Source organism: Ahaetulla prasina, chromosome 4 (assembly GCF_028640845.1).
Source record: "Ahaetulla prasina isolate Xishuangbanna chromosome 4, ASM2864084v1, whole genome shotgun sequence".
NCBI lineage: Eukaryota > Metazoa > Chordata > Lepidosauria > Squamata > Colubridae > Ahaetulla > Ahaetulla prasina.
In genome coordinates this window covers 18,519,556-18,586,906 of record NC_080542.1, presented here as the reverse complement: position 1 = coordinate 18,586,906, position 67,351 = coordinate 18,519,556, and the positions used below count along the sequence as shown (strand labels likewise).

Below are 67,351 nucleotides of genomic sequence, written 5' to 3'. Positions count from 1 at the left end.
GGCTTTGTCCATTTTAAAATCCAACATTTTCACCACTGAATCATCTTGCCCTGAGAGAAATGGACTGGCCCAGTTCAGGAAGCTTCCATTGCTGGGGAGGGGAGAAACTAGAACTTTTTAGCTTCTAGAGCAGCATCTTCACCACTGAATCATCTTGCCCCTGAAGTCTAAGAAATGGACTGGCCCAGTCAAGAAACTTCCATTATTGAGGGGAACTACAACTTGGCTTTGTCCATTTTAACAATCCAACATTTTCACCACTGAATCACTTGCCCTGAAATCTAAGAGAAATGGACTGGCCCAGTCAAGAAACTTCCATTGTTGAGGTGGAACTATAACTTGGCTTTGTCCATTTTTAAAAATCCAACATTTTCACCACTGAATCATCTTGCCCTGAGAGTCTGAGAAATGGGCTGGCCCAGTCCAAGAAACTTCCATTGTTGAGGTGGAACTATAACTTGGCTTTGTCCATTTTTAAAAATCCAACATTTTCACCACTGAATCATCTTGCCCTGACAGAAATGGGCTGGCCCAGTCCAAGAAACTTCCATTATTGAGGGGGAACTACAACTTGGCTTTGTCCATTTTTAAAAATCCAACATTTTCACCACTGAATCACCTTGCCCTGAGAGTCTGAGAAATGGACTGGCCCAATTCCAGGAAGCTTCCATTGCTGGGGAGGGGAGAAACAAGAACTTGGATCATTTAGCTTCTAGAGCAGCATCTTAACCACTGGACCAACTTGCCTTTGTCTGACAGTAATGGGCTGGCCCAGTCCAAGAAACTTCCATTGTTGAGGGGGAACTGCAACTTGGCTTTGTCCATTTTTAAAAATCCAACATTTTCACCACTGAATCACCTTGCCCTAAGAGTCTAAGAGAAATGGGCTGGCCCAGTCCAAGAAACTTCCATTGTTGAGGTGGAACTATAACTTGGCTTTGTCCATTTTTAAAAATCCAACATTTTCACCACTGAATTATCTTGCCCTGAGTCTAAGAGAAATGGACTGGCCCAGTTACAGGAAGCTTCCATTGCTGGGGAGGAGGGGAGAAACAAGAACTTGGATCATTTAGCTTCTAGAGCAGCATCTTAACCACTGGACCAACTTGCCTTTGTCTGACAGAAATGGACTGGCCCAGTTCAGGAAGCTTCCATTGCTGGGGAGGAGGAGAAACTAGAACTTTTAGCTTCTAGAGCAGCATCTTCACCACTGGACCAAATTGCCCCTTTGCCTGACAGAAATGGGCTGGCCCAGTCCAAGAAACTTCCATTATTGAGGGGGAACTACAACTTGGCTTTGTCCATTTTTAAAAATCCAACACTTTCACCACTGAATCACCTTGCGCCTGAGAGAAATGGACTGGCCCAATTCCAGGAAGCTTCCATTGCTGGGGAGGGGGAGAAACTAGAACTTGGATCTTTTAGCATCTAGAGCAGCATCTTCACCACTGGACCACCTTGCCCCTCTGTCTGACAGAAATGGGCTGGCCCAGTCCAAGAAACTTCCATTGTTGAGGTGGAACTATAACTTGGCTTTGTCCATTTTTAAAAATCCAACATTTTCACCACTGAATCACCTTGCCCCTGAAGTCTAAGAGAAATGGACTGGCCCAGTTACAGAAAGCTTCCATTGCTGGGGAGGGGAGGGGGAAGAAACTAGAACTTTTAGCTTCTAGAGCAGCATCTTCACCACTGGACCAAATTGCCCCTTTGCCTGACAGAAATGGGCTGGCCCAGTCCAAGAAACTTCCATTATTGAGGGGGAACTACAACTTGGCTTTGTCCATTTTTAAAAATCCAACACTTTCACCACTGAATCACCTTGCGCCTGAAGTCTAAGAGAAATGGACTGGCCCAATTCCAGGAAGCTTCCATTGCTGGGGAGGGGAGGGGGGAGAAACTAGAATTTTTAGCTTCTAGAGCAGCATCTTCACCACTGGACCAAATTGCCCCTTTGTCTGACAGTAATGGGCTGGCCCAGTCCAAGAAACTTCCATTTTTGATGGGGAACTGCAACTTGGCTTTGTCCATTTTTAAAAATCTAACACTTTCACCACTGAATTATCTTGCCCCTGAAGTCTAAGAGAAATGGACTGGCCCAGTTACAGGAAGCTTCCATTGCTGGGGAGGGGAGGGGGGAGAAACAAGAACTTGGATCATTTAGCTTCTAGAGCAGCATCTTCACCATTGGACCAACTTGCCCCTTTGCCTGACAGAAATGGGCTGGCCCAGTCCAAGAAACTTCCATTATTGAGGGGGAACTGCACCTTCGCTTTTTCCATTTTTAACAATCCAACATTTTCACCACTGAATCATCTTGCCCCTGAGAGTCTGAGAGAAATGGACTAGCCCAGATACAGGAAGCTTCCATTGCTGGGGAGGGGAGGGAGGAGAAACTAGAACTTGGATCGTTTAGTTTCTAGAGCAGCATCTTCTCCACTGGACCAACTTGCCCCTCTGTCTGACAGAAATGGGCTGGCCCAGTCCAAGAAACTTACATTGTTGAGGTGGAACTACAACTTGGCTTTGTCCATTTTTAAAAATCCAACATTTTCACCACTGAATCACCTTGCCCCTGAAATCTAAGAGAAATGGACTGGCCCAGTTCCAGGAAGCTTCCATTGCTGGGGAGGGGAGGGGGGAGAAACTAGAATTTTTAGCTTCTAGAGCAGCATCTTCACCACTGGACCAAATTGCCCCTTTGTCTGACAGTAATGGGCTGGCCCAGTCCAAGAAACTTCCATTGTTGAGGGGGAACTGCAACTTGGCTTTGTCCATTTTTAAAAATCCAACACTTTCACCACTGAATCACCTTGCCCCTGAAGTCTAAGAGAAATGGACTGGCCCAGTTACAGGAAGCTTCCATTGCTGGGGAGGGGAGGGGGGAGAAACTAGAACTTGGATCGTTTAGCTTCTAGAGCAGCATCTTAACCACTGGACCAACTTCCCCCTTTGCCTGACAGAAATGGGCTGGCCCAGTCTAAGAAACTTCCATTGTTGAGGTGGAACTGCAACTTGGCTTTGTCCATTTTTAAAAATCTAACACTTTCACCACTGAATTATCTTGCCCCTGAAGTCTAAGAGAAATGGACTGGCCCAGTTACAGGAAGCTTCCATTGCTGGGGAGGGGAGGGGGGAGAAACAAGAACTTGGATCATTTAGCTTCTAGAGCAGCATCTTCACCATTGGACCAACTTGCCCCTTTGCCTGACAGAAATGGGCTGGCCCAGTCCAAGAAACTTCCATTATTGAGGGGGAACTGCACCTTCGCTTTTTCCATTTTTAACAATCCAACATTTTCACCACTGAATCATCTTGCCCCTGAGAGTCTGAGAGAAATGGACTAGCCCAGATACAGGAAGCTTCCATTGCTGGGGAGGGGAGGGAGGAGAAACTAGAACTTGGATCGTTTAGTTTCTAGAGCAGCATCTTCTCCACTGGACCAACTTGCCCCTCTGTCTGACAGAAATGGGCTGGCCCAGTCCAAGAAACTTACATTGTTGAGGTGGAACTACAACTTGGCTTTGTCCATTTTTAAAAATCCAACACTTTCACCACTGAATCACCTTGCCCCTGAAGTCTAAGAGAAATGGACTGGCCCAGTTACAGGAAGCTTCCATTGCTGGGGAGGGGAGGGGGGAGAAACAAGAACTTGGATCATTTAGCTTCTAGAGCAGCATCTTCACCATTGGACCAACTTGCCCCTTTGCCTGACAGAAATGGGCTGGCCCAGTCCAAGAAACTTCCATTATTGAGGGGGAACTGCACCTTCGCTTTTTCCATTTTTAACAATCCAACATTTTCACCACTGAATCATCTTGCCCCTGAGAGTCTGAGAGAAATGGACTAGCCCAGATACAGGAAGCTTCCATTGCTGGGGAGGGGAGGGAGGAGAAACTAGAACTTGGATCGTTTAGCTTCTAGAGCAGCATCTTCTCCACTGGACCAACTTGCCCCCTCTGTCTGACAGAAATGGGCTGGCCCAGTCCAAGAAACTTACATTGTTGAGGTGGAACTACAACTTGGCTTTGTCCATTTTTAAAAATCCAACACTTTAACCACTGAATCACCTTGCCCCTGAGAGTCTGAGAGAAATGGACTGGCCCAGTTACAGGAAGCTTCCATTGCTGGGGAGGGGAGGAGGGAGAAACTAGAACTTGGATCTTTTAGCTTCTAGAGCAGCATCTTCACCACTGGACCAACTTGCCCCTTTGTCTGACAGAAATGGGCTGGCCCAGTCCAAGAAACTTCCATTGTTGAGGTGGAACTACAACTTGGCTTTGTCCATTTTTAAAAATCCAACATTTTCACCACTGAATCACTTTGCCCCTGAAGTCTGAGAGAAATGGACTGGCCCAGTTCCAGGAAGCTTCCATTGCTGGGGAGGGGAGGGGGGAGAAACTAGAACTTTAAGCTCCTAGAGCAGCATTTTCACCACTGGACCAACTTGCCCCTTTGCCTGACAGAAATGGGCTGGCCCAGTCCAAGAAACTTCCATTGTTGAGGGTGAACTGCAACTTGGCTTTGTCCATTTTTAAAAATCCAACACTTTCACCACTGAATCACCTTGCCCCTGAGAGTCTGAGGGAAATGGACTGGCCCAGTTACAGGAAGCTTCCATTGCTGGGGAGGGGAGAGAAACTAGAAGTTGGATCGTTTAGCTTCTAGAGCAGCATCTTCACCACTGGACCAACTTGCCCCTTTGCCTGACAGAAATGGGCTGGCCCAGTCCAAGAAACTTCCATTGTTGAGGGGGAACTGAAACTTGGCTTTGTCCATTTTTAAAAATCTAACACTTTCACCAATGAATCACTTTGCCCCTGAAGTCTGAGAGAAATGGACTGGCCCAGTTACAGGAAGGTTCCATTGCTGGGGAGGGGAGGGGGGAGAAATTAGAACTTTTAGCTTCTAGAGCAGCATTTTCACCACTGAATCACCTTGCCCTGAAGTCTGATAGAAATGGACTGGCCCAGTCCAAGAAACTTCCATTGTTGAGGGGGAACTATAACTTGGCTTTGTCCATTTTTAAAAATCCAACACTTTCACCACTGAATCACCTTGCCCCTGAGAGTCTGAGAGAAATGGACTGGCCCAGTTACAGAAAGCTTCCATTGCTGGGGAGGGGAGGGGGAAGAAACTAGAACTTTTAGCTTCTAGAGCAGCATCTTCACCACTGGACCAAATTGCCCCTTTGCCTGACAGAAATGGGCTGGCCCAGTCCAAGAAACTTCCATTATTGAGGGGGAACTACAACTTGGCTTTGTCCATTTTTAAAAATCCAACACTTTCACCACTGAATCACCTTGCGCCTGAGAGTCTGAGAGAAATGGACTGGCCCAGTTACAGGAAGCTTCCATTGCTGGGGAGGGGGGGGAAACTAGAACTTTAAGCTTCTAGAGCAGCATCTTCACCCCTGGACCAAATTGCCCCTTTGTCTGACAGTAATGGGCTGGCCCAGTCCAAGAAACTTCCATTGTTGAGGGGGAACTGCAACTTGGCTTTGTCCATTTTTAAAAATCCAACATTTTCACCACTGAATCACCTTGCCCCTGAAGTCTAAGAGAAATGGACTGGCCCAGTTACAGAAAGCTTCCATTGCTGGGGAGGGGAGGGGGAAGAAACTAGAACTTTTAGCTTCTAGAGCAGCATCTTCACCACTGGACCAAATTGCCCCTTTGCCTGACAGAAATGGGCTGGCCCAGTCCAAGAAACTTCCATTATTGAGGGGGAACTACAACTTGGCTTTGTCCATTTTTAAAAATCCAACACTTTCACCACTGAATCACCTTGCGCCTGAGAGAAATGGACTGGCCCAATTCCAGGAAGCTTCCATTGCTGGGGAGGGGAGGGGGGAGAAACTAGAATTTTTAGCTTCTAGAGCAGCATCTTCACCCCTGGACCAAATTGCCCCTTTGTCTGACAGTAATGGGCTGGCCCAGTCCAAGAAACTTCCATTTTTGATGGGGAACTGCAACTTGGCTTTGTCCATTTTTAAAAATCCAACATTTTCACCACTGAATCACCTTGCCCCTGAAGTCTAAGAGAAATGGACTGGCCCAGTTACAGGAAGCTTCCATTGCTGGGGAGGGGAGGGGGGAGAAACTAGAACTTGGATCGTTTAGCTTCTAGAGCAGCATCTTCACCACTGGACCAACTTGCCCCTTTGTCTGACAGAAATGGGCTGGCCCAGTCCAAGAAACTTCCATTGTTGAGGGGGAACTACAACTTGGCTTTGTCCATTTTTAAAAATCCAACACTTTCACCACTGAATCACCTTGCCCCTGAGAGTCTGAGAGAAATGGACTGGCCCAGTTACAGGAAGCTTCCATTGCTGGGGAGAGGGGGAAAAACTAAAACTTTTAGCTTCTAGAGCAGCATTTTCACCACTGGACCAATTTTCCGTTTTATCTGACAGAAATGGACTGGCCAAGTCCAAAAAACTTCCATTGTTGAGGAGGAACTACAACTTGGCTTTGTCCATTTTTAAAAATCCAACACTTTCACCACTGAATCACCTTGCCCCTGAGAGTCTGAGAGAAATGGACTGGCCCAGTTACAGGAAGCTTCCATTGCTGGGGAGGGGAGGGGGGAGAAACTAGAACTTGGATCGTTTAGCTTCTAGAGCAGCATCTTCACCACTGGACCAACTTGCCCCTTTGTCTGACAGAAATGGGCTGGTCCAGTCCAAGAAACTTCCATTATTGAGGGGGAACTAAAATTTGGCTTTGTCCATTTTTAAAAATCTAACACTTTTACCACTGAATTCCCTTGCCCCTGAAGTCTGAGAGAAATGGACTGGCCCAGTTACAGGAAGGTTCCATTGCTGGGGAGGGGAGGGGGGAGAAATTAGAACTTTTAGCTTCTAGAGCAGCATTTTCACCACTGGACCAACTTGCCGTTTTATCTGATAGAAATGGACTGGCCCAGTCCAAGAAACTTCCATTGTTGAGGGGGAACTATAACTTGGCTTTGTCCATTTTTAAAAATCCAACACTTTCACCACTGAATCACCTTGCCCCTGAGAGTCTGAGAGAAATGGACTGGCCCAGTTACAGGAAGCTTCCATTGCTGGGGAGAGGGGGAAAAACTAAAACTTTTAGCTTCTAGAGCAGCATTTTCACCACTGGACCAATTTTCCGTTTTATCTGACAGAAATGGACTGGCCAAGTCCAAAAAACTTCCATTGTTGAGGAGGAACTACAACTTGGCTTTGTCCATTTTTAAAAATCCAACACTTTCACAGCTGAATCATTTTGCCCCTGAGAGTCTGAGAGAAATGGACTGGCCCAATTCTATGAAGCTTCCATTGCTGGGGAGGGCAGGGGGGAGAAACTAGAATTTGGATCTTTTAGCTTCTAGAGCAGCATTTTCACCATTGGACCAACTTGCCGTTTTATCTGATAGAAATGGACTGGCCCAGTCAAAAGAAATTTCCATTATTGAGGGGTAACTGCAACTTGGCTTTGTCCATTTTTTAAAATCCAACATTTTCACCACTGAATCACTTTGCCCCTGAAGTCTGAGAGAAATGGACTGGCCCAGTTCCAGGAAGCTTCCATTGCTGGGGAGGGGAGGGGGGAGAAACTAGAACTTTAAGCTCCTAGAGCAGCATTTTCACCACTGGACCAACTTGCCCCTTTGCCTGACAGAAATGGGCTGGCCCAGTCCAAGAAACTTCCATTGTTGAGGGTGAACTGCAACTTGGCTTTGTCCATTTTTAAAAATCCAACACTTTCACCACTGAATCACCTTGCCCCTGAGAGTCTGAGAGAAATGGACTGGCCCAGTTACAGGAAGCTTCCATTGCTGGGGAGAGGGGGAAAAACTAAAACTTTTAGCTTCTAGAGCAGCATTTTCACCACTGGACCAATTTTCCGTTTTATCTGACAGAAATGGACTGGCCAAGTCCAAAAAACTTCCATTGTTGAGGAGGAACTACAACTTGGCTTTATCCATTTTTAAAAATCCAACACTTTCACAGCTGAATCACCTTGCCCCTGAGAGTCTGAGGGAAATGGACTGGCCCTGTTACAGGAAGCTTCCATTGCTGGGGAGGGGAGAGAAACTAGAACTTGGATCGTTTAGCTTCTAGAGCAGCATCTTCACCACTGGACCAACTTGCCCCTTTGCCTGACAGAAATGGGCTGGCCCAGTCCAAGAAACTTCCATTGTTGAGGGGGAACTATAACTTGGCTTTGTCCATTTTTAAAAATCCAACACTTTCACCACTGAATCACCTTGCCCCTGAGAGTCTGAGAGAAATGGACTGGCCCAGTTACAGGAAGCTTCCATTGCTGGGGAGAGGGGGAAAAACTAAAACTTTTAGCTTCTAGAGCAGCATTTTCACCACTGGACCAATTTTCCGTTTTATCTGACAGAAATGGACTGGCCAAGTCCAAAAAACTTCCATTGTTGAGGAGGAACTACAACTTGGCTTTGTCCATTTTTAAAAATCCAACACTTTCACCACTGAATCACCTTGCCCCTGAGAGTCTGAGAGAAATGGACTGGCCCAGTTACAGGAAGCTTCCATTGCTGGGGAGGGGAGGGGGGAGAAACTAGAACTTTAAGCTTCTAGAGCAGAATTTTCACCCCTGGACCAAATTGCCCCTTTGTCTGACAGTAATGGACTGGCCCAGTCCAAGAAACTTCCATTGTTGAGGGGGAACTGAAACTTGGCTTTGTCCATTTTTAAAAATCTAACACTTTCACCACTGAATCACTTTGCCCCTGAAGTCTGAGAGAAATGGACTGGCCCAGTTACAGGAAGCTTCCATTGCTGGGGAGGGGAGGGGGGAGAAACTAGAACTTGGATCGTTTAGCTTCTAGAGCAGCATCTTCACCACTGGACCAACTTGCCCCTTTGCCTGACAGAAATGGGCTGGCCCAGTCCAAGAAACTTCCATTATTGAGGGGGAACTAAAATTTGGCTTTGTCCATTTTTAAAAATCTAACACTTTTACCACTGAATTCCCTTGCCCCTGAAGTCTGAGAGAAATGGACTGGCCCAGTTACAGGAAGGTTCCATTGCTGGGGAGGGGAGGGGGGAGAAACAAGAACTTGGATCATTTAGCTTCTAGAGCAGCATTTTCACCACTGGACCAACTTGCCGTTTTATCTGATAGAAATGGACTGGCCCAGTCCAAGAAACTTCCATTGTTGAGGGGGAACTATAACTTGGCTTTGTCCATTTTTAAAAATCCAACACTTTCACCACTGAATCACCTTGCCCCTGAGAGTCTGAGAGAAATGGACTGGCCCAGTTACAGGAAGCTTCCATTGCTGGGGAGAGGGGGAAAAACTAAAACTTTTAGCTTCTAGAGCAGCATTTTCACCACTGGACCAATTTTCCGTTTTATCTGACAGAAATGGACTGGCCAAGTCCAAAAAACTTCCATTGTTGAGGAGGAACTACAACTTGGCTTTATCCATTTTTAAAAATCCAACACTTTCACAGCTGAATCATTTTGCCCCTGAGAGTCTGAAAGAAATGGACTGGCCCAGTTACAGGAAGCTTCCATTGCTGGGGAGGGGAGGGGGAAGAAACTTGAACTTTAAGCTTCTAGAGCAGAATTTTCACCCCTGGACCAAATTGCCCCTTTGTCTGACAGTAATGGACTGGCCCAGTCCAAGAAACTTCCATTGTTGAGGGGGAACTGAAACTTGGCTTTGTCCATTTTTTAAAATCTAACACTTTCACCACTGAATCACTTTGCCCCTGAAGACTGAGAGAAATGGACTGGCCCAGTTACAGGAAGCTTCCATTGCTGGGGAGGGGAGGGGGGAGAAACTAGAACTTGGATCGTTTAGCTTCTAGAGCAGCATCTTCACCACTGGACCAACTTGCCCCTTTGTCTGACAGAAATGGGCTGGTCCAGTCCAAGAAACTTCCATTATTGAGGGGGAACAAAAATTTGGCTTTGTCCATTTTTAAAAATCCAACACTTTCACCACTGAATCACCTTGCGCCTGAGAGAAATGGACTGGCCCAGTTGCAGGAAGCTTCCATTGCTGGGGAGGGGAGGGGGGAGAAATTAGAACTTTTAGCTTCTAGAGCAGCATTTTCACCACTGGACCAACTTGCCGTTTTATCTGATAGAAATGGACTGGCCCAGTCCAAGAAACTTCCATTGTTGAGGGGGAACTATAACTTGGCTTTGTCCATTTTTAAAAATCCAACACTTTCACCACTGAATCACCTTGCGCCTGAGAGAAATGGACTGGCCCAGTTGCAGGAAGCTTCCATTGCTGGGGAGGGGGGGGAAAACTAGAACTTTAAGCTTCTAGAGCAGCATCTTCACCACTGGACCAGCTTGCCCCTTTTTCTGACAGAAATGGGCTGGCCCAGTCCAAGAAACTTCCATTGTTGAGGGGGAACTACAACTTGGCTTTGTCCATTTTTAAAAATTCAACACTTTCACTCTTGAATGATCTTGCCCCTGAAAGTCTGAGAGAAATGGACTGGCCCAGTTCCAGTAAGCTTCCAATGCTGGGAGGGGAGGGGGGAGAAACTAAAACTTGGATCTTTTAGCTTCTAGAGCAGCATCTTCACCACTGGACCAACTGTCTCATTTGTCTGACAGAAATGGGCTGGGCCAGTCAAAAGAAACTTCCATTGTTGAGGGGGAACTACAACTTGGCTTTGTCCGTTTTTAAAAATCCAACACTTTCACCACTGAATCACCTTGCCCCTGAGAGTCTGAGAGAAATGGACTGGCCCAGTTACAGGAAGCTTCCATTGCTGGGGAGGGGAGGGAGAAGAAACTAGAACTTTTAGCTTCTAGAGCAGAATTTTCACCACTGGACCAACTTGCCGTTTTATCTGATAGAAATGGACTGGCCCAGTCCAAGAAACTTCCATTGTTGAGGGGGAACTACAACTTGGCTTTGTCCGTTTTTAAAAATCCAACACTTTCACTCCTGAATCATCTTGCCCCTGAAAGTCTGAGAGAAATGGACTGGCCCAGTTCCAGGAAGCTTCCATTGCTGGGAGGGGAGGGGGGAGAAACTAGAATTTGGATCTTTTATCTTCTAGAGCAGCATCTTCATCACTGGATCAACTTTCACATTTGTCTGACAGAAATGGGCTGGGCCAGTCCAAGAAACTTCCATTGTTGAGGGGGAACTGCAACTTGGCTTTGTCCATTTTTAAAAATCTAACACTTTCACCACTGAATCACCTTGCCCCTGAAGTCTGAGAGAAATGGACTGGCCCAGTTACAGGAAGCTTCCATTGCTGGGGAGGGGAGGGGGGAGAAACTAGAACTTGGATCATTTAGCTTCTAGACCAGCATCTTCACCACTGGACCAACTTGCCCCATTGTCTAACAGAAATGGGCTGGCCGAGTCAAAAGAAACTTCCATTGTTGAGGGGGAACTACAACTTGGCTTTGTCCATTTTTAAAAATCCAACACTTTCACAGCTGAATCATATTCCCCCTGAGAGTCTGAGAGAAATGGACTGGCCCAGTTACAGGAAGCTTCCATTGCTGGGGAGGGGAGGGGTGAGAAATTAGAACTTTTAGTTTCTAGAGCAGCATTTTCACCACTGGACCAACTTGCCGTTTTATCTGATAGAAATGGACTGGCCCAGTCCAAGAAACTTCCATTGTTGAGGGGGAACTATAACTTGGCTTTGTCCATTTTTAAAAATCCAACACTTTCACCACTGAATCACCTTGCCCCTGAGAGTCTGAGAGAAATGGACTGGCCCAGTTACAGGAAGCTTCCATTGCTGGGGAGGGCAAGGGGGAGAAACTAGAACTTTTAGCTTCTATAGCAGCATCTTCACCACTGGACCAACTTGCCCCTTTGTCTGACAGAAATGGGCTGGTCCAGTCCAAGAAACTTCCATTATTGAGGGGGAACTACAAGTTGGCTTTGTCCATTTTTAAAAATCCAACACTTTCACCACTGAATCACCTTGCGCCTGAGAGAAATGGACTGGCCCAGTTCCAGGAAGCTTCCATTGCTGGATAGGGGAGGGGGGAGAAACTAGAACTTGGATCTTTTAGCTTCTAGAGCAGCATCTTCACCACTGGACCAGCTTGCCCCTTTTTCTGACAGAAATGGGCTGGCCCAGTCCAAGAAACTTCCATTGTTGACGGGGAACTACAACTTGGCTTTGTCCATTTTTAAAAATTCAACACTTTCACTCCTGAATGATCTTGCCCCTGAAAGTCTGAGAGAAATGGACTGGCCCAGTTCCAGTAAGCTTCCATTGCTGGGAGGGGAGGGGGGAGAAACTAAAACTTGGATCTTTTAGCTTCTAGAGCAGCATCTTCACCACTGGACCAACTGTCTCATTTGTCTGACAGAAATGGGCTGGGCGAGTCAAAAGAAACTTCCATTGTTGAGGGGGAACTACAACTTGGCTTTGTCCGTTTTTAAAAATCCAACACTTTCACAGCTGAATCATTTTGCCCGAGAGTCTGAGAGAAATGGACTGGCCCAGTTACAGGAAGCTTCCATTGCTGGGGAGGGGAGGGGGAAGAAACTAGAACTTTTAGCTTCTAGAGCAGAATTTTCACCACTGGACCAACTTGCCGTTTTATCTGACAGAAATGGACTGGCCCAGTCCAAGAAACTTCCATTGTTGAGGGGGAACTACAACTTGGCTTCGTCCATTTTTAAAAATCCAACACTTTCACTCCTGAATCATCTTGCCCCTGAAAGTCTGAGAGAAATGGACTGGCCCAGTTCCAGGAAGCTTCCATTGCTGGGAGGGGAGGGGGGAGAAACTAGAATTTGGATCTTTTAGCTTCTAGAGCAGCATCTTCACCACTGGATCAACTTTCCCATTTGTCTGACAGAAATGGGCTGGGCCAGTCAAAAGAAACTTCCATTGTTGAGGGGGAACTACAACTTGGCTTCGTCCATTTTTAAAAATCCAACACTTTCACTCCTGAATCATCTTGCCCCTGAAAGTCTGAGAGAAATGGACTGGCCCAGTTCCAGGAAGCTTCCATTGCTGGGAGGGGAGGGGGGAGAAACTAGAATTTGGATCTTTTAGCTTCTAGAGCAGCATCTTCACCAGTGGACCAACTTTCCCATTTGTCTGACAGAAATGGGCTGGGCCAGTCAAAAGAAACTTCCATTGTTGATGGGGAACTGCAACTTGGCTTTTTCCATTTTTAAAAATCTAACACTTTCACCACTGAATCACGTTGCCCCTGAAGTCTGAGAGAAATGGACTGGCCCAGCTATAGGAAGCTACCGTTGTGTGGGGGAGGAGAAACTGGAATATGGATCTCAGCACTTGTAGTCCAGCACCTTAATCACTCTACCCTCTTGCTCTTCAGGCTGAGATAAATGTCTTCAGTAGCAAAGTAATACAGCTATTGGAAACCAAAATAAAGTCTTATTGTGAATTTGGGTCCTTTGTGGCTTTTAAAACTCATAGTTTTAATCATGTAAATTACAAACGATGAGGTTTATAAACTAGCACTCATAGTTTAGCCAACCTAGTGCCTCCTAAATATGGGGGAATTTTCCAAATTGAATAAATGTGTGCCGTTCTTTTGGGTAAAGACACCAGAACCAATTCCCATCACAACAAGAAAATTTTAATTGACTTTAATTTCAATTTAAAAGTTAAATTAAAAAAAAATTCAAATTAAATTGCCCCCTGTGCTAAAAATATATTCAAAGATCTCCCTGTAAGATCAAAATCGATGAAATTTTCAATCACAATTTGTTAGGATGATATTGAAAAATGATTCTATGATATGGTTTTTATAATGCAGGGAGTCCTCAAGTTATGACCGTTCGTTGAACAACTGTTCAAAATTATGACGATTAGAAGGAGGGATATGCTAGAAAAGATTTGAGAAAGTTTGCTATCAAGAGAAATAATTGAATTAAATTGATTAGAATGATTCTTTATAATTTGTTTATTATTTTCAGGAATTCTGTATTCTGTAACAATATCTTCAATATTTAAAATTAATTATCTTGGAATAATGTGCTTTTTATGCATGAAATTGGCTGACATTTTTTCTGGAAATCTTGAAATTCTAAGATAATTGAAGCATTGGAACTTGCAGAAATCTGATTTAGGCTGAAAGAAGCTTAATTTCTCATTAGCTGAGATTTGTGCCCATTTTTATCATCGCTGACTATAGGGGGTGAGTCATTGGCCCCCATGGAAAGGGTCCGCAATCTAGGCGTCCTTCTGGATGTACAGCTGTCTTTAGAAGAGCATATGACGGCCGTCGCCAGGGGAGCTTTTTATCAGGTTCGCCTGATCCGTCAGTTGCGTCCTTTCCTAGACCGGGATTCCTTATGCACGGTCACTCATGCCCTCGTCACTTCCCACCTGGACTACTGCAATGCTCTCTACATGGGGCTCCCCTTGAAGAGCACCCGGAGGCTCCAACTGGTCCAGAATGCGGCTGCACGGGTAATTGAGGGAGCAACTCGAGGCTCCCATGTAACACCTCTCCTGCGCAAGCTGCACTGGTAGCCGGTGGTCTTCCGGGTGCAATTCAAGGTGCTGGTTACTACCTTTAAAGCGCTCCATGGCATAGGACCGGGTTATTTACGGGACTGCCTGCTGCCATTGATTGCCTCCCATCGACCAGTGTGCTCCCATAGGGAGGGTCTCCTCTGTGCCGTTGGTCAGACAATGTCGACTGGTGGCCCCCAGGGTGTGGGCCTTCTTCGTGGGGGCTCCTGCCTTCTGGAACGAGCTACCTCCAGGGATACGTCGACTCCCTGACCTCCAGACCTTTCGGCGCAAGCTCAAGACATTTCTGTTTCGTCACGCAGGGCTGGCCTAATAGTTTTAACGGGGGCTTTTATTAGAGTTTTATTAGAGTTTTAATCATTTCTAGCCAAATTGAATCAGTTTTTTAATAATGTTTTAATTTTTGTATTTTTGTTTTTTATTCGGCTGTAAACCGTCCTGAGTCCTTCGGGAGAAGGGCGATATATAAATCAAAATAATAAATAAATAAAATAAATACAATGATCCATCATTCTTGTGAATTAAAGAATCTTTTTTTTCATTGAGATAATACATTTTTCTGTGAAGAAATTTTAGATTGCCTGTACAAAGCCATATTGCTTTTTTAAAAAAAACATTATCATAAAAGCAAAAAGCTGAAAATGTAACTTTCTTAATGTTTCACTGAATATCTTCTACAAATAAAATATATTTTCAAGAAGTTGTGTAAGGGAGAAACCAACCCACCAAACATTTACCTTAGGTAAGCAATGAGACACTGATCTTACTTTTGCATTGCTTTCTGATATTTTTAGAAAGATGGGCTATTTCTTCCTGTGGGAAAAAAACATACGCACCTAGAAATGCTTTAACATTCACTGACTACTGTATATGTGAAGCGATGTAATCCTTCGTCTGGAAACAAATATCTCCTATATATAAGGTTTTTGTATCCTCCAACATCAAAGACTATGGAGACTTTAACCTCCTGCAGGATCATAAATTTTAGAGATACTTAAAAGTCTTTTCACTAACAAGATCTCCTGATAGAAGAATTTCATACTGGGCATTTCATAGCTTAATGTCAGGGGAAACATTTCACCTGATTAAAAGCATTGCTGACAGCAGAGTTAGAAAACCTTGTGCCCTCAGATGCTGACTATTTTCATTTACAATTTCCAAGATTTTCTGACCACTTGCCTATTGGCTGGGTCTAATAGGAATTCCTTCTTGTTGGTGGCCCCTCTCTCTGTAACATCATCCCCCCAGAGATTAGAAAGGCCCCCACTCTATCACTTTTCCAAAAGGCGCTGAAGACCTGGTTCTGCCAAAGGGCCTGGGGAAACCAGAGCGGGATGGGGCCCATTAAATGGCTCATGTGAGGTGCTGTCGCAGGGGCAGGGAGTGATTTTATTATAGTAATTTATTATTAAAGTGACCAATCGTCTTCCTTTAGGGAGGCCAGTCCTTCTTTTGTAAGTTCTGTCTTCTCTCGAAAAGTGTCCTCCCACACGTCCTCCTTTTCGATATTTGAAGACTAATCTGTAAATCTTCATATTCGATGCCGATCCGATCTGTTGCGTGTGATATGATGTATTTGTATTTGACATGACGATTCATCAAGGCTCAGCAGAGTGCGGCAAGATAATAATAATAATAATAATAATAATAATAATAATAATAATAATAATAATAATAATAATAATAATTTTATTTATAGACCGCCCTTCTCCCAAAGGACTCAGGGCGGTGTACAGCCACAAATAAAATACAGAAAGAAAACAACAATACAAAACTAAAAAAAACCCTTAAAAAACCTATTTAATATGGCTACTTATAGATAAAAATATTACCCTCTAAAATTTACTAAAAAATTTAAAACCCATAAATCAATTTGATAATATAAAATTTCAAATTTAAGAGAATCCAGCAAGACGAAATAAGTAGGTTTTAAGTTCGCGGCGGAAGGTCCTAAGGTCAGATATTTGTTGGAAGCTCGTTCCATAGGGTAGGAGCCCCCACAGAGAAGGCCCTCCCCCTGGGGGCCGCCAGCCGACATTGCTTGGCTGACGGCACCCTGAGGAGCCCCTCTCTGTGAGAGCGCACCGGTCATTGGGAGATAGACATTGGCAGTAGACGGTCCCGTAAGTATCCCGGTCCTAAGCCATGGAGCGCTTTAAAGATAGTAACTAACATCTTGAAGTGCACCCGGAAGACCACAGGCAGCCAGTGCAGTCTGCGCAGGATAGGTGTTACATGGGAGCTCCAAACTGCTCCCTCAATAACCCGCGCAGCCACTTTCTGGACTAGCTGGAGTCTCCGGGTGCTCTTCAAGGGGAGCCCCATGTAGAGAGCATTGCAATAGTCCAGACGAGAGGTAACGAGAGCATGAGTGACCGTGCATAGGGCATCCCGGTCCAGGAAGGGGCGCAACTGGTGGATCAGGCGAACCTGATAAAAAGCTCTCCTGGAGACGGCTGTCAAATGATCTTTGAAAGACAGACGCCCATCCAGGAGCACGCCCAAGTTGCGCACCCTTTCCATTGGGGCCAATGACTCGCCCCCAACAGACAGCCGCGGCTGCAGCTGACTGTACCGGGGTGCCGGCATCCACAGCCACTCCGTCTTGGAGGGATTAAGATTGAGCCTGTTCCTCCCCATCCAGACCTGTACGGCCTCCAGACACCGGGACAGTACTTCGATAGCTTCGTTGGAGTGGCCTGGGGTGGAAAAGTACAGTTGCATGTCATCAGCATACAGTTGGTATCTCACCCCAAAACCACTGATGATCTCACCCAGTGGCTTCATGTAGATGTTGAACAGGAGAGCCGAGAGAATCGATCCCTGCGGCACCCCACACATGAGGCGCCTCGGAGTCGATCTCTGCCCCCCTGTCAACACCGTCTGCGTCCGGTCAGAGAGGTAAGAGGAGAACCACAGATAAACGGTGCCTCCCACTCCCAACCCCTCTAACCGGCGCAGCAAGATACCATGGTCGATGGTATCAGATGCGATTATGAGACGCATATGCTCCACACAGAAGAATTGTTTTGAGAGAGTGCACCGCACGCAAGTGGTTTTGTTTACTTCTTATTGAAACACGACACGGCACACATGCACGTATGAGATTCACTTCTTTCTCAGTGAATATTCAATCATACACAAGTGAGCACAATAATTCATGTTTTATTAATTCATTATCTAATAATTTCCAAATATGTATAATTTTATTTACAAGTTTATTCACTTATGTTATTGTTTCAGTTTTAATAATTAATTGATGGCATAATTACAATATAAATATAAAATTTATTGTTACAAATGTTTTTATTATGCATTTATCATATTATAGTGTATTCTGTATTGTTGTTACAATGAATAAAATGTTTCTTTTATTTATGATATTTTTTTCTTCAATTTATTTGTGCCCGCCTCATTGTAAAAAAGTTGGTCACCTTATTATTATATGACTTTTCTTTTATTTCTTTTATTGTTTTTATATGAGGTTTTATATTCTGTAAGCTGCCTTGAGTCACCCTATACAAATAGGCAGCAATATAAATTCCCTAAATAAATAAATAAATTGTAGTCCAAAAGATTAGGACAATGGAATAACTGATATTGGGCCTACAAATTCCTGCCATCGGGATCAATAATTATGTGTAAAATGTTTGGGTAGATTTTTATCTGAGCATCTTTTTTCACCCCGAGCTTTCACCTATATGGTTAGACAATGGTCCTCATTGTTGGTAGTATATTTGGCAAGGGAATTTTTCTGATCATTCTGATTTATTATACTCACAACATTGCTACCATGCTCAGGATCGGTTAGTATAGGTCTCCTTCGTGAGCAGGGGGTTGGATCAGATGACCTCCAAGGTCCCTTCCAACTCTGTTACTGTTATGTATTGTTATGTTCTGAAGATGGTGGTTATGTCACCAGAGTTACAATTACTACATTTGTAGATATTAAATCGGGGCTTCCATAGATTTGTCAGGGAAGAATGAGAAAAATGTGGAAAGAAATATTTCAATACAGGACAATGATACACTAATATCATATAAATATGACATATGAGCCATAGTGGTGCAGTGGTTAGAGTGCAGTACTGCAGGCTATTTCTGCTGACTGCCGGCTACTTGCAATTTGGCAGTTCAAATCTCACCAGGGTCAAAGTTGACTCAGCCTTCCATCCAGGGGTGAAATTAAAAAATTTCCCCTACTAGTTCTGTGGGCGTGGCTTGTTGGGGAGAGGTCATGTGACTGGGTGGGCATGGCCAACTCGACATCACTCACATCAAAGGCCTCCTCCCCTCCCAGCCACTCCTTGTCCCGAATGGCAGGAAAATGGGGAGAGGAATATTCCTGCCTACCGTCCTTCTGTCAATCTGTGCTGAGATTGAGGAATGGATGACAGGCAGGAAAAACCCCTTCTCCATTTTCCTGCTTTTCACAAAAATGGCTGTATTCCAGCTGCTTCCCCCCCATCCCCGTCTCCCTCCCTCCTGGGGACTACCTTAAAAGGGACAGGCTGCAGCAGCTCCGTTCTGAATGGAGGGAGAAAAGTTAGCATTTTCTCTGCTGCATTTAACATTGAATTCTGTGGAATATCAAGCAGCCGGAAGAGGTGAATAGTGACCTCTGGGGCCAAGGAGGGGTAATTACCGGTTTGGATCTACTAGAATTATTTCATAAAAGGAAACTGCAGAGCCCTGATCATCTTTGCAAAAAACTTTTGGCCCAAAGGAAGGAGGCGGGAGGGGGGGAAAGGCCTTGAGAAAGGAGGCAGGAAGCGAGAAAAGGCCTTGAGCAATACTGGCCAAAGCCTGCAGAAGTGAATTATTACATCCTGGCAGGCTCCAATTCTCTTTGCAAAAATTTTTTGGCACAAAGAACAGAGGCAAGGAGGGGCATGCATGCTGTTCCCAGCCTCCGTTCTTCCTGCCAAAAACTTTTTGCAAAGATAATCAGAGCCTGCAGGGACACAAGGAAAAAAACAATGGCAGAGAGGCTGGAGAGAGCAAAAGGTTGCTAGATCTTTGCAGGGGAAGTGAGTCCGGAGGGAGTGGGGCGGAAATAGCCAGGGTGAATGTTGCAGGGCCTCTTCGGTCATTTGTTAGGCTGAACAACTGCTATGTTAGGTTGCAACGTTCGTAACCTCGGTATTGTGTTGCAAGTACTGGGACTGGTTGATGTCGTAACTTCAAATGCTTGCTAAGGGAACTGTCATAACTCAAGGATTACCTATATAAATAAAGCACAATGAATTAAAATAAACTGTCAACAGTTTCTTTTTGGATTAGAAACAATTAGTCTTGAGGGGAAACTTCATTAATCCTATGAGACTTAAGTCTCTTCTCTTGGGAGGGTTAAATTGACATACCAGAAAAACTCAGTGCTACCACTCTAAAACTCATCACACAAGTGGGTCTTATATTTTTATTTCCTGTCTTCTGAATTCTTCTCTTGATAAGTCAGATGGAGAGAGAAACCTAGCTTATTATATTATGTTGATATTTATCAAATCCAGAGCTATCAGTAAATCAATCTACATTTCAAAGTGCTTGAATCAAGGCCTCTGGTTCAAACACAACCCTAAGAAATCACATACCCAAAGCCAGAGGTGAGTTTCAGCAGGTTATGACCAGTTCTGGAGAACCAGTAGTGGAAATACCACCTCTGACTGACCCGTTTCCATCTATTCTCTGCTTCCCGAGTCCCGAGTTGTTCAGGAGGGAATGGGGATTTTGCAGTAACCTTCCCCTGGAGTGGGGTGAGAATGGAGATTTTACAGGATCCTTCCCCTGCCATACCCATCAAGCCACACCCATCAAGCCACGCCCCCCGAGCCATGCCATGCCCAGCAAGCACACCCACAGAACCGGTAGTAAATTTTTTTGAAACCCACCACTGCCCAAAGCCCTCCATTCCTCAGCAGGGGATGTGATTGATGCCCATGCATTGTTCTCTCAAGGAATAACCAGGAGCATCCGTTGCGCTCAAAGCACAGAAGAGTTTATTGTTGATACGTCTAATACCAGAATCTAGTCAACTAACTGTCAAAGCTAAATTGGCAATAGATAAGAGTCAATGGAATTTTCAGGGTACTGGACTTAGTTTTTTTTATGACAAAGTAATGATTCTAAGGAATCAGGAGATGTTTAATCCTGCCTTCTAGCTCAGCCTCTTCTCCAAACCTGTCCACCTTGCTCTTGCCTGGCCCTTCTTTCCCCACACATTATTTCTTTCTTTTTCACCCCCACATTTCCCCCCACCAATATTCCTTGAACTGCCTGGTAGTCTTCCTTGTAAGGAAACGGCTTTTCAATCATTTAATTATTTTACCAGCATAAAAGATTTAGGTTTCTTACCTTCTTGAAATAAATTATTTGGAGGCAATTCTGCAGGGTGGAAGGGAAGCATCTACTCTCAGCATCTTTTGGATTTTAATTTTACTCATAACATGAGCACAAGAACTGCAGTCTGATTAAGGGATGAAAACAACTACATTCTTGGATTGAAGGAATATTTTGCCTTCTGAAAAACTGGAGATGTTATTAATAAGCACCGGCGATTCAAAGTCTCAGAAATTTCCGTGCCATACAGTACACTTCATCTATCCTTTTTTTCCTGGTAAAATGTATTTCATATATGCAGGCATTTTGCGTCAGCCAACATCAAAGACTGAGAAGGTGCTTTTAAAATCAGTTGACTCCCAGGAGATCAGAAATTTTAGAGACAGGAGAGAATTTTGTTCTCTAACAAGATCTCCTGAGAGAAGCCCAGGGATTCATCCTGGGAATTTGGTAAAGGGATGGGCCTTGGGGGAAGGCTTCCATAGAGTAGAGTTGGAAAACCCAGTGTAACCAATTAACCAGGAAGCAGCTCCTAACTGGAAGGAGATATTGACACTTATGATGCCTTGTGTAGAATTGTCTTCCTTAGTTTTAAGGAGTTTGTCATGGTTTTAAGGAGTTAACACTAACTGCAAGCAAAATTACAATGCAAGGAGTATAAATACATCTTTTTCTTTTGACAAGGTGACTTGCCTGCTTATCCCCTTCATTTTAGGGCCGAGTCTGAATCCCCAAAATATTTCTGATATATTCTAAACCAGGGGTCTCCAAACTTGGCAGCTTTAAGCCTTGAGGATTTAAAGTTGCCAAGGTTGGAGACTCATGTTCTAAACCTTGTCTCTATCATATTATTGGGCTTAGGTCATATCAATGATGGTATTCAGCCAGTTCTATCTGGTTCGGACAAACCGGTAGGACGGCTGTGGGAGGCTCCGCCCACCCACCCGGATGTCATCATGTCCTGTTTTTGATGGTCTGTGCATGCTGGAGTACGTTAAAATTAAATGTAAGACGAAAGATAAATGTATGTATTAAAGAAAATGATGATAAATGTTGAAGATGATGGCACAAAAATGTTGTAAACCCAGATGATATACAAATTGATTAATAATGTACATTATTAATAATAATATTATAATAATATTATATTACATTATAATAATAATATTATAATAATGTAATATATTAATAATGATAGAAGAGATGTAATTATAAAGCAAAAAAGAAATTGATATGAAGATGTATGTAAATAGAAAATTGGGGCTGCTCGAATACCATTTTGGTATTCCATTTTGAATTGAAAATGGAAACAAAAAGGGAGTGGAAAAGGGGAGAGAAGTAGAGAGAGGGAAGGAGGGGAGTAGGGAGGTAAGGAGAGAGAAGGAAAGAAGAGAGGGAAAAGGAGAGGAAGAAAGAAGGGGAAAGAAGAGTAGGAGAGAGGGTTAGAAAGGGAGGAAGAAGAGAGGAGTGGGGAAAGGAGAGAGGAAGTAGAAAAGGGAAGGAGAGGAGGAATGAGCAAAGTAGAAAGAGATAGAAGAAGTGAGAGAAGGGAAGAGGAAAAGGAAACGTGGTAAAAAAAGGGAAGGAAATGGTAAAAGAGCAGGCCCAAACAACTAACAAATAAAAGATATCTTATCTTATCAATGAATAATGATTAATGATGGATAAGAGACTGTACATTCAAATATGTTGATGAAAAATAAAAAAAACCTTTTTCTAAAAAAAGAAGAATTCCTTTCTGGATTAAAACCCACCAGGCTTGAGGGGAAACATCATTAATCTGATGATAATTTCTTTTTTTTAGGGGTAACTCAATTCCTAAAAAAGAAGAAATTGTCATCAGATTAAAGTCTCAGTGCTTCCAAAACCCATCATCAAATGAATCTGGCCTGTTATTTCCTTTCTTCTGAATTCTTCTCTTGGTAAGGAAATACCTCAATCCAGAGTCAGCAAGGAAATTGGCTTCTTATATTCTATCGCCTTCAATTGTTTATCATCCATTAAACATTCAGAATAATATTGTTTGAAGGGATAGTGTGATTATTCTTCTTTCAGTGATACACCTGGGTTTCTCTCATTTTGCAGAATGGAAGATTTTCATACCTTTGGCATCAAAAGCTAGGTGTCTATGGAAATTCTCAGTCAACCAGGTCACAGTTGTCTTAAAGGTGCTTTTTCAAAAGGCAACTGGATTTTCTTTGTTTTTCCTTGAAGAAGTTTCATTTTTCATTCAAGAAGCTTCTTCAGTTCTAGGTGAAGCTCATGCTGTGCTATCCAGTTTGCTAATGTTTCCTCATTCTTATTATTGTTGTTATATCCCCCAGTATGGTGATTATTAAAATCACCTATATATTTTCCTTGATAGCGAGGGTTCATAGTGGTGGATTAGGTCACTTAATATTGGGAAGTTTATAAATTGAGAGATTAATAAATCACCATGATCATTATTCCTGATATAAGGAGTGATGCTGTGGCCTAGGGGTGGAGCTCTTGCCTCACAATCAGAAGGCTGTGAGTTTGATCCTAGGTAGAGGCAGGTATTTCTCTCTCTGGCACACTGAGAATATATCTGCTGAACAAAACTCTGCATTGGTGACAGGAAGGGCATCTGGCCATTAAAGCACTTTGCTAGCTCCATTCAGTTGCCAAGATTTCACCCTGCAAGTTGTTGTTGCTGCTGCTGCTGCTGATTCTTGATATTTCAATAGTGATCGTTTTAAGCAGTGAGTTTCAGCAGATTCTGACTAGTTCTAGAGAACTGGTAATGGAAATTTTAAGTAGTTTGGAGAACCGGTAGTAAAAATTCTGACTGGCCCCGCCCCCATCTATTCTCTGCCTCCCAAGTCCCAGCTAATTGGGAGAAAATGAGGATTTTGCAGTATCTTTCCCCTGGAGTGGGAAGGAAATGGAGACTTTACAGTATCCTTCCCCTGCCACATCCACCAAGCCACGCCCACCAAGCCACACCTACAGAACCAGTAGTAAAAATTTTTGAAACCCACCACTGGTTTCAAGGTAGTATTGTTTGTACAATTAATAATCTTGTATTCTTTGATGTAATGAGAGTGATACATTATGGAGCGGGTTCCAAAATTGTCAGCTACAATTTTGTACCCTGGAATCTTCCCTCAAGCTCTGATCTGTTTGTTGTCAGCCAAATAAGTTTCTTGTAGTATTATAACATCTATCCTGCTATCTCTGGCCAGTCTGCTTACCTATTCACATTGATTTCTACTTAAGATTTCCACGTTTAGTTGCAAAATATGAAACTGGGATCCAATAGCTTTTGTAAGTGAGTCCTTAAAAGAACAGTTATATCGGCTGTCTTTAGAAGAACATATGACGGCCGTCGCCAGGGGAGCTTTTTATCAGGTGCGCCTGATACGCCAGTTGCGTCCCTTCCTAGACCGGGATTCCTTATGCACGGACACTCATGCCCTTGTCACTTCCCGCCTGGACTACTGCAATGCTCTCTACATGGGGCTCCCCTTGAAGAGCACCAGGAGGCTCCAGCTGGTCCAGAATGCGGCTGCGCAGGTAATAGAGGGAGCACCATGATGCTCCCATGTAACATCTCTCCTGCGCAAGCTGCACTGGCTGCCGGTGGTCTTCCGGGTGCAATTCAAGGTGTTGGTTATCACCTTTAAAGCGCTTCATGGCATAGGACCGGGTTACTTACGGGACCGCCTACTGCCATCAATAGCCTCCCATTGACCTGTGCGCTCCCATAGGGAGGGCCTCCTCAGGGTGCCGTCAGTCAAGCAATGCCGACTGGCGGCCCCCAGGGGGAGGGCCTTCTCTGTGGGGGCTCCTGCCCTTTGGAATGAGCTGCCTATGGGGTTACACCAACTCCCCGACCTCCGGACCTTCAAACGTGAGCTTAAAACCTTTTTGTTCCACCGTGCGGGGCTGGCCTAACGAAATTTTTAATTGGGGGTTTTTATGAGGGTTTTTATGATAGTTTTAACTTATTATGGCCAATTTTAGAATCAGTTTTTTAAAATGTTTTAATTTTTGTTTATGTGTCTGTTGTTTTATTCTGGCTGTAAACCACCCTGAGTCCTTCAGGAGAAGGGCGGTATAGAAATCAAATAAATAAATAAATAAATAAAATAGTTTAATTGCTGCCTCTGTAGTTTTTGAACATGAGGGATGTGATATCGAGTTTGCCTGCTGTGTGTCTAGACTTTCAGTTGCTTTGTTAAGACAGAACGTTGCCTGGGATATACCATCATGGATGTATATACTTCATATTTCTTCCCTTCAGGTTAGTATCCTTAGATATCAAATTATAACATCGATCTACCCAGTTGCAACTCTATGCCACCATATTATAGTGACATGGTTTTATCTTAATTAAACTCTTTTATTGTATTGCCCAAATATCATACACATTTATATAACTTCTTTCTCTCTCTCTCTGTCTCCGTCTTTGTCTCTTTCTCTCTCTCTCTCATATGTGTATATATATGTATATGTGTGTGTGTGTGTGTATACACACACACACACACACACACACATATATATAAATTTAAAAATTTAAAAATATCTATCTATCTATCTATCTATCTATCTATCTATCTATCTATCTATCTATCTATCTATCTATCTATCTATCCTGTATATTTGTATATATATATTGTATGTGTGTGTATGTGTATATACCATGTTTCCCTGAAAATAAGACCCAGCCAGGAAATAAGCCCTAGCATGATTTTTAGGATGCTTGTAATATAAGCCCTACCCCCAAAATAAGTCCCAGTTAAGATCACCAGCCCTTGGGGGGATGGGGATGGCCAGCACAGGAGGCGGTGAGCATGTCAGGGATGATGCACTCTGGCTGTGCAGCTTGTACAGTCCAGGTGAGTCTGAGCCACTGGGCCAGCCCTCCAAGCAGCAGGTGGAGGCACAGGGGGGCATGCGATCCAGCCCACCGGCTGTGCTGCATGGCTACCCATCCACTCCATCCCACTGTCTGTCTTTGCTTGCCCACAGCCATGACAGGCAGCCAAATGGTGCAGCTGGCAGGCCGGATCACTTGCCTCTCCCCATGCCTCTGTCTTCGCTTGTTGATAGTGCTGAGAGGTGAGGTGAGGCAGGTGGCGGGCAGGGGTGGCACCACACTGTGGCCCCTGTGGGCTCGGCCATCTCGATGTAGACAACATGCTATTTCCTTGATTGCATTCGTAACATTGAGTGATGGTCTCCGTTCCAGCTGCCACGGCTGAGAAGGGGAGGAGAGATTGCTTTTATTGCATGAGAAATGAGAAATTTTAATGCAATCTTCCAGGCTACAATCCAGAAGGGAGGCAACTGAGATTGGCAATTAGGGCAGTAAACTCAAAATTGCTTTGCCTTGATTTTAATCTGGGAGTCTGCCATTGACACTCACTGTTTAAGATCACTATATAATTCATAATACTTCTGTCATATGAACACAGTGGTGGGATTCAAGTAATTTAACAACCCTAATGATTTCTTCCAAGAACCAGTTTGCCAAATTGCTCAAGACAGTTAACAACCGGTTCTCCAGAAGTGGTGCGAACTGGCTGAATCCCACCACTGTATGAACAGGAAAATCCTAGCTAACCTTGCAAAGATTTCATTTTTCATTTTTTTGGGAGATGTATATGGCTGTCCATCTTAACCAAACAAATGAACAGCCAACACAGGATAAAAACTAAAAGTTAAAAAAAAATGAGGCTCCCTACAACATAATAGAAAAACCCCCATATGAAGATCTACTAGGATCCTGCCCAGTGGTGGGATTCAGCCGGTTCAGGCTGGTTCAGGTGAACCGGTTGTTAAATTGCTGGCTGGCCCTGCCCTGCCCCTTCCAGGAGTCCTCACGCATCTAGATAAGTGGTGCACTCATGCACCAGATAAGTGCAGGGAGGCCTACTATGCCCAAAAGAGGGTACAATGTGTGTGTGTGTGCAGTGCAGCCCCTTTTTGCTCCCAGGAGGCTGCAGGGAGGCCTACTAGGCCCAAAATGGGACACAGGGGATGTGGTGTTGCCCTCCCCCCGTGGCCCTTTTTTGTTCCCAGCAGGACTCAGGAGGCCGAGTGCTGCTTGTCATGCCCGCTGGCCACGCCCACCATGGCCACACCCACTCAGCCGGTCATTAGTGCAGAACTGGTTGTTAAATTATTTGAATCTCACCACTGTTCCTGCCCCTAGGATTGAGGGAAGAACTAGGTTTTTAAGGCCTTCGGGAAGACCAAAAAGTTATTTCCCCTGAAATAATAAAATTATTTCCAAGTTGTTCTCCTATATTCTTTTACCAAATCCTTAGGATGAGCCTTGGGCTTCTGTCATGAGTCCTTGTTAGAGAAAAAGTCCTCCAGCATCTCTGGAGTCTTGAATCCTCCAGGAGTCCATGGCTCCTTCAGAGTCTTTGAAGTGACTTTATGTTATATAGCCTCCGTAACATCGTTTATTTTTCCAGATGAAAGATTATATGAAGATTCGTCTATGGTAGAGGAATCTTCAGGATCTTCAGCTAATATTACTGAATTTCAGGCTTTTGTTAAGAAGAAGTCTCCCACGTCTCTAAAAATAATCAGAAAAGGATCGACAAAGTAAGATCATGTTTCATAGTTTGGTTCCTCACATTATGCAACTACATGAGAAAATGTTCTATTTTCAGAGGATATTCAATGGAACATTAAGAGTGTTTTATTGTCAGCTTTTCTCTTTAGCTTTAACATTTAAGTCTTTTGAGCCATTTTGATGCTCTGTCTAAATGGAAAAGGCCATTCAATGTGTAACAGGAATAGCTGATCATTGGTGGTATATAATGGAACCAAATTACATATAATGGGTAATTAAGTTTCCTTTGATTTAAGTCACTTGTCTCCAATCTCCAATCCTTCCCTTACACTATTTTTTTCTTCCATTCAATTCTGTCTGATTCCCAAAGATTGTCTGGACAAATTTTTCATGTTTTTTGTAAGGTTTTTTTCAGAAGTGTTTTGCCCTTGTTGCTTTCCTATGACTGAGAGAAAATGATTGGCCAAATGTCACCCAGCTACCTTTGTGCCTTGGGCTGGACTAGAATTCCCGGTCTCCCAGATTCTAGTTTGATGCCTTTTTACTTCCTAGCTGGAATATTAATGCAAAATTTCCAATGTTGAAGGGATGGAAAGGAAAGGAAAGGAAATGTGTAAGATGTTTGTAATTGTTATTGAATGTTCATTTATAGAAACCCTGAAAGAATAACAGAAATTATTACATGGCAGGGCAACCAATAAACACACACACACACACACACACACACACACACACACACACACACACACGTGAGGGACCAAATTGAGATCTAAGGACTACTGAGTTCTGAGAAAAGATCTTAAAGTGATTGTGTAATTCACTCAGATAATATAATCACAAATAAATTCAAATTCAAATTTTAATTCAAATTAAAATTGCAGCCTTTCTTTCCTATTTCCAAAGGATTTAATCCAAATTACTGAGTAAGTGCAAATGAAAAACACATAAGTGTCTAATTTGAGAAGGTGATATAATTATTAATAATTCTTTAGAAGAATTGTTTAATTCTTTATTTAATGTTCCCTTTTTGTTTTCAGGCTTCCATCTGGATGATACCATGAAAATAGACAACCAATCCTGCTTGACTGAATTTCTCCTGCTAGGCTTCTCAGATTTCAAATCTATGGAAGAACTTGTGTTTTGTTTGGTTCTAATATTCTATCTCATGACTTTGATGGGCAACAGCCTAGTTTTGATCCTCACCATTGCTAGTCCCACCCTTCACACCCCAATGTACTTCTTCCTGTGGAATTTGTCCTTTTTGGAAATTGGCTACACCTCCTCCATCAGCCCAAAGATGCTGGTAAATTTGTTATCAGGAAACCAGACGATATCATTTTGGGGCTGTGGGTGTCAGATGTGCTTCTTCCTTCTCTTTAGTGTCACAGAGTGTTGTCTTCTTTGTGCTATGGCGTATGACCGCTATGTTGCCATTTGCAAGCCCTTGCAATACCCCTCTATCATGAATGATAAGAAATGTGCTAACCTAGCTGCCATCTCATGGACCATTCGTGCTTCTGTGGGTTTGGGGCAATCTATTTCAATCTTCACCCTTCCCTTCTGTGGGTCAAACAGAATAAGCCATTTCTTCTGTGATATTATGCCTGTTCTGAAATTGACTTCCATCGATACTTACAAAAATGAAGTGGCCAATGCCACACTAACTGTGGTGTTTGTCTTGGTCCCCCTTTTACTCATCCTCTTTACGTACCTCCTCATCATCTCTACTATTCTCACTATGCCAGTGGCCATGAACAGGCACAAAGCATTTTCAACTTGTTCCTTACATCTCACTGTTGTTCTCCTCTACTATGGAACAATCACTGCTGCCTACATTCATCCCAACTCAGCAAATTCTCAGGACAATAACAGGTTTCTTGCCCTACTCTACACAGTAGTGACCCCAAGCTTGAACCCCATCATTTACAGTTTGAGGAACAAAGAGATAAAAGCTGCTTTCAAAATATCGCTGGCAAGGAAATGGGTCTTCTTAGGTAATAATCCAGTATCATAATCCAATAATAATTGATCAGATCCAGTTTCATTTTTTTGAGAAATCACCATCTCAACCACACCTTTATGCGATAGAATGAACTCTAGAAAATGTCAATGGCTGATGTTAGCCTTAATTCTAGAATGACTCAGATCTGGGGAAAGATTTATTTAAAGAAGGGAAGAATTTTGAATAGCAATAGCAGTAGCATTTAGACATTATATTTATGTACACATACTCACACACACAGAGAGAGACACACACACAGCATTCTCTAAAAGTTTTACGGTGTCAGTATATTGCCCCCAACCATTTGGATCCTCATTTTACCGACCTCAGAAGGATGGAACTGAGTCAACCTTGAACCAGTTGGGATTGAACTCCTTGCAGTGGGCAGAGTTAGCCTGCAATACTGAATTCTTACCACCAGGCCACCATGGCTCTTGAAAGGAAGCTAAATTTATTATGATGATTGAATGCAAGAAAAGGATTGACTGGCTATTTTCTTGGAACCGTGATCTCAAAATCAAGTAGAAATAAGTGCTATAAGGATCACATATCTTAAACCAGAAAGTGTATGTTTATAAATCTCTTTTATTATTATTATTGCATCAACACAACAATCAGATAGGAAGTAGATGTAACTAAAAGATAGAAATGAACATTATCATGAATGTGGCAATTCGTTTTCAATATGTGCATTGAAATATATTTACATATATATTATGTGTGTATGCACACACACACATTTATTTATTTACTTCCCCCTCCCCAACCCACTCATAGCTTTCTCCCAATTTAATGCCAAATTATTGGGCAAACAATCTTCATCTCCAATATTCCCACTTATCTCCTCTCTATAATGTTTCCTCTAATTTCTGATATCCTACGTGTGCAAGAAGAAATGTCTTGTCGGCTTTTCCTCAAATCAAGTGCAAATTAGTGCACTACAATACAAGAATTTGAGTAAATTGCATATATATATATATATATAATAGCATGTTAGGATATTGATGTATTTAATAAAATAAATCATACAAATAAATAAAATAAAATAAACTTTGTGCCTCACTCTCACCTTCTCTGAGCTATTCTTTAGTAGGAGAACAATCAAGCAGAAAGGAAATATACAGCATTATATCAATTTTCAATTATAAGAACCTTGGGGTTAAATTTATTGCAACTGCATGGCAAAGAGAGGAGAGATAATATGATACTTATTCTAAACCATAAAGTCATTATTTATTTATCCATTTATTCAAATTGATTTGCTGCCCATTTCTAATGGACACTTTATATTTGGATGCTCTTGTTTTGGCAAGCAGGAAACTGAAATTGAAGTGACGTTTACAGCATTTAGAAAAAGAGTTAAGCTTTGAATATGAAATTAAAATTATTAGGATAATGTCAATAGGTAGTATTTTCCCATTGTTTTTTTTTTAATTTCTTGGTTCTGTCTAGGATTTATAAAAATGGTTGTCTTTTATATTCCATTATTTCCTTTTTTGTTTATACTTTGCATTTTTGTACTTTGTTTATTTTCAATATTCTTGCTGACACCCCTCCCCCCATAAAAAGTCAAAAGAAAGAAAGAGATTTGGATTTGGATTACTAGGATTTAAAAATTATTTATTCATCTCCACACATAAGAAATTAAATAAGTTTTATCATGAGCCACTTAGATTCCAATCCTGAAAGTAATTATAATTAATTGTCTTACTTTAAATCACTGTTGTTTCTTCTTATCAAATGAATGATGGGCTGAGCTCAAACCAGTAATGTGATTACAAGAATTAGAAGGTATCAGAAATGCTATCTATACAGTATATAATCATTGTACAATATTTGGCTTACAGTGAGTCTTAACCAATGGTGGGATTCAAATAATTTAACAACTGGTTCTCTGCCTTAATGAATAGCTGGATGGGTATGGCCATGATGGGTGTGGCCAGGGGTGTGACAGGCAGCATTCGGCCTCCTGCACTCCCCTGGGAGCAAAAACAGGCTGTGGGGCGGACGCACCACCCCCTGCACCCCATTTTGGGCCTAGGCCTCCCTCCAGCCTCCTGGGAGCGAAAACAGGCTGTGGGGCCCCTGCTGCACCCCCCCAGTGCCTCATTTTGGACCTAGGAGGCATCCCTGCATTTACTTGAGACTGGGAGCCAAAATGGGGTGCGTGGGGACTCCTGGAAGGGTTGGGGCAGGGCAGAGTGGAACCATCCAGTAATTTAACTACCGGTTTGCTTGAACCGGCCCGAACCCAGCTGAATCCCACCCCTGGTATTATATTCTGTGGGTTCCGTAATAATTGAGGCTCCACAGATGTTCACACATAACGTTTATTTTAACTCACAGAGACCAGCAACAACCAGCAGACCAGGCCTGCTTTGACAGCCCTCTTTTTATTCAGCTCCAAAAGCGGGAGCCAATCAGAACAGAACAAGAAACCATCTCCACCACTAGGGGCTGCCACTGCCGGTGCAGGACATAACACTTCTTTCCCCCTAGCTTGCACAATCGTAATCCTGGAGATACGCTGGGCGCCGCTTGATTCGGCTGGACCTTCGTGGCTCCGTTGTAGCCATGGTCACTGGCTGACCCAACTCCTCAGCCTCTTCTGTGGGGGACGTCTCCGGCCCAGGGACCCCTAGCCCCTCCACCGGCAGAGCAGACAAGGCTTCCTCTCGGTTATCAGGTACAGGGGCTGGGCGTCTTATTCCCTTGTAGCTTAGCTCCTCTGCCCGGGATGATTGGGTTGGGCTACCTCCTGGCTCTTCCTGAGTGCCCCACTCTGGCAGCTGCCCATCCCCAACCTGACGCCGGGCCCTGAGCTGGTCACAATGTCTGCGCCACACTCTACCCTCATCTAACTCGACCCTGTATGAGCACGGGCCGGTGATTCCCACGATCTTTCCTGGGAACCATAGGGGGTGGCCGCTGTAATTCGGGCATACACCGCCTCCCCAAATCAAATCTCCTGTTTGCCCCCATGGAGTCCAATGGCTGACTAGGTGAGTATTGGGGGTGCAATCTATCAAGTGTGGTCCTCAAACGCCTGCCCATGAGTAACTCTGCTGGGCTCTTATTCGTAAGTGGGCACGGTGTGGAATGCTGCCCCAGGAGGTACTCATCCAACCTCTCCTGCCAGCCCCCTGGGCCCGACCTGGCCAATGCCTCTTTCACTGACCGGACTGTTGTTCTGCCCGGCCATTACTGGCCGGATGAAACAGGGAAATGAGAGCATGGCGTATTCCTAGGCCCGCTAAGAATGACTCAAAGTGGGCGGACGTTAGCTGTGGCCCGTTGTCCGAGACCACAAGGTCGGGTAACCCATGGGTTACAAACAACCGTCACAAAGTTCTAATGACGGCTTCTGAAGTGGTGGAATGCATTAGTGCGATTTCCACCCACTTCGAGAAAGCATCGGCGACCACTAAGAATACTTGCCCTGGTACGGCCCGCAAAATCTATATGGATGCGGGACCAAGGACCCCTAGGCTCCTCCCACTCTCTAGGGGGAGACTTAGGCGGCAGCGGTCTTGTCTCCTGACACCGGTGACAGGCCGACACACAGGCCTCTATGTCTTTATCTAGTCCTGGCCACCACAGGTAGCTCCTACCCAGGGCCTTCATCCTAACAATGCCCGGGTGACCCCGGTGAAGTGTCCCTAGAATGGGCTGTCGGAGGCGGAACTACAACCCTATGCCCCCAGAGGAGGCAACCCTGTTGGGTAGAGAGCTCGTGCTGCCTTCGCTTATAAGGCTGCAATTCAGGGCTGACAGGACCCTGGGGCCATCCACGGAGAACCCAATCAAGAACTTTTGAGATGACTCTGTCCAAGCCAGACATTCTAGCAATGTCACAAGCAGTAACAGGAAAGGCGGAACCGTCAATCAGAAAAACATGGGACGCTGGAGCCGGGTCTTTCACCTTGGTCATCAATGGGCAACGGCTCAGCGTCAGCATGGCTCAAATGTTTCCCAGGCCTATAGACCAGGAATAGGAATAAGCTGCCAGGAACACCGACCATCTGGTCATTCTTGGTGATAGTACTTGCGGAGTCTGTCTATCCCCAGCCAAAATCCCCAACAGCGGCTTGTGATCTGTAACAAGTTCAAACGGGCGACCGTAGAGATACTCATGGAACCGCTTGACCCCCGCAACCAACGCCAATGCTTCTTTATCCAACTGTGAGTAGTTGCGTTCGCGGCAGCCAAGGTTCGAGAAAAGAATGCAATCGGGGCTTCCGACCCGTTGGGCAGCCGATGACTCAACACAGCGCCAACCCCATACTGAGACGCATCGCAGGAGAGGACAAGCGGCAGGTTTTCGTTGAACTGTGTAAGAACTGTGTTAGACACCAAGAGTTGCTTGACAGCCTGGAAAGCAGCAGCAGCATTCGCATTCCAAACCCACGGGGACCTGCTATCCAACAGGCGGTGGAGAGGCTCTGCAACCGAAGCCTTGTGTGGCAGAAAGATTGCGTAAAAGTTTAAGAGCCCCAGGAATGCCTGTAACTCTGACTTGTTGCGGGGTGTCGGCGCATCAAGGATTGCCTTGGTCTTGGCCGTATGGGGTGTAAACCCGACCTATCCACTAGGAACCCTAGGAATTCTACCTGGGGCACAGCAACTACACACTTGCTTTTCTTAACTTTGAGCCCCACATCCCTGAACTTAACTAGCACCTGGCGTAGTCTGGACATCAGTTCCGGAGTGCTTGCTGCCAAAACCAACACGTCATCGAAATACGGCACCACCCCGGGTATTCCGTGGAGTAGGCGTTCCATGAGGCATTGGAACAACCCTGGGGCCACACTGACGCCAAATTGGAGGCGGCGACACTTGAACGCCCCTCGGTGAGTGACAATCGTCTGTGCTGCTGCTGTGGACTCATCCACAGGCAATTGTTGGTATGCCTGTGCTAAGTCAAGCCTCACGAAGATGGATCCTTGCCCCAAGGAGTGCAGCAGATGCTGCACCACTGGCACTGGATATGCATGGGCTTGTAATGCTCGATTAATGGTTGCCCTATAGTCCGCGCAGATGCGGATTGAACCATCCGCCTTAATGGGAGTCACAATGGGGGTCTCCCATTGGGCATAATCTACTGGTTCTAAAACGCCCTGGGCAATGAGTTTGTCCAATTCTGCATCCACCCTAGGCTTCAGGGCAAATGGCACCTGGCGCGGTTTTAATCTGCGCGGCACCACCCTAGGGTCTAAGTTAAATGAAACAGGCATTCCGGTATATTTTCCCAACTGGCCATCGAACACAGTGGGAAATTCCCTGACCAGTGTATCCAGCTGACTAGCTCCAATCGAGTTAACACCCTGAATAGTCAAACCCAGGGCTTCGAACCAATTAAGCCCCAGAAGACTAGGCAATGAGCCATCTACAACTACCAGTGATAGGCGGCCTACAAATTTCTTGAATTGTACCCTGAATTTCCCACTACCCACAATGGGAATTGGCCGTCCCTGATAGTCTTTTAATAACAGCGCACAAGGCTTCAGACGCTTCTTAGCAATAGTAGGCACCAGACGCTTTATCGTGCTCCAGGAGACTATGGAAGTTGCAGATCCGGTATCAACTTCCATCAAGCATGGCCGCCCTTCGATCAGGACGGAAATTCGGATTTTCTGCTGGATCGGTTCCTCAGATCGCCACCTGATCCTTGTTCCTCGCATCTCATCACGGAAAATGGCATAGCAGTCATCCTGCGGCCTCCTGGATCTCAGGTGAGGTCGTCTTCCAAGAGAAAGGCCGGCTGACGGACCCTTTTGTGGAACCCTCTCAGGCTGGACCGATGGGCAATATGGCCCCGTCGGCCGCAACGGCGGCAAATTGCGTCTTTGAAATTACAGGTGGCTCGCATATGATTTCCCCCACACCCAAAACAGCCAGTCAGAGGGAGGCTATCTCCCGCATGAGTATTTGGTTTCTTAACCTCTTTAAGGCGATGGACAGCATCTTCCTCCTCCTCCTCCTCATATAGTGGATCAGCTTTGTTGAAATGAATTGTTGCTCCTTTCGCTATCTGTGGGCTCTGCCCTCGAGGCATATCAGCTAATGAGAGGGTGGCCAGCTCTGAGGCACATGCCTCATCTAATGCCATCTGAAATGTGATGTCCTGCTTAGCAATGAGACGCCGCTTGAGGCGTTCATCCCAGACACCGCTGACGAGCCGGTCCAAAAGGTAATCATCCAGATCAACAAATTCGCAATGACGCACCACTTTCCGTAAAGTGGCTACATACTGGTTTATCGATTCACCCTCAGCCTGATCCCTATGGTAAAACAGCTGCCGGGCGATTCTGGAGGGTGTCGGGGCGTAATGTCTTTTTAATTTAGCCATGAAGTCATCCCAAGTCCCTGCATGAATTGACTGGGGGGCCATCAATGTCATGGCTGTCTCGAACATTTCTGCCCCACAGAAACCCAGGAAATAAGCACGCTTCCTTTCACTAGATAGGTTTGTATATTCATTGGCAATAAGAAAGCATTCAAAACGGGCTACAAATGCCTCCCACGATTCGGTCACTGGGTTAAAAGGCACAAAGTTCTGAGGCGATGCCATGGTTTGCTCTGTAGGCCAGGGATCTGAATAGCTCTGAGGAGAAATTCACACTTTGGCTCGCTCAGCAGCTCAGCAACTCACGTACTTTCCTCAGTCCTCGTCACCAGTATTATATTCTGTGGGTTCCGTAATAATTGAGGCTCCACAGATGTTCACACATAACGTTTATTTTAACTCACAGAGACCAGCAACAACCAGCAGACCAGGCCTGCTTTGACAGCCCTCTTTTTATTCAGCTCCAAAAGCGGGAGCCAATCAGAACAGAACAAGAAACCATCTCCACCACTAGGGGCCGCCACTGCCAGTGCAGGACATAACACCTGGCCTTAACTCAATATGATCATGGCACTACTAATTTGTAAAGTCATTATAAACTTCAAAGTCTTCTCTCAGGGTAATTGCTATATCCTGATAATCGGGTCTTGCTGTAGTATCTCCAGCAGTTCAAACATTGTCCATGTCACATTTTGACAGATCTAGGGAAATCATACAAGAGCAGCTTCTCCTTACAGAACAGCCATCCTACCGGAGATGTGTATCCCTCTCCCTAGTTCAGTTGTGATCTTGGTAGCCATGGTGTTTGTTATGGTATCATCCCTGAACTTTTTCTGGCCAACTTCAGCATCTCCTCAACAGAAACATAAAATATTTTCTTAGTCTTGACTTTCTCCTTCATTGGAGTCAACATGAATTTTGGGATCTTGATTGCCATTTATGAAGTATCTCCTAGAAATTACTCCACACAAAAGCAAGCATTTTCTATGTTCACTGTATATAGAGTATATACTATGTGTATGATCCCACCATAAACAGCTTCCTCGATATGAAAATCAGTGGGGTCCACATGATGTGACACACTATGGAAAGAATTTCAATAGATTGCAGGGTATTATGCAGCCTTAATGACATAGATGTCCATGAAAATGTCCGTATCAATGTAAATGTCTTTTCCCTTAGTCTTTCATAATAAGTGTGTATCACAAAGGGTTGAATAAAGCCACATAGAGATCATAGATGATGATGGCCAAGAGGAAGAGTTCAGTCCCTGCCATAGAATAGAATAGAATAAATTCTTTATTGGCCAAGTGTGATTGGACACACAAGGAATTTGTCCTGGTGCATATGCTCTCAGTGTACATAAGAGAAAAGATATGTTAATCAAGACTTCTAAGGTAGAACACTTAATGATAGTCATAGGGTACAAATAAGCAATCAGGAAACAATATCAATATAAATTGTAAGGATACAAGCAGAAAGTTACAGTCATAAGTGGAAGGAAATGGGTGATGGGAACAATGAGAAGATTAATAGTAGTGCAGATTTAGTAAATAGTTTGACAGTGTTGAGGGAATTATTTGTATATTAGAGTGATGGTGTTCAGGAAAAAAACTGTTCTTGTGTCTAGTTGTTCTAGTGTGCAGTGCTCTGTAGCATTGTTTCAAGGGTAGGAGTTGATACAGTTTATGTCCAGGATGTGAGGGATCTGTAAATATTTTCACGGCTCTCTTCTTGATTCGTACAGTATACAGGTCTTCAATGGAAGGCAGGTTGGTAGCAATTATTTTTTCTGCAGTTCTAATTATCCTCTGAAATCTGTGTCTTTCTTGTTGGGTTGCAGAACTGAACCAGACAGTTATAGAGGTGCAAATGACAGACTCATAATTCCTCTGTAGAGCTGAATCAGCAGCTCCTTGGGCAGTTTGAGCTTTCTGAGCTGGCATAGAATGAACATTCTTTGTTGTGCTTTTTTGATGACGTTTTTGATGTTAGCTGTCCATTTTAGATCTTGTGATATGGTAGAACCTAGAAATTTAAAAATCTCTACTGTTGATACTGTGTTGTCTAGACCCCAGGAAGTAGAGTTACAATCAACCAGCCATCCCAGTATTCAATCAAGTACCCATCCCCCTACCTCCCATTCAACCAACCATCTTACCAGCCATCCAACCAACAGCCATCCAACCAACAATCCAACCAGCCATCCAAACAACCATCCAACCAGCCATCCAAGCAGCCATCCAAGCAGCCATCCAATCAGCCATCCAAGCAGCCATCCAAGCAGCCATCCAAACAGCCACCCAATAATCCACCCAACCAGCCATCCAAACAACCATCCATCCAAACATCCAAACTACCATCCAACCATCTATACAACCATCTATTGTACACAACCCCCAACCTACTAACACTCAAAACTAGGTATGCACGCCCCTTACCTCTTCAACACCAATCATATCAGATCTCAAATGCAAATTGATAAATGCAAGAAGCATAGTCAACAAATTACCTGAATTTATCCTCTTATTAAACAGTGGCACATTTGATATCATTTTTGTTTGTGAAACATGGCTGAATTCATCCCTTCCTTTTTTTTTATTTTTTTATTGAAAGAGTTTTAAAAAACAAAAACATTTTTCCCCCTTTTTTCCCCCTCCCTCCCAAAAAAAAACACAAAACCCTCCCCCCCTCCCTCCCCCCCCCGGCTTCCCGGGTCAATCACAAGGTATTGTTATACATAAACCAAACATAGAATAAAATTTTCCCTTCCAATCCAAATAACCACATCCAAAGCTTTTCATCTCCCAACCCCCTCCCCATTACATAAAATAACTTTCTAATTATTCAAAGGCAATCTGATATTTCTTAATCTGATATCTGTTTTGTAGATAATCAATCCATTTTTTCCATTCAATTAAATATCTTTCCTGCGTATTGTCTTTTAAAAACGCTGAGAATTCATCCCTTCCTGACTCCATTATCTCAAACAAAGAATATCAAGTCTATCGATCAGATCGGGAAAACCGAAGAGGTGGTGGAGTGGCTATCTTTTACAAAAAGACACTGAATCTAAAAAATATCCAAGTAGCACATAAACTCTCTCTTCCTGAAACTATAGTATGCGACCTATCCCTTGACACTACTCTTCGATTCTTACTATGCTACAGAGCCCCCGACCATGACATTACCCACGCAAATATGCTAACCACAATGCTAACATGGGCTACCTCTTGCCCATACCCTCTCATTTTCCTGGGTGACTTAAATCTACCTCTCATTAACTGGATAACTAATGAATGTTCAACTGACCCAATCCATACTACACTATACAACGCTGTTACAAACCTAGGTCTTGAACAACTTGTAACTAACAATACAAGACTCAACAACTGCCTTGACCTCATCTTCTGCAACAATCCAAACTCAATTTATGGACTACAAATTAAAGAACCTTTTTCAAACAGTGACCACTGCATGATTGATTTTCGTCTCAATATACGTCCATACTTAAATCGTCATAACAACAGAACTCCCAACTACAACTTCAAGAAAGCCAATTATGACCTTATAAACAACGATCTTTCATTTCTGAACTGGCAAAATCTGTTTGCAACCTGCATAACCGCTGATGACCTCTATAGAGTCTTCCTACTTGAAATCAATAGAGTCATTAAATTATATGTACCACGAATGACTACCATGTCCAAGAAAACAAACTACCCATATCAATAAAAAGCTTCAATCAAAAAAAATCCTCTGAAAAGAAACAAAAAGGCTATGTTACAAACTTCAGAAACCGCTACAGAAACATATGCAACCAAATAAAAACTGAATGCACAAATTACCACACCAAGCAAGAAGAGAACCTTCTACGCACAAATTCCAATTGTGCCTTTTATAATTTTGTCAACAATAAACTTAAAGATTCAAGATCCATCCCACCACTAAAAGATTCTAACAACAAAGAATGCAATGACGAAACAGTCAAAGCAAACCTCTTCAACATTTTCTTTGGCTCAGTTTTTGTTAACTCCGATAACACATATCCAACATTCCACAAACGAACCAGCAATGACTATGATGATTTAACTCATATAGATTTCACAGAAGACAACGTTGGTAAAGCTCTTCACAACTTAAAACCATCGCTTTCTATTGGACCTGATGGTCTATGTGCATATTTCTTAAAAAAACTTTCCATTAATATAGCTGAACCCCTAAGTATTATCTTTGATAAAGCTTTCACTACCAGTTCTCTTCCCAAACTTTGGTCACTAGCCACAGTCATCCCCATCTTCAAAAAAGGAGACCCCAGCTTAGTCGAAAACTACAGACCGATCTCCCTTTGCTGCGTCACCTGCAAAGTCATGGAATCTATCATCAACCAATCCATTACCTCACACTTAGAAACTAACAACCTACTCTCCAACAAACAATTTGGTTTCAGGAAAAGTTATCATGTAACTTACATCTTCTCCACTAGTAAAACATATGGACTTCAAATCTAGATCAAGGCAAATCAATAGATGCAATCTACATAGACTTCTGCAAAGCTTTTGACTCAGTAGTACACGATAAACTTCTCCTTAAACTAACATCCTATGGCATCTCAGGACCCCTCCACAAATGGATATCTGCTTTTCTGTCTAACAGACAACAAGTGGTCAAAATTGGCAATGCTTTATCAAATCCTGTTCCTGTCAAGAGTGGGGGTCCTCAAGACAGCGCCTTGGACCAACACTCTTTATTCTATACATTAATGATCTTTGTGACCATATCTCAAGTAATTGTGTTCTCTTTGCTGACGATGTCAAACTATTTAACACCACAGACAACACTTCTATCATTCAAAACGACCTTGACCATCTAACCGCTTGGTCTAAAAATTGGCAGCTCCAAATTTCAACCAGCAAATGCTCAGTCTTACATATAGGAAAAAAGAACTCTAAAACTAAGTACATACTAGATGGACATTACCTTACAGACGACCCCATCCCGTTAAAGACCTTGGAGTTTTCATGTCAAATGATCTAAGTGCCAAAGCCCACTGCAACTACATAGCAAAAAAGCTCTAAGAGTTGTAAACCTAATTTTATGTAGCTTCTTTTCCAAAACACCACACTACTAACCGGAGCATATAAAACATTTGCTAGACCAATTCTAGAATACAGCTCACCTGTTTGGAACCCTCACCACATCTCTGACATCAATACAATTGAACGTGTCCAGAAATATTTTACAAGAAGAGTTCTCCATTCCTCTGAAAACAACAAAATACCTTATCCCACCAGACTTGAAATCCTAGGCTTAGAAAACTTGGAACTCCGTCGCCTTCCACAAGACCTAAGTTTAACTCACAGAATCATCTATTGTAATGTCCTTCCTGTCAAAGACTACTTCAGCTTTAATTGCAATAATACAAGGGCAACCAATAGATTTAAACTTAATGTAAACCGCTTTAATCTAGATTGCAGAAAATATGACTTCTGCAACAGAATCATCAGTGCTTGGAATACTTTACCTGACTCTGTGGTCTCTTCCCATAATCCTAAAAGCTTTAACCAAAAACTTTCTACTATTGACCTCACCCCATTCCTAAGAGGACCATAAGGGGCGTGCATAAGCGCACAAACGTGCCTACCGTTCCTGTCCTATTGTTTTTCTTTTCTTCTTCCTATATATGTTTATATGTGTATATACTATATAATCTTTTTGTATGATGTTGTGACAAAATAAATAAATAAATAAATAGAGTTGTAACAGCCAGAAAAAGAAATAGAACCACATTCTGTCATGAGATTCTCCAGCATTTCAAATTAAAAAGAGATTTATTGAAAACGGGAGAAGCTTTAGTCAACAATAACAGATGGCCATATTTACATTACAAGAGCTAATTATTTGCCTTTGGCACTGACTGTTTGAGATCCTTCTACAGTTCATAATATTTTTGTCATGTGAATAAGAAAATCCTTAGCTAATTTTGATAACATTCCATTTAAGAACTGTTCAGTTAGGAACATTTTATTTAGGAGCAGTGGTTAGAATGCAGCATTGTAGGCTAATTCTGCTGTTCAGCAGTTCAAGTCTCATTGACTCAAGGTTGACTCAGCTTTCCATCCTTTCATGGTTGGTAAAATGACAAGCCAAATTGTTGGGGGCTATATGCTGACTCTGTAAACCACTTAGAGAGGGCTGTAAAACACCGTGAAGTGGTGCAGAAGTCTAAGTGCTATTGCTATTTATTCATTTATTTGCCAAATGTACATAGCTACCCATTTTAACCAAATAAATGAATAGATAACGTAGTATAAAAATTAAAAGCAACAGCTTTTTTAAAAAATTGAGGCTCCCTACAACATAATACAAAACCCTCATATGAGTATCTACTAAGATCCTGTCCCTGAGGATGAAAGAAGAACAAGGTTTTTCAAGGCCTTCAGGAAAACCAAGAAGTTCTTCCTTCTGGTTCAAGTTGCCTTCTAGTATTCTTTTACTAAATCCCCAGGATGAGTCCTTGGGCTTCTGCTTTGAGACCTTATTAGAGAAAAAGTTCTCCAGTCTCTCTGGAGGTTTGAATCCTCTAGGATCCAGTAACTCTATGAGATGGGTTTATATAAACGGCCTCCATTATATCAACCATTTGTTTTCCAGAGGATGAAGAATCTTTATGAAGATTCTTCTATGGTAGGGGAGTCTTCAGATTGTTACATTGCCAGAGAATATTATATAATTTTAGGCTTTCCTTAAGAAGAAATATCCCATCTCTCTAAAAATAATCAAAAAAGGTTTGGCAAAGTAAGATCATATTTTATAGCTTCTTCACTTTATGCAACTTTATGAAGTTTTATTTTCAAAGGATATTCAGTGAAATATTAAGGGAGTTTTATCAACAGTTTTTCAGTGATGCTTTAATATTTAAGACTTTTGAGCCCGGGACACCTCATGCCTAAAGTTGTATATTTTGTTGATCTGTCTAGACAGAAAAGATAATTCGATATGTTAGAGGAATGGCTGGTCATTGATGATATATAATGGAAACAAAGTGCAGCTAATGGGAAATTAAGTTTTCTTCAATCTAAGCCACTTTTCTCCAATCTCCAATCTTTCCCCTATTTTTTTTTCTCCTTCTGTTCAATCTTATTTGATTCCCAAACACTTCCTGGACAAATCTCTTCAGCTTTCTTTGCAAGATTTTTTAGAAGTGATTTGCCCTTGTCTCTTTCCTAAAGCTGAGAGAAAATTATTGGCTCAAGGTCACCCAGCTTCCTTTGTGCCTTGGGAGGAACTAGAACTCCTGGTTTCCTTATTTCTAGCCTGCCTTAACTCACTAGCATTTTTTGATTCCCTAATTGGAATGCCTGGAGTGGTGCAGTGGCTCAGCATTTAAAGATGCTGAGCTTGTTGGCTGGAAAGCTGGCAGCCTGGGTTTGAGACCTGAACTCCACACAACGGGGTGAGCTCCTGTTACTTGCTCCAGCTCCTGTCCACTTAGCATTTTGAATGCATGCAAAGGCAAGTAGATAAATACACACTACTTGGGTGGGAAGGTAACTGCACACTGTGACATCATGCTGGAAAGTTTCAGATAGCGCTGGCTCAACTGTCTTGGAATGGAGATGATACTGGGGATAATGCCCCCTACAGACTGCAATGATTAGTGGAATAAAATCTGAAGTGACTCCTATTTGAAATACTAGCCCAAATTTTCAGATATAGAAAGGATGTATTTCAAAGGAAATGTGTAAAAATATTTATGATTCTGTCTGAATTTTCATGATTAAAGAAAAAATTCCTAAATTAGTAACAGGGACTATCATATGGTAGACCAACCAATTAAAAAAATGAACAGAGACTTGAGGGACCAAATTGAGAGTTTAAGGACATTTCAGTTGTGATAAAAGGTCCTAGAGTGACTGTGTGATTCACTAAGGTGATATAATCACAATTAAATTTACAGGACAGTAAATTAAAATTTCATGCTTCTTTTCCTATTTCCAAGGATTTAATCCATATTACTATTTCTCAGTAATACAAAGAAATCAGGATACAGGTACCTAGTTGGAGGAAGGAATATAATTTTAATAATTCTTTAGGAGAATTGTTTAATTATTCAATGTCCCCTTTCTCTTTTGAGGTTATTTCGTGTATGATACCATGAAAAAAGACAACCAATCCTGTTTGAATGAGTTTCTCCTGCTTGGCTTCTCAGATTTCAAGTCTGTGGAAGAGCTTCTGTTTTGTCTGGTCCTAATATTCTACTTCATGGCCTTGATAGGCAACAGCCTAGTTTTGATCCTCACCATTTCCAGTCCCACCCTTCATACCCCAATGTACTTCTTCCTGTGGAACTTGTCCTTTTTGGAAATTGGCTACACCTCCTCCATCAGCCCAAAGATGCTTGTAAATTTGTTATCAGAGAACCAGACAATTTCATTTTGGGGTTGTGGGTGTCAAATGTGTTTCTTCCTTCTCTTTAGAGTCACTGAGTGTTGTCTTCTTTGTGCTATGGCGTACGACCGCTACATTGCCATTTGCAAACCCTTGCAATACCCCTCTATCATGAACGAGAAGAAATGTGTGAAACTAGCTGCCATCTCATGGATCTTTGGAATTTCCGTGTGTTAGGCGAATCTATTTCAATCTTCACCCTTCCCTTCTGTGGTCAAACAGAATCAGCCATTTCTTCTGTGATCTTATGCTTGTTCTGACACTGACTTCAATCAATACTTACAAAAACGAAGTGGCCAATGCCACACTGACTGTGGTATTTGGTCTGGTTCCCCTTTTACTCATCGTCTTTTCCTACACTCTCATCATCTCCACTATTCTCACAATGCCGCTGGTGAAGAACAGGCACAGAGCATTTTCCACTTGTTCCTCACATCTCATTGTTGTTTTCATATTCTTTGGAACCATCATTGTTACCTACATTCATCCCAGTTCAGAATCTTCTGTGGATGATAACAGGATCCTTGCCCTGCTTTATACAGTAGTGACACCAAGCCCAAACCCCATCATTTACAGCTTGAGGAATGAAGAGATAAAAACCGCATTCAAAACATTAGTGTCAAGGACTCAATAATTCAACGTAACAATCCAACAATAATTGATATATTTCTTTTACATCAGTCATTCTTCTCTTCAACAATCAATATCTCATCCACATACTTATGGGATAGAAGGAACTCTGGAAAATACCATTACTTTTATCTCTGGAATGATTTCCATTGGAGATAAAGTTAGTAAGAGAGGAGATCTGAAAGAAAAGCTAAATTTATTATGATTGTATGCTAGAAAAGTATTGACTGGCCATTTTCTTAGAATAATAATGTCAACAGAAGCCATAAGGATGGCCCCTGCGATATATTGACTTAAACCACACATGCTTATAAGTTTATTTTCTTATGATTAGTACATCAACACAACACTCAGATAGCAAGTCATTGTAGCTACAATATAGAAAAAAAATATTTTTGTCAGCATCATCTTCCTAACCTTACATTCACTGTGTTTTGACATCTTTACTTTGGACTTCCATTTGACCACTTGCCATCTGTGTTAAAGTGGAAGGCAATTACAAGCAACGGTGTGTGATAGTGGCTGAGGACATGACTATACCACTGTTGCTGTTTCTCCCATATTTTCTCAGGGATTGGCTCAATGCCCATTTCCTGTCATACAATGTCATTGCTGACATGGTCAAAAAGAGAGTCACCTCATGACCAAAGAAACATGTGCACCTATATGTCATGTAAAGAGTGCTCAATGCATTTGGTTGTTGGCCGTCAAACTGTAGTGCAGCATTTAGAAAAAGAATAAAGATTTGAATATAAAATTAAAATTATTAGTACAAATGGCAATAGTTAGCATTTTTCCTATTGTCTTTTATTTCTTGGTTCTGTGTAGGGTTAATAAAAAATGGTTAATTGTCTTTTTGTTGTTATTGTGAAGTTGTGACCAACCCATTGCGACCCCATGGACATAATTGTCTTTTATACGGCATTATTCCCTTTATTGCTTATTCTTCCTTTTTAATATTTCGTTTATTTCCAGTATTTCTCCTGTAAACCCCCGCCCCCCATGAAACTGAAAAAAGTTAAAAATAGTTTTGGGTTTGGGTTACCGAGATTTAAAAAGTATTTATTCATCCCCAAAGAGAAAAAAATAACTGATAAAATTAATTTTTTTAACCATAAGCCACTTAGACTCCAATCCTGAAAGTAATCATAACCAATTGTCTGTCTTTAAGACACTGTTATCTTGTTTTTTCTTATCAAGCAAACAGTGGCTTGAACTCAAACCAGGAATATCTACATGAATTTCATATATTCCATACAATTCCATTGTACAATATTTTGCTTATAGTGAGTCTTAACTCATTATAATCATGGCATTACTAATTTATAAAGTCATTATAAGCTTCAAAGTCACCTCCCAGGTAATAGATTCTTCCCAATAACCTGGTCTTGTACATTACTATCTCCAGTAGTTCAGATGTTGACCATGTCACATTTTTGCAGATCCAAAGAAACCAACTATTTCATTAATGAGCATCTTCTCCTTACAGAATAGCCTTCCTACTTGAGATGGATATCTCAGATGTAATCTTGGCACTCTTGGTTTTTATTATGGTAATGTTCCTGTACTTTTATTGGCCATCTTCAGCATATGAGCCATGGTGGTGCAGTGGTTAGAGTGCAGTACTGCAGGCTACTTCTACTGACTGCCGGATCCCTGCAATTTGGCAGATCAAATCTCACCAGGCTCAAGGTTGACTCAGCTTTCCATCCTTCCGAGGTGGGTAAAATGAGGACCCAGATTGTTGGGGGCATATGCTGACTCTGTAAACAGCTTAAAGAGGGCTGTAAAGCACAGTGGAGTGGTTTATAAGTCTAAGTGCCACTGTTATATCCTTTGGAGAAACATAAAATACCTTCTCAGTCTTGACTTTCCACTTTATCGGAGGGAGCATGAATTATGGGATTGCCATTGTCATGTATGAAGTATCTCCCAGAAATCACTCCAAAGAAAGCAGTATTTGCTATGTACACTGTATATAGCAATAGCACCTACGCTTATATACCGCTTCACAGCACTTTACAGCCCTCTCTAAGTGGTTTACAGAGTCAGCATATTGCCCCCAAACAATCTGGGTTTTATCGACCTTGGAAGAATGGAAGTCTGAGTCAACCTTGAGTGGGTGAGAATTGAACTGCTGGCAGTCAGCAGAATTAGCCTGCAATACTGCATTCTAACCACTGTGCCACACGGTTCTTTTAATGTATGGCACAGAATGTATGCTATGTGTATAATGCCATCATAACCTGCTTTTCTTAAGATGAAAATCAGAGGGGTCCTCATGACGTCACACTATATGAAAAAAAATTCAGGGGATTCCAGATGCAGTCTTAATGACATATATATCCATGAAAAATATTTTGTATCAGTGCAACTGTCCTTTCCCTCAGTCCTTCACATTGAGTATGTACAGGTAGTCTTTGAGTTACAACAGTTCATTTAGTGACCATTCAAAGTTACAATGCCATTGAAAAAAGTAACTTAGGACTGCGTTTTACACTTATGACTGTTGCAGCGTCCCCATAGTCATGTGATCAAAATTCAGCTGCCTGACAACTGACTCTTTTTTAAAAAACAAACATTTAATTAAACTTTTAACTTGTAAAAACAAAATAAAGAAAAATACACAAAAAACAAAAACACATTAAAAACACATAATATTACATCATATATTATTTTACAGCTTGCCGTATCGACATAAATATATATTCTCTGTTCTTATTCAATCGATCCTCTACATGCTATATTTACATTGGTATCTATTTACCAATCTGTCCTTATCCGGTTAACACAATTCAATGGTTTACACTTCCTAATTTTAACTTAATTAGGTTAACATTCCAATTTATTATTTTGATTTCTTTTTTCTAACCAATCATATAATTTATTCCACACTTTGTAGTATTTCGACTCCTCCCTTTCCTTAATTTCTAGCATCATCGTGTCCATTTCTGCACCCTGTAAGATTTTTCAGATTATTATTTCCTCTCCTGAAACATTGTTTTGTTTCCATTTATATGCGACAGCAATCCTTGATGCCGTTAATATATGAAGTATTAGGTATTGCAAAGATTTGTCTATTTTTGGGTTAATTATTCCTAATAAATAGAGTTCCGGTTTAAATTCCATTTTTAGTTGGGTAATCCCTCTAGCCAATTTTTTTATTTTTTGCCAAAAAATTATTATTATCTTATTATCATAATAAGCCATCGTATTATGATGGCTGCATGTCCCAGGGATCATCTGACAAGCAAAATCAATGGGGAAATCCGATTCAATTAACAATCATGTTACTAACTTAACAACTGCAGTGATTCACTTAAAAACTGTGGCAAGAAAGGTTATAACAAGGGGCAAAGCTCACTTAACAGCAGCAGACAGCAAGGGATCATGAGCTCACATCGAAATGGTCTTACATTGGTCTTCTATGCTGCCCCCAACATTGTGCACTGTGGGACATTCTGGGCCAGCTGCAGTTTCTGTTCATTTCAAGGCAGCCTCATGTAGAGCCCATTGCAATAAAGGGATTAATCAATAACTTCCTTGGAGATAAAGATAGGTAGGTTAAATGTCTTCTGTACTATAAGAATCTCCAGCCATTGATTTCCCCAAATGCAGTAAAGTTGTATTTTATTTGATGAATATTTATCGTTTATATGAATGCTGTCAGAGAACAATCCAAAAAAGTAATCATTGAGTGCCATAAATTATATAAATATAATATTCTCCCTCTGCAGATATATACTATATTTTTCATACTGTAAGACACGCCGGACTATAAGGCTCACCTACCTTTTTTGGCAAGGAAAACAAGAAAAAAAAATCTGCCTCCCAGTAATTTTGCCTCATTGCAGCAAACAGCCTGCTTTACTTTCATTTTCATTTTCAGCATAGCTTGATTAGCACAAGAAAAAAAAAATCTGCTCCCAGCAATTTACCTCCTTGCAGCAAGCAGCAGAGGCCCATGCAGCAATAGGCAATGATAATCCCTGCAGCCTGATACAGCTGAGAGTCGGGAACAATCAACTTATGGTTATTAGGCTGTGCTGAAGCTAAAATGGGCTGTTTCTTCTTGCTGCTTGCTGCAAGGAGATAAATTGCTGGTAGGCAGAGGCCAAAGGGTAAGGGCCAGTCGGCGGGCAGAGCTACATTCGGTGTATAAGATGCACCCAAATTTTCACCCCCTTTTAGGTGGGAAAAAGGTGCATCTTATATTCCGAAAAATATGGTAGCTAAAGAGTTTTGTATTGCTTATAAGTATTTTTTTTCATTAGGAATTAAGAGTTTAATTAGCAGGTATTTTGTTTCAGGATATTATGGGGGATACAAGTCAAGAATATATGCTGTAGATCTCCTTCATGCATGATGATTGGAGACTTATAAGGATAAAATAGGCAAAATGGATAATTTAATTGTGAGAAACATATTCCATATTCAGTTTGCGACTGAAATCATGTGAACTTCAGATAATATGGAGGAATATAAATGGAATAAATTGCCATTATTACAGCCAGGGAGGAGGAGACATATTAAAAGTATTCATAGCACACAGATTTGCCATGTGATTATTGACCATACAGAATAACAGAGTTGGAAGGGACCTTGGAGGTCCTCTAGTCCAACCCCCTGCCTAGGCAGTAAACCCTACACTGCTTCAGACAAATGTTTATCCAACATCTTCTTAAAAACTTCCAGTGTTGGAGCATTCACAACTTCTGGAGGCAACTTGTTCCACTGATTAATTGTTCTAATTGGCAGGAAATTTCTCTTTAGTTCTAAGTTGCTTCTCTCCTTGATTAGTTTTTACCCATTGCTTCTTGCCCTACCCTCAGGTGCTTTGGAGAATAGATTGACTCTCTCTTCTTTTTGGTAGCCCTGAGATATCATGACAGATAGTGTGCTCAGTAACAGTATAAATTATCCCATTGATTGGTATTATCTCAGTAACTATGAGATTGACATGGACAGAGAGTTCTGGAAATGGAAACCAAAATATCCAGCATCTGAGGGCACTGGGTTTACTACCTCTTCTAAACAATGTTTCCCCAAGTTCCTCTGGTATTCGTTATTCAAAACCCCAGGATGAATATTCAGATTTCTGTCAGGAGATCTTGTTAGAGGAAAAAAAGTCCCCTATTTCTCTATAATTTTTGGTCCTCTAGGAGTCAAGTGATTTTATAGGCTCCTTCACAGTCTTTGTTGTTGGCTGATCCAGAATCTTTCTAACAATATCAGAAAACAATTCAGAAGTAAGGTCAATATGTTTCTTAGCATCATGTTTGGGGATTGGTTCTTCTTGTACAACTCTATGAAATGTTTTATTGATCCAATAAAATATTTATTGATAGTAGTGTAAGATAATATATTAGTCATGTAGATTTCAAGGGTTAGCTAGGCTAATTCATTGTTAAAAATGACTTAATTAATGACAATTTTTAATTAACAGACTAACAGAGTTCGAAGGGACCTTGTAGGCCATCTAGTCCAACCTCCCACCTAAGCAGGAGACCCTACATCATTTCTGACAAATGGTAGTCCAATCTCTTCTTGAAAGCCTCCAGTGATGAAGCTCCTACAACTTCCGAAGGCAACTTCTGTTCCACTGGTTGATTGTTCTCACTGTCAGAAAATTTCTCCTTATTTCTAGATTGAATCTCTCCAGTTTCCAAACATTATTCCTTGTCTGGCCTTCAGCTGCTTTGGAGAATAGCTTGACCCCTTCGTCTCTGTGGCAGCCCCTCAGATATTGGAATATTGCTGTCATGTCTTTCCTGGTCTTTCTCTTCACTAGTCTATCCATGCCCAGTTCCTGTAATTGTTCTTTATTTCTCCTTTGTTCTCAGGTTTCAATCATGAAGAAAGAGAATTGGACTTGCTTAATTGAGATTGTCCTACTTGGCTTTTCAGATTTTCAGTCTATGCGAGAACTTCTGTTTTGCCTGGTTCTAATATTTTATCTCATGTCATTGATGGGCAACAGCTTGATTTTGATCCTCACCATTTTCAGTCCTACCCTGCACACCCCAATGTACTTCTTCCTCTGGAACTTGTCCTTTGCGGAAATTGGCTACACCTCCTCCATCAGCCCAAAGATGCTAGTAAATTTGTTATCAGAGAACCAAAATATATCCTTTTGGGGCTGTGAATGTCAAATGAGTTTCTTCATTCTCTTTGGTATTACTGAGTGTTGTCTTCTTTGTGTTATGGCATATGATCGCTACATTGCCATTTGTCAACCCTTGCAATACCCATCTATCATGAACCTCAGGGAATGTACTAAGCTTGCTGCTGCTTCATGGGCCATTGGTATTTCTGTGTGTGTGGGGCAATCTATTTCAATATTTACCCTTCCCTTCTCTGGGTCAAATAGAATCAGCCATTTCATCTGTGACCTTATGCCTGTTCTGAGACTGGCGTCCACCAATACTTACAAAAATGAGGTGGCCATTGCCACAGTAACAGTTTTAGTTATTCTGGTACCCCTTTTGCTCATCCTGTTTTCATACATCCTCATCATTTCCACTATTTTCACAATGCCACTGGCCAAAAACAGGCACAAAGCCTTTTCCACTTGTTCCTCACATCTCACTGTGGTCTGCATTTTCTATGGAACTGGCATTATTACGTACATTCGTCTCAACTCAGAATATTCCATGGACAATAGCAGGTTCCTTTCTCTGCTCTACACAGTGGTGACCCCAAGTTTAAATCCCATCATTTACAGCTTGAGAAATAAAGAGATAAAAGCTGCTTTCAAGAAATCTATAAAATCTATAGCAAGGAAACAGATCCTCTTTATGGGATAATAACAAGTGTATCCATAGGCTTGATGTCTTTAACACAATGTGGTTGTCATGCACATATTTATGGGGTATCAGGGGATACCAGTGACAGATTTCACCCTTTACAGCAGAATGTCCCAAATGTGTGTTCGGTTTATTCAAAACAAGGAGAGAGCCCTTAATGTCCATTATTCTTGTAAAATTTAAATAAAGATTGACTGGCCATTTTTGGAAAATGAAAGTTTCTGGACTCTTCATAAAGTCTAGAACAAACTGGGAGGACAAAGGAAGGAAATAAAAGATGCTTTCAAGAAATCAGTAGCCATCAGGTTGTGACTATGAAGCAGTGGGGAAGACTCCCAAAATAGTTGGAGGTTTTTGGGAAAAAAAGAAGGCAATATTCCATGAACGCAATTTTTGTATTGGGAGTTACAGAAGATAGGCTCAAGTTACAGAAAGATCTTGACAGACTTGAACATTGGGCGCTATCTAACAAAATGAAATTCAACAGTGAAAAAAGTAAGGTTCTACATTTAGGCAAAAAACCCAAATGCACTGGTACCGTATATGTGGTACCTTGTTCAATAGTAGTACCTGTGAGAGGGATCTTGGAGTCCTAGTGGATAACCATTTAGATATGAGCCAGCAGTGTGCAGCAGCTGCTAAAAAAGCCAACACAGTTCTGGGCTGCATAAACAGAGGGATAGAATCAAGATCACGTGAAGTGTTAGTGCCACTTTATAATGCCTTGGTAAGGCCACACTTGGAATATTGCATCCAGTTTTGGTCTCCACGATGTAAAAAAGATGTTGAGACTCTAGAAAGAGTGCAGAGAAGAGCAACAAAGATGATTAGGGGACTGGAGGCTAAAACATATGAAGAATGGTTGCAGGAACTGGGTATGTCTAGTTTAATAAAAAGAAGGACTAGGGGAGACATGATAGCAGTGTTCTAATATCTCAGGGGTTGCCACAAAGAAGAGGGAGTCGGACTGTTCTCCAAAGCACCTGAGGGTAGAACAAGAAGCAATGGGTGAAAACAGATCAAGGAAAGAAGCAACTTAGAACTAAGGAGAAATTTCCTGACAGTTAGAACAATTAATAAGTGGAACGACTTGCCTGCAGAAGTTGTGAATGCTCCAACACTGGAAATTTTTAAGAAAATGTTGGATAACCATCTGACTGAGATGGTTTAGGGTTTCCTGCCTGGGCAGGGAGTTGGACTAGAAGGCCTCCAAGGTCCCTTCCAACTCTGTTGTTATATTATATTAAAATCAAAACTGTTTTAGTTTTACTTCCTTCTCTGGAATGGGAAGAGAACAGATTAATAAAGCTGAGGAGAGAAGCACTGGGCCCATCGTGGTAGGCAGGAAGGGATCATGAGAAATGGTATTATATTGGTATCCTATCCTGCACTCAACAGTGTGTACTATAGGTCATTCTGGACCAGCTGCAGCTTCTGTTCCATTCAAGGCAGCCCCTTGTAGAACCAATTGCAGTAGTCTAACCAGAAAGTGACCAACCAATAACTTCCTTGGAGATAAGTATGGGTTAAAACTTCTCTGTACTATAAGAATCTCCAGCCACTGATTTCCCAAAAATGCTGGAAAGTTGTATTTCATCTGGTGAAACTTTATCATTTATATGAACGTTGTCAAAGAACAATCTAAAAAAGTAATCACTATATGCCATAAATTATATAAACATAATATCCGACATCGGCGGCTAGAACTCTTGCTGCATTTGACAGCAGCGGCTGGACACCGGCGGCTCTGGCAGGCGGAAATCATAGTTAGCTGAAACTAGCCGCAAATGACATCGGCGGCTAGAATTTTTTTTGCCGCATTTGGCATCAGCGGCATCAGACACCGGCGGTTTTCGCGGGTGGAATTTTTTTTGCCACATTTGACATTGGCGGCAGCAGCGGGCGGAATTTCCAACAGCCCGAATTTTCATCAGCCCGAATTTCCATCAACCCGATTACTGGTCGTTCCACTGGCCTGGTCCCTGAGTATGATCTGGTTCTTGACTTTAGATTCTGATTTCCCAGCAGCGGCGCACTGGACTGCGATTTTCATCAGTGGCCTACGGGCAGCCGGATCCCCGATGTCGTTCTTCTGTGAGGTTCGGCCTAACACTATCGATCTTTTGTTATTTGGACCTGCTGGATTTTGGCTGATCTTCTGATTTTTTAGCCTTAATGGGTCTTGCAGCCATTTTGTAGCACGGGGCAGCATTCCGGCCTGGTCTGGCCTGTTCCCCAGGCCGCAATTATCATCAGCAGCTGCAATGGTGGGGCCTGACTTTCGGCCGTGATAGTCATCAGCTGTTTCCCGGCCTGAACTTCTGGCCATGGCTCGACTCCTGGCCGCAATTTTTATCTGCGGCACTTTTTATGGCTTACCAGTGATTTCAGTAGAGAGACGGCATTATCGATCCTTATAGTGTCGTTGTGGGCCGTAATGGCCTTTGATAAGTTAACAACATCAACGACAATGACAATAACAACAACAACAAGAACAACGCTATGATAGGGATGAAACAGACGGCGGGGATGGTTTATGACTAACTGTAATATTTATGCTGGCTAGGGATGGCCCTTTTTCTGTTGTTATTTTTAATCTTCCATGAAATATTCGCCTCTCGAACTCTTACGACTGCGAGGTTCCCCCACCTCGCAGGAATGGCCCTCTGTACTATCGAGGGCCTGCCTTAATGAAGGGTCTTGGGACCCAGAGAGGTGGCATGCGTCGAAGAAGAACCTTTGGGGGTTTTTTAATAGGTTTTTAAAGAAGGGTTTTTTAAGGGGGGGGAGGGAAGAGATGGGTGGGGGGAGAAACCCGTCATGGAGGGAATGTCCAGTCCCTGCGCTTGCTCGCGACATCACTCTACCTGGTCCGAAGGCGGGGGGGAGGGGGATGTTCCGGGTGTAGAGGGTTGTTCCATCTGTACGGTAAGTGGGAGAGTCAGATATGGCAGAAGCGAGGGGCCGTATCGTTCTCTGGGAGCATGTGCTCGCTGTCTAAAAGCGATCACGCGCTCCGCCCCCTCAGTCCTTACCCGTTCCCCGGATGGCCAAGACCCTCAGAGCTTGGGCCTTCAATTGATGTTGTGCAATGCCCGGTCCATGGTCAATAAGGCCCCCCTGATCTGCGACCTTATTCAGGGGGAGTCCGCGGACTTTATGGGCATTATGGAGACCTGGTTGGGCACAGAAGGGAGTGTACCTCTGGTTGAACTGTGCCCTCCGGGTTTTCGAGCATTCCATCAACCGAGGGCCCAAGGTAGGGGTGGTGGGGTGGCGGTTGTGATTAGGGAAAGTCTAGAGCCGAGGGAGTCCACTGTGCCTCAGATAGCTGGTTGTGAATCCCTCCTTGTGAAGTGCGGCCATAGGAATCAGATGGGTCTGTTGATCACGTACCTGGCTCCTTGCTGTGTGACTACAGCCCTACCCGAGTTGTTGGAGGTGCTTGCCTGAGTGGCGGTTGAGATCCCCAGACTCATGGTCATGGGGGATTTCAACTTGCCATTGGCCGGCTTGTCATCGACGGCGGCTCGGGAGTTCCAGGCCTCCATGACGGCCTTGGACCTGATTCAAGTAACTGATGGCCCTACACATAGTGGGGGAGGCACACTGGACCTGATTTATTTCTCTGGACAGTGGTTAAATGATCTGGAATTAGGAGATTTAGTAACAGAACCTGTGTCATGGTCAGATCATTTTCTCCTTCGCCTGGACTTTCGGACCGCCGCCCACCACCGCAGGGAGACGGAACCAATATGTTGGTTCTGTCCCAGGTGTCTGATGGACCCTGAGAGGTTCCTGACGGAGCTTGAGCCGTTCCCTGAGAATCTGGCCCACGGCACGGCTGAAGAACTAGTTGCGGCCTGGGAACAGGCTGCGGCTGGGGCTTTGGACCGTGTCGTGCCTTTGCAGCCTCTGACCCGGTGTAGATCTCAACCAGCCCCTTGGTTCTCTGAGGGACTGAGAGAGATGAAACGCCGGAGAAGACGCCTAGAGAGTACCTGGAGGTCCAGCCATTCTGAAGCTGATCGGACACTAGTTAGGTCTTATTCTAAGACCTACCTAGTGGCACTGAGGGAGATAACCATTGTGCCGGCAGATAACCGCCCGGCCGCCCTGTTTCGGGTGACCTGCTCTCTCCTTCATCAAGAGGGGTGGGATGACCCCTTGCAGGGACGTGCCGAGGAGTTTAGTGGTTATCTATATGATAAAATCGTTCAGCTTCGGGATAGTTTGGACCAAAATTGCGATGATTCGAGTGAGAGGACGGAGACGCATCTTGTTGAGATTGTTTGGGATGAGTTTGATCCTGTGGCTCTCGAGGACGTGGACAGGTTACTGGGGAGGTTACATGCCACCACATGTTTATTGGACCCGTGTCCCTCCTGGTTGGTGCTGGCCACACAGGAGGTGACATGAGGCTGGCTCGGGGAATTATAAATGCTTCTTTGTTGGAAAGGGTTTTCCCCGCCGCCTTGAAAGAGGCAGTGGTGAGACCCCTCCTCAAGAAGCCTTCCCTGGACCCAGCTATTTTGGGAAATTATCGTCCAGTCTCCAATCTTCACTTTGTTGCGAAGGTTGTAGAGAGTGTTGTGGCATGGCAGCTACCCCAGTACCTGGATGAAGCTGTCTATCTAGACCCGTTCCAGTCCAGCTTCCGATCTGGATATAGTACAGAGACAGTTTTGGTCGCGTTGGTGGATGACCTCTGGAGGGCCAGGGATAGGGGTTGTTTTTCTGCCCTGGTCCTATTAGATCTCTCAGCGGCTTTTGATACCATCGACCATGGTATCCTGCTGCACCGGTTGGAGAGTTTGGGAGTGGGAGGCACCGTTTATCGGTGGTTCTCCTTCTATCTCTTTGACCGGTCGCAGAAGGTGTTGACAGGGGGGCAGAGATCGACCGCAAGGCGCCTCACTTGTGGGGTGCCACAGGGGCCGATTCTCTCGCCTCTCCTGTTCAACATCTATATGAAGCCACTGGGCGAGATCATCAGTGGCTTTGGGGTGAGATACCAACTGTACGCTGACGACACGCAGCTGTACTTTTCCACCCCGGGCCACCCCAACGAAGCTGTCGAAGTGCTGTTCCGGTGCTTGGAAGCCGTACGGGTCTGGATGGGGAGAAACAGGCTCAAGCTTAATCCCTCCAAGACGGAGTGGCTGTGGATGCCGGCACCCTGGTACAGCCAGCTGCAACCACAGCTGACTGTTGGGGGCGAGTCATTGGCCCCAATGGAAAGAGTGCGCAACTTGGGTGTTCTCCTGGATGGACGGCTGTTGTTTGAAGATCATTTGACGGCCGTCTCCAGGAGAGCTTTTTACCAGGTGCGCTTGGTTCGCCAGTTGCGCCCCTTCCTTGATCGGGATGCCTTATGCATGGTCACTCACGCTCTTGTCACCTCTCGCTTAGATTATTGCAATGCTCTCTACATGGGGCTCCCCTTGAAGTGCACTCGGAGGCTTCAGTTAGTTCAGAATGCAGCTGCGCGGGTGATTGACGCATGTAACACCGCTCCTGCACAGACTGCACTGGCTACCTGTGGTCTTTCGGGTGCGCTTTAAGGTTCTGGTTACTACCTTTAAAGCGCTCCATGGCTTAGGGCCCGGGTACTTACGGGACTGCCTGCTGTTACCTCATGCCTCCCACCGACCCGTACGCTCGCACAGAGAGGGACTTCTCAGGGTGCCGTCCGCCAAGCAATGTTGGCTGGCGGCCCCCAGGGGAAGATCCTTCTCTGTGGGGGCTCCTATCCTTTGGAACGAACTCCCTCCAGCTTGCGTCAATTGCCTGACCTTTGGACTTTCCGCCGCGAGCTGAAAACGCATTTATTCATTCAAGCGGGACTGGCTTAAATTTTTAAATTTTACTTTTAACTGGGGTTGTAATTTTTTATGAATTTTAAGGGTTTTTAAATTTAATTATTTTAAATTTCGGCCGACTATAGAATAAGTTTTTTAATTTTGTTTTAATTGTATATTGTTATCGTTTTTTATAATTGGCTATACACTGCCCTGAGTCCTTCAGGAGAAGGGTGGTATAAAAATCTAATAAAATAAATAAATAAATAAATAAATAATCCTCCCTCTATAGATATTTACCTAAAGAGTATACACACACACACACACACACACACACACACACACACACATGTAGGTCTTTGGTTATTCGGGTTTTCTCCCGCGTAAAATTGGAAGTGTCTTGGCAATTGTCAACGTTTTGACGAAGTCTCATTCGTCATCTTCAGGCTTCAGCTTCGTGCTTCTGGGAGCAACGCCAAGACACTTCCAATTTTATGCGGGAGAAAACCCGAATAACCAAAGACACAAACACACACACACACACATACACACACACACACACATATATATAGTCGACCCTTGCAATACCCATATATATATATATATATAAAGTGTTTTTCTGTCGAAGCACCTGGTCTGCCCCATATATATGTATGTATGTGTGTATACATATACGTATATGTATATATTTGTTTTTGTCGGTTTTCACAGGTATAGGTATGTAGGTCTTGGCATATTCGGGTCTTTTCCTGTGTAAGGTTGAGAGTATCTTGGTGACGTTTCGACGAGGTCTCACTCATCATCTTCAGGCTGGTACTTTCGGCTTTGTGCTTGTGCGAGCAAAACGTGGTCGGAGCTGCGTCTTTCTTTAAATACTGATGGGGAGGTGGGGACTGTTGCTGTGAGTGGGTTGGTTGGCTGTGTGGTTGCATCTTGATTGGTAGATGGAATGGGTGTTTGCAGATTGGTTGGCTGTTTCATAGCATTCTGTGTGGGTGTGGTCCTAGTCTTTTGTGTTGTAACGACCTAATTAATGGGCTTTCTGGAAACATCCTGAGTTTTGGGAATGTGACCTCCTGTAATGGTAATGGGCTTCCTGGAAATGTCCTGAGTTCTGGGAATGTGACCTCCTGAGTCTTGTGCTGTAACATCCTGGGTAGTAGGTTGTGTTGTAATGTCCTGAGCTTTGGTGTTGTGACCTCTGGAGTTCTGTGATGTGATGTCTTGAGCATGATGCAGCATCCCGGGTTTTGGTTTGGCTCCAAGTCCAAGGTCTTGTTATGTGTTCCTGGCATGTGTCAGCTTGCTTTGTGTGGGGATCAGAGGGGGGTGCAGCAGCCAGTAGTGCCAGCATGGTCTGGCTTCTGGATGGTGGTTGTGTTTTGTCTGTGGGATGGGTTTGGGTTTGAATCTGGTGAGGATGAATGGTGGTGGTGTCGTGTGTTATCCTGGGTCCAGTGTCAATTTTCATGGCTGGGACTCGTTTGTTGACTAAGGCTAGTTTCCAGATGTCTGGTAGGCGGGAGGTGTCATCCCGTTTGTTCATGTTGTGGGGGTGTTTCTCTATTTTGATGACTTCCATAATTATTCTCTTGTTATAGTGTTCAGTTTTGGAGATTAATTTGGTTTCTTCAAAATTAATTTCATGTCCTGTGATTTTAAGGTGCTGGAAAAGGGAGGAGTTTTTTTCTTCTTTTCTGACTGCATTCTTGTGTTCTATAATGCATGCATTTATTCTCCTATTAGTTTGTCCAATGTATGTGACTGGGAAGATTTTGCATGGTATTTCATAGATTCCTTGGTTTTCTAGATGGATCTTGTCTTTGGGGTTTCTTAAGATGTTGGCTATTTTTTGGTCTGTGCAGAAGGCTGTTTTGATGTTGTGTTTGTGGAGAATTTTGCTGATTTTATCTGTGGTGCCTTTGATGTACAGGGGAGGAGGGCGATGCTGTTGTCTTGTTCTGTGTCTTGGTTCTTGGGCGGTGTCTCCCTTTGGATTAGGTTGGTAATTGTGTTTCTTTGGAGTCCGTTGGAGATTAATATGTTTGTGAGAGTGTGTAATTCAGTTTTCAGGTGGTCTTTGTTGGCTAGGCGTTTGGTTCTGGAGATGAAAGTCTTGGCTAAGGAGTTGATCTATGCAGGGTGCTGATGTGATTGTGTGTTTAAGCAGCAGTTGGTGTGTGTTTTTTTTCTGGTAGATGGTGAGTCCTTGGGAGCCCTTGGGTTTTTTGTAGATTAGGATGTCCAGAAAGGGGAGTTGGTTGTTAGCTTCTATTTCCTAGTATTTTGGGGTGTAGGCTGTTGAGATGTGTGAGGAAGTTGTCCAGTTTCTCCTTTTCATGTGGCCAAATTATGAAAGTGTCATCTACATATCTAAGCTAGAGTTTGGGTTTGAGTTCAGATTTATTTAATGCGTTGGTTTCAAAGTATTCCATGTATAGGTTTGCGATGATGGGTGAGAAGGGTGATCCCATGGGTGCTCCTTCTATCTGTTTGTAGCTGAAGAGGTTGTTTTAAAGGGTTCTGATGATCTCAGCTGAGCCACGGGATCCTCAAAGGCTTTTTTTTTACTTTTAAAGGCATGTTTTTGGCTGAAGAAAAACTGCTTTTAAAAGTTAAAAAAAAAACCCTCTGATGATGGTGTAGCTCAGCAGAGCAGGGGGCAGGACCAGGGATTTTTGCTACCGGTTCTCCGAACCACCCACTGCCATCACTACCGGATCGGCGAGCTGGTCCGAACCGGGAGCATTCGACCCCTGAGCTCATCCCATTCCTAAGAGGTCTGTAAGGGGCGTGCATAAGCGCACCAGCATGCCTACCATCCCTGTCCTAATGTTTTCTTTTATTTGTATCCTTTACATGTATTTATAATTAGGTTTACACTTGTATCTGTCATAAAATACATGCTTGATGAAATAAATAAAATAAAATTAATTATCCCACTAGCAGGCCTTTTGGACTACAATAAGACAGAGTCAACAGAAAGACAGAGAGTCCTGGAAATGGAAACCAAAATACACACAGCATCTGAGGGCCCTGGATTTCCTACCTCTTCTAAACAATGTTTCCCCAGGGCCCTGGATGTCCTTGGTATTCATTAATCAAATCCCCAAAATGAATCCTCAGGAGATCTTGTTAGGAGATCTTGTTAGAGAAAAAAGTTCTTTCGTCTCTCTAGACTTTCTGATCCTCTAGGAGTCAAGTGATTTTATAGACTCCTTAACTCCTTTGATGTTGGCTGATCTGAAATGTCTGCAAATAAAAATAATCCATCTTTTTCCAGGGAACGGGATACATGGAGAGTCATTCATGGCAAGCCGATCTTCAAGATCTTATTTTTTTAGTGCCTTTCAGGTTTCTCATGAGAAGAAATTTTCCATTTTTCTAAAAATATCAGAAAACAAATCTAAAGTAAGGTCAATACATTCCCTTGGTTCATGTTCGGTGGGTTGGTTCTCCCTGTTATACAATTCCATGAAAGGTTTTATTGATCCAACGTACTAATAGTAGTGTATTGTGATATAGTCATGTAGATTTCAAGGATAGCAAGTCTAGTCCATTCTTTAAAAATGTTATGAAGAATTATTTAATTTTCTTCCTTTCCTAAGGTTTTGATAATGAAGAAAGAGAACTGGACCTGTTTGACCGAAATTGTTCTGCTTGGCTTTTCAGATTTTCAGTCTATACGAGAACTTCTGTTTTGCCTGGTTCTAATATTTTACCTCATGTCTTTGATGGGCAACAGCTTGATTTTGATCCTCATCATTTTCAGTCCAACCCTGCACACCCCAATGTACTTCTTCCTCTGGAACTTGTCCTTTTTGGAAATTGGCTACACTTCCTCCATCAGCCCAAAGATGCTAGTGAACCTATTATCAGACAACCAGAACATATCATTTTGGGGCTGTGAATTTCAAATGTGTTTCTTCATTCTCTTTGGTATTACAGAGTGTTGTCTTCTTTGTGTCATGGCATATGACCGCTACGTTGCCATTTGTAAACCCTTGCAATACCCATGTATCATGAACCTCAGGGAATGTGCTAAGCTTGCTGCTGCTTCATGGGTCATTGGTGTTTCTGTGGGTCTGGGGCAATCTATTTCAATATTCACCCTTCCCTTCTGTGGGTCAAATAGAATCAGCCATTTCTTCTGTGACCTTATGCCTGTTCTGAGACTGGCATCCACTAATACTTACAAAAATGAGGCGGCTATTGCCACAGTAACAGTTTTATTTATTCTAGTACCTCTTTTGCTCATCCTGTTTTCATACATCCTCATTATTTCCACTATTCTCACAATGCCACTGGCGAAGAACAGGCGCAAAGCATTTTCCATTTGTTCCTCACATCTCACCATGGTCTGCATTTTCTACGGAACCTGCATTGTTACCTACATTCGTCCCAACTCAGAATATACCATGGACAGTAGCAGGTTCCTTGCTCTGCTCTACACAGTGGTGACCCCAAGTTTAAATCCCATCATTTACAGCTTGAGAAATAAAGAGATAAAAGCTGCTTTCATGAAATCTGTAACAAGGAAGCAGCTCTTCTTTACTGAATAACCCTAGTATACCCACAAATTTGTTCTCTTCAACAGAATTCAATTATTAGGAACATAAATACAGGATAAAATATTATACCCTGTGTTAGTGGCAGATTTCACCCTTTATCATGTAATGATCTGGATAGATTTATTTAGAAAAAGAAGAGAGTCCTGAAAGTTTATTATTTTGATAGAATTCAGGTAAAGGTTATTTGTCCATTTATTGAAAATGAAAGATACCAGACTGCTCAGAAAGTCTAAAGGAAAGGGTGGCAAAAGAAAGGAGATAAAATATGCTTTCAAGAAGTCAGTAGCAACCCGGATGTGAGAATGAAACAATGGGGAAGATGAACAAGTCATTTGAGATTTTGAAATACAAGAATATAAAATATAATATGAACACCATTTCTGTGTAAAAAGTTACAATCTTTTGCTTTCTCAGACCTCAGCATACCTTGTGCTATCTTCATCTTTTCCAAGTTTATCATCAGTCCTTAGCCTTTGCAAAGTTTTGTATCAGAATAACAGAGTTGGAAGGAACCTTGAAGGTCTTCTAGTCCAATCTCTGCTCTGCCTTATATCATTTCAGATGAGTGATTTTCCAAGCTCTTCTTAAAAATCACCAGTGGTGGAGTACCCAGTGCCTGATCTGATAGTTACTCTGGAAAAGTGTAAACGTATTATTTGTTTAGAACAGATAATTGTATTGTTTGAAACCATATGGCTGTTCCATTGCTGTATTTTTGCTGGGAAGATGTATTTGGCTTAGTAGCTTCTAACTTTAGGTGTAGAAATAGGAGCATGTGAGATTTACTACCTTCATGGAAAGGGAGATAAAGGATTATCAGACAGTATTATTTATTGAAGTATATATACAACTTATCACTGAATTCAGTGATGGTACCACATAGGAACTTTAGATTAATTTTGATTTTTTTTAAAAAAAATATTCCTGGATATATTGGTCTTCTTAGAATTGCAACAATAATAAACAAACTCTGTTCTTTCTTATTATAAAACACTTTATCCATTTATCATTTGTATGAGATCAGTATTTTATTATCCTGTATTGAAATATTTCTTCTTATTCTTCACTGACAAACCTATTGAATTCCTGTTTTAACATTTACAGATGGCGTAGTTACAACTTGGGTGACATTAACAACTATGCAAGGAGCTAGCTGGTTAGATTTCCCCTTCTGCCACTGGATGCAGAAATCCAGATCTTACTCTGATATTCTCCAAAGGTCATTCCAGTTTCAATAAGAGGCCTGACAAAGTATAAGAGAACTGTAAAACTAGGGAATCTTGGCTAGATGGAGCAATCAGTAAATTTCAGTATCAATAAAATAATTAATAAATGGTACTCTCAGCTGACTCCAGTGGTGGGTTTCAAGTTTTTTTGCTACTGGTTCTGTGAGCATGGCTTGGTGGGCATGGAAGGGTAAGGATACTGCAAAATCCCCATTTCCTCTTGATCAGCTGGGACTCAGGCAGAGAATAGATGGGGGCGTGGCCAGTCAGAATTTTTACTACCGGTTCTCCGAACTATCAAAATTTCTGCTACCGGTTCTCCAGAACTGGTCAGAACCTGCTGAAACCCACCTCTGGCTGGCTCCCCTATTCAATTTCTACTAAGTTGATAAAAGTGCTATCATAACAACAGCAATATATATTCTTGAAACTATGAGAGCCAGGACTGATTTGCTTATAATTTCAATTTTTACATATCCCCAATCATAGGAGATTCTAGATGAATCACCAGAGGTAACCCAACAATGAGAATATTTAATTATAAACAAACTATACTATTTGAGATCCACATCATGTGAGCATCAAGTGGTATGGAAGAAATGGGAAAGGATTTAAATAAAATTGAACTTTCTGAGCTCAAGGAAGAGGAGAAATATTAAAATCAGCCCCCAAATGTTCCACACAGTTATTGATTCCATGGCAGGAGTTTAGACACAATATCTATTATGCCATTGTAATCATCTTTTGAACTAAATTCCCTATATGAGTGAGTTAGCATGGAAAATGGTTAGGGAGTCATGCAAATTGTAAATGAAAATATCCAGTATCTGAAGCCACTGGGTTTCTTAACTCAGCTGTAAAGAATGCTTTTCCCTAGGTTCAGGTTGTCTTCTGGTATTCATTTACCAGATCCCCAGGATGAAACCTTGGACGTTTCATGAGACCTTGTTAGAGAAAAAAAAGTTCTCCAGTCTCTTTGGAATTTTGGAACCTCTAGGAGTCCAGGGGCTTCTTCAAATTTGGTAATGTCAGCTCCACTAATCAGCCTACAGTAGAAGGAATGCATAAAGAGTCATCTAAGGTAGTAGAATTTTCAAGACCTTGAATTACCAGTGAATATTACAGCTTGTGGAGTGTTCCTTAAGAAGAAATATTATCTGTATAAAAACCACCAGAAAATCATTCATAAAGTAAGATTGATGTCTTATAATTTATCAAGGTCAGATTTGGTGGGATGGTTCCTGCAGATACTCAACTTCATAAAAAGAAGCTTTATTTTTGAATAATAGTCTGAGGAATATTAAGAGATTTTTATCATCAGCAATGTAGCTATAAAAAGTTTATTATTTCAAGGAAACTCAGTAACAGTTGAGTTTATTTTACAATGATCAAATCTCTGAAATAATAAAGAATTAAACAAACAAAGATGTGTCACCTTGAAATCAAGTCTGTGTCTTAAACTCAAGAGGGCCATATTTAAATTCTGAGCATTGAACATTCTGACAAATCAATTCTGAATAAAAGAGAATAATGTATGATTTATTAAAATGATATAATTGCAAAAAAAAAAATGTGTAGGACACTAAATTTAAATAAGCAGTCTCTAATTTTCAATTGGATCAAATTAATGGGATCAATTGACTACTTTTGAGTAAATGTGAGGGGTGCAGAATATAAGTATCTATTATGAAAAGGCTATTAATTGTTAACAGCTGATTAAATTGATTGATCAATTAAGTGCTATCAAATCAGTGTTGACTCTAAATTGTCTGCGTAATGATCCTTCCCTAATCTGGTCCTTCAGGTTTTCCAAGGATGCATTTATTGCCACTGCAACTTAGACAATGTAACTTGCTGATTGTTTCCATCTTCTCTGTCATTCTTCCTTTCATAGCAACAAAGCTTTTTCCAGAAACCTAGTTCTTTGCATAATATGTTCAAAGTAAAATAATTTAAATCTGACGATTTATGTCTTGAGAACTTCAGCTTGACTTGTTTATTAGGTCCATTTGTTTATTTTCTTGGCTATCCATGATATTCTCAGGCATATTCTACAAAATGTTCAAAGACTCTAATAAACTTCACGTTCTTATTCTTTAAAGCTGAAATTGCTAAGAGAGGAATGTAATGTTTATGTCGCATTTTTCTTGTTTTCTTAGGCTTCAACCTGGACAATACTACGAAGAAAGACAACCAGTCCTGTTTGACTGAGATGATTTTGATAGGTTTCTCAGATTTCAAGACAATACAACAGTTTTTATTTTGCCTGGTTCTAATATTCTACTTCATAGCTTTGATGGGCAACAGCCTGGTTTTGATCCTCATCATTTTTAGTCCTACCCTTCACACACCAATGTACTTCTTCCTCTGGAACATGTCTTTTTTGGAAATTGGCTACACCTCAACCATCAGCCCAAAGATGCTAATGAACTTATTATTGGAGAATCAGACTATATCCCTTTGGGGCTGTGGATGTCAAATGTGTTTCTTCGTTCTTTTTAGCGTCACTGAGTGTTGTCTTCTTTGTGCCATGGCATATGACCGCTATGTTGCCATTTGCAAACCCTTGCAATACCCATCTATCATGAACTATAGAGAATGTGCTAATTTTGTTGCTGCATCATGGGCCTTTGGGATTTTGATGGGTTTGGGGCAATCTGTTTCAATATTCACCCTTCCTTTCTGTGGGTTGAATAGAATCAGCCATTTCTTCTGTGATATTATGCCTGTTTTAAGACTGACTTCCACTGATACCTACAAAAATGAAGTGGCTAATGCCATACTAACTATGGTGTTTGCCCTGGTACCCCTTTTACTCATCCTTTTTTCCTACATCCTCATCATCTCTACTATTCTCATGATGCCAGTAGCCAAGAACAGGCAGAAAGCATTTTCCACTTGTTCCTCACATCTCACTGTTGTTCTCCTCTACTATGGAACAATCACTGCTGCCTACATTCATCCCAACTCAGCAAATTCTCAGGACAATAACAGGTTTCTTGCCCTTCTCTACACAGTAGTGACCCCAAGCTTGAACCCCATCATTTACAGCTTGAGGAATAAAGAGATAAAAGCTGCTTTCCAGAAAATAGTAGCAAAGTTATGCGTCTTCCTTAGGTAAAAATCCAGTTATATCAGTTGGTTTTATCTCTTCTTTGGTGACTGTTCTTGTGCACATATTTATGGGTAGAAGCAATTCTAGAAAATAACAGTAGCCAATGTTATCTTTAGAAGAACACAGAGATGGGGCTAGATTTATTTTAAAAAAAGGGGAGAGAGCTATGCCAGGAGACCTAAGTTTATTATTTTGATAGAATGCAAGGAAAGGATTGATTGTCATAGCAAGGTTCAGGTTCTGATTTGAAGAGCGACAATTAGCATCCAGTTCCAGTGTTGCTGTCTGAGTAGCTGCAAACAAAGGAGATGGGCTCATCTAGGGACCAGTAGGCACAGGTGCTGCCAGTCTCTGAAAATGAGGACTCAGAGCAGAGCAAAAGCATTCTGTAAGGCTCTGTTCAAGAAAAGGACCTTGCTCTTCCAAATGAGTAACATTGGGATTGCTTGTCCCAAAGGTGACCTGGATGACTGAGAATATCCATAGACATTGGGGTTGCTTCCATTTAAGAACAGCAAGCTCTAGTCTCTCTGTTGGCAACAATGGACTTTGTGCACCTTGTCTCCCAACATGAAACCTCAGGACTCTGATTCTAGATCTGGACTGGCTGATGAACCTTCTGCATTTAGACCCTTGGACTTCATTTGACCGGTCTTGCACCTCCTATTTTGGACTAGAACTCTCCTAGGGCAAGATTACATGACTTTTGGGGACTTGTCTCCCTGCTGTGAGCATGCATGTTGTTGAGCGCATGTTTCCCTTGCTGCTTTTTTATTTACTTCACAAAGTTAACGTATGTGGTGTTGAGACTGGGACACATCCTCTCCAGCACCCAGATAAGCAGGAATTAACACATGACAAACAATCAAGTAGAAAACAATACCTTGATCAAGGAACTATTATGAAGAAAACCTCACCTCCACCAACACTAGTAAGGGAAGCTACTGTATATAAATAGGGAATAAACCCCACATTTCCTAGCTTTTATGATGTTATCTAGTTGGTAATAAAACATCTGCAAGCTGTTTTTAAAAAATAAAAATTAAA

At 42.5% G+C, this 67,351-nt stretch overlaps 3 protein-coding genes and 2 pseudogenes across 3 annotated transcripts; all 5 read left to right on the top strand.

The window, feature by feature from the left end:
• Nucleotides 1-28,764: 28,764 nt before the first annotated feature.
• LOC131197303 (olfactory receptor 10AG1-like) lies at nucleotides 28,765-29,254 on the top strand (annotated as a pseudogene).
• Nucleotides 29,255-43,861: 14,607 nt separating this feature from the next.
• LOC131198061 (olfactory receptor 10P1-like) lies at nucleotides 43,862-44,789 on the top strand (annotated as a pseudogene).
• A 5,848-nt stretch (nucleotides 44,790-50,637) lies between these two features.
• Nucleotides 50,638-51,591, top strand: LOC131198060 (olfactory receptor 10A4-like). Its single transcript, XM_058182571.1, has one exon. The coding sequence runs from the start codon at nucleotides 50,638-50,640 to the stop codon at nucleotides 51,589-51,591; it is 954 nt and encodes a 317-aa protein (XP_058038554.1).
• A 9,418-nt stretch (nucleotides 51,592-61,009) lies between these two features.
• LOC131198059 (olfactory receptor 10A4-like) lies at nucleotides 61,010-61,954 on the top strand. Its single transcript, XM_058182569.1, has one exon. It carries the CDS (start codon nucleotides 61,010-61,012, stop codon nucleotides 61,952-61,954), a length of 945 nt encoding a protein of 314 aa, XP_058038552.1.
• Nucleotides 61,955-63,951: 1,997 nt separating this feature from the next.
• Nucleotides 63,952-66,310, top strand: LOC131198058 (olfactory receptor 10AG1-like). The gene is made up of 2 exons (XM_058182568.1): nucleotides 63,952-63,955; nucleotides 65,349-66,310. The coding sequence occupies exons 1-2, from the start codon at nucleotides 63,952-63,954 to the stop codon at nucleotides 66,308-66,310; spliced, it is 966 nt and encodes a 321-aa protein (XP_058038551.1).
• Nucleotides 66,311-67,351: the final 1,041 nt, after the last annotated feature.

Coding starts and splice junctions, on each gene's coding strand:
- LOC131198060 (XM_058182571.1), top strand. CDS start 50,638: ATGAAGAAAGAGAATTGGACTTGCTTAATTGAGATTGTCCTACTTGGC.
- LOC131198059 (XM_058182569.1), top strand. CDS start 61,010: ATGAAGAAAGAGAACTGGACCTGTTTGACCGAAATTGTTCTGCTTGGC.